We start from the raw sequence: 72,089 nt of genomic DNA, 5'->3' as shown, positions 1-72,089 counted from the left end.
TTTGATGTAAAAATCATATGACACTAAACGGATTTTTTTTTTCAATAGTTAAAATTTCGTATTGAAAAATAATTTTTATTCTTTTCAAAAAAAAAAAAAAAAAAAAAAAAAAAAAAAGGCGTATTCCTTTTTTTCTTTTCATTTTAGGACGTAAATTTTATTTCAAATAACTCATAAACTAAAAATATGTCGAAGATGTTTATGTTCATAAGCTTAGAGGATTTGAAATGATGTACGTAACTTTCCATGTGTCTAATTACACCAAGAATGTCGTCAGTGTTTGTGAGGCTTAGTCATGGTTTCACATACTCAAGAACGATAACTTCGTCGTTATTCGTCGTTCTATGACTCTTTCAATTATACTGCTAACCACCTAATAAATATCCAAAAGAACAAGTTTCATTTTTTATATCCCAAACATATTGAACAACGAATTAAAAGGATTTATATCCCAAACATATTGAACAACGAATTAAAAGGTTTCCACTGTTATCATCAAATTGACATCACAAACAGCAATAACTGTATAATATCTTATGAAAAAAAAAATCTAAGTGAAAGGGAATTTTCACACATATAACCATTAAGACATTCTTTTTTGAAATCAGGAAAAAATCCTTTCATTCTATATATCTCAAAACAAAGCGTAACTTAAATTTTACTTTTAAAAAATTTAACCAAGATTTTTCCAGTAAAAAAGGTCTACTCTTTCAACTTATTGTTGCTTCCATACGTTCTATAAATCAAAGTCAGTAACACGTTTGAAATCACACACATTTTTGTAAAATTCTTGTAAACTTGTAAAATTTTAGCACCATCGTGAGGTGTACATTGCATTGATGAGGATGGTGACGATGAAGACAGTGATTACCATGTTTTTTATGAAGACCATGTCGATGATGATGATGTATACGAAGTATATGTAGTGGGAATTATCAATGCTAGTGACACTAATCCTAAACAGCAGTCCAGGATAACAACCCCAGAAGGTAGTGGATAGTGTTGGATTATAAAAAGAATATTTTTGTATAGATATATGTTATCCTTTTTAAGTTTTTAAGTAATGATCCTTTACTAATTTAAAAAAAGAAATATTGAAATTTAAAATCACGGGTGGGAATACAGCTGTTTGAATATCATTGAACATGTTTTTCATTGTAATTAACATTTTTATATGATCATTTGAGTGTGTGTGTGAGTGTGTGTGGTCGTGTGATTTATTAGTTTAATCAGTTGAATATCTTTTTTCTGTTTGTAAATAAATTCTTATTTTTCCTTCAAGAAAGTCTTAGTTTTGATTTGTTTTGATTTGAATAGCAAGTCTAGATCATCCATGTTACAAGCCCTTTTATAAAACAAAAATGAAGTAAACGTCCATAACGTTGGACAAGATTAACAATGATTATAAAATACTCTTATTTAAGCTACGCATATATTTTGATTCTTAGGCAAGGTAAAATACTAAATTTGATCTTTTAAAAAACTGACCTTGATGCATAAACAAGAATTTGAGAAAACCTACAGTTAACAACTGTCATCATAGTTGATGCACAAAACATGCATTTAAGTATTGACAAATTGCCAGTCCTTGTTTACATCTGGAACACAATTTATTTCAAAATAGCACAACAATCACATATTTAGCTGTGTAAAAAAAAAAAAAAAAAAAAAAAAAAAAAAAAAAAAAAAAAAAATTAAAAAAAAAAAATCATTGATTTCTGTATTATTATGGAATCTGTTTTATTTGCAAATTGCAATGTATGAGGACATATAATAATGCATTCAGAAAAAAAAAAAAAAATTCCTTTCGCGTGTCACGGTATGGTTTAGGAATATTTTAGAGTCTTATTGTTAGAGTTAAAAGTTTTAGAGTTAGAGTTAAATACTATCGTTAACTATTGAAAATACTTTGATACTTGCTTTACTATGAAACTCTAGAACTTTTTTTGAGATTTCGAAGCTTAAGGACTCTGAAATTCGATTAAATTGATGCAGAATTTGGAAATAAATGTAAGATGTGAATTAAAAAAAAAAAAAAAAAAAAAAAAAAAAAAAAAAAAAAAAATTCTACTAAATATCAGATTATATGCATGTATGAGTTGAAAAACATAAAATATTCCAATTTGAAATTTATAGTAACAATACTTTGACTTACAATAGTAAAAACTTTGATGTACTATAGTAAAAAAAAAATGATAACATGTAAAACTTTAGTAAACTTTTTGCAAGGGAAACATCAGCAACTTTATTTTTAAATAATAATAATAATGATAACACCAACATCAACAATAATGCAGGACTGCCCTTCTTAAATTTGTGTTTGCTTTGTAACAAGTTTGAACATTTTTAAATGTTTCATAAAATTATGAAGCATGTTTCAAACTGTGGCAGTGAACAATATGTTCAGTAATTCGAAAATTAAACTCCATAATATACACAGAAGAATATCAATTGTTAAATGTTCGAAGTTTACCTTATTTTCGACAACTGAAACTAACATTAAGTTGATTAAGACCTTAACAGGATGGAATAGGTACTTTATCTACCTTTGAATATTTAATCCATATGTATTCTGTTTCAGAAGACGAACAAAAGTAGTAAAATCGAGGTTACCATCGTATCCTCGTAAATGTATATTTTTAAGCATAATGCACACTCGCTTACCATCCCAAAAAGAAGGAATAAAAGCAATGCCTTTCAATCAAATGAAAGTCCGTTTTAAGATACGCTGTATTTGAGTATTTATTGGTATTTATAACAAAACAGAAATCTTTTCCACGTAAATTTACTGTTCGAGGTCTCTATATGAGTGAAAAATTTTCAAATGGGACGTAAAACAGCAATCAATCAATCAATTAATTCACGTAAATTGATTTTTTTCAATTACATACCGGAACAAAAAAAAATGACTATTGTACATGTAAACTATAGTTAACTATAGTTTACTATAGTTTTGCATCTATTGCCTATGAATTTAGGAATAGAATGCTTTATGGAAAGAGTGCAAATACAGTTGTCTTTCTTAGATAGTAGCCAATTATTCCACTTAGATAAATATAAATCATGCACTCTCAAATTTATCGCCCCTTTCTCTTCAATCACTGCAACAGTAAGGATGCTACAATTTATTCATTTCAAGTTGAATTCAAAATCTCCAACTATTCAATCCCAAACCCACCAACTTCTTTAATATTCAACGGTCTTCAAACTTGGCAAGACTAACACATCAGAAGCGTAACGAGCGGTTTTTACAATATTGTGGAAAATGGCATTTGACACTGGCCTTGACCTGCACCTCCCAGTGTCAATGTCACATTGATTTGATGTATTGAACTCTGACTTTGAGTCTTGTCACTCCCAGGATCAAGGTCACCTATTATATATGATATGTTGTTCATACTTTTTGGGGCTTGCTAGTTGTATGCAGCCCACATTTAACAATTGTGATTTGTCCTGTGAATGTAGTTCTTTGTATTGAATATCAGCAGTGCCCTTAATCGCAAATAAACTTCATAACAAACATTTTCTGCATTCATTTGCAATCTCTGAGATAGTCAACTATAGTATCAAAGTAAAACCTTTGGAACTTTGATTTACTATAGTAAAAACTTTGAAACTTTGATTTACTATAGCAAAGCTTTTGATACTTTGATATGATATAGTAAACCCGTAGAATTATGTTTTTGATTGTAATTCTTGACATTTTATGATATTCATGAAAGTTTTAGATTTTTTTTGTAACCCGACCCCTCCCTTAAAAAAAAATAATGTACAAGAAATGATTTTTTATTCAAGGCGGTCCCTTGCGCCGATAGATAAGCAATATTTATCTAAATGTATTTAATTTAATACAGATGAAGTGTAAGGATTTTTTCTTTTTTTATGGAGAAAGGAAAATGATATATTATAAAATAAAATTTGCGTCATTAAGAACCATCATACCTGCTCTATCAACTTCAGTAAGCATGTATTTTTTTATATTTATAAATGTAAATATTGCATTTCAATTAACTAATTTGTAAATTTAAATTAACATGTACAGCAACCTCCACTCCAACCAAACCCCTCCACCACCCACTAAAAATCGGCAAAATAAACAAACAAAAATATTAAAATACTTTAATAAGTTGATAAACTGTTGTGAAAACTTTAAAACTTTGATTAACTTTAGTAAAAACTTTGAAACTTTGATTAAATATAATAAAGACTTTGGAACTTTGATTTACCCTAGTAAAAAATTTGGAACTTTGATGTACTAAAGTGAAAACTTTGGAACTTAGATTAACTATAATTAAGTATAGTAAACTTTAGTTAACTGTAGTTAACTATAGCATTTTTTGTTAGGGTAAATACTATTTGCATTTTTCAAAACAGTTTATTTTATGATTGATTGATTGATTGTATATTGTTTAACGTCCCATTCGAGAATTTTTCACTCATATAGAGACGTCACCATATACCGGTGAAGGGCTTCAAATTTTGACCTTTACTCGGCACTCAGGGCCATTGAGCAGTGAGGGATCTTTATCGTGCCAACGCCTGCCGTGACACAGGGCCTCAGTTTTTAAGGTCTCATCCGAAGGACCCGCAACTTTCACTTCAAAGTGCCGAGCGCATGACGAAGGAACAGTTGCTACCTATTTTTTGTCGACTTAGGTCTGTCGCGGCCGAGATTCGAACTCACGACCTCCCGATCACGGAGCGAGCGCTCTACCGACTGAGCTACCGTGAACGGTGTTTATTTGATGAAGGCACCTTAAAAGAAACCTCAAACTTTCCCTTAAAATTCATATATATTTATTTTGAAACGAGAAACAAAATTGGATAATATCCTAATAGACAATATAACTGGGAACCCTGATGATAAAAGAACTCGAATTGTACAAAACAAGAATCAAAATCGGATAGAATACACCAATTAAGTGTACAAAAAAACTTGTTATATGACATGAAAGTGTGTTAAAAAAATAAATAAAGCATCGATGCGCTGTTCAAATTATTGAATAGAAAATAAGTTTTATTATACTTGACTTTTTTTATTTTGAATTTTATTTGCAAGAAGGGGACATTTGTTGCCAACAGAGTTGTAATGTTATCGGATATTACCTTTTGAAGAGCTTTATAGGGAAACCATAATTTGCCATCAATCATATATTAATCTCTTTTTAACTAATAGAAGGGCACTGAAACGTGTAGAATACGTGGCATCATACTTTGCGACATCCTAGGAGGTCATGTGACGTACTGAGGGGTGTGGCTTTTCATTTCCAACAAACATAAGAGTTATAAATAAGCAAGTTATTTTAGGTTCCCACTACTAAAAGATCTATGTAAAATGTATTGTGTCATGGTGCGGTACTTTTTCTTTTGATGTTAGCCATACTTTAAATCAGATAGAAAACCTTTGGCTGAATTCCAACGTACTATAACTTCTAGGGGGCGGAGCTTAGCCGTGCAATAACTTCCAATGTACTGTACAATAACTTCCAAAGGAACTCAATACTTTTGAATTTTTTTCCTTCAATTTCTGTAAGCATATACAACCTATCCAGAAGAAAAATGAGAAACCTCACAAAATCCCCCCCCCCCCTTTCGATCTGAAAATGCATACGTGAAAACCATTTTCATGAGGATTACATGTAAACTCATTAGTTAACTAACAAATATTTTAAAAATACACAAACTTTCTTGAAATACATGTATTCAAATTAAAACAGATAACTGAAATTTAACAATATTGAAAACGCGCAGTTCGATGATTCCCTTAATAGCAACTGTTTTCTGAGTTCTTTGAGTTACATGCAAACTGATACATGTTCGTATATACTTGTATCTGGACTATTTCACACTACATTCCATAATTTTGATACCTGTGGCTACAGTACTTGACTCGGATTTCCTCGGGACATGCAAGCGTATCCCTAGTAACAGTAATGTAGCGGGTCATAGTGCGGGCGGATCCAGGTTTCCAGTATTGTGTCTGTATTTGTTGTGGTTTTTGAAATGCTCAAACTGCTTAAATTAATCCATCAAATACAATTTCACACTCGTTTAACATTGCTTGATTTTTCAATGCAACCATCTCCTTCGTACTTTCTGCATTGTTTGAACACCGGGCCTGTTCACTTACGATGGACCTAGGCCTATGACGTAATGTCGCGTGCAGTTTGGTGCTGAAGGAGTGACTATGCAAATGACCATGACACAAGACATTTACAGACACTTTCTTTCGTTTGTAAGGGATTTATTGTACAGAGAGGCGTGACAGTCTCGTCGCTGCGCGACTCGACCGCCACGCCTCTCTGTACAATAAATCCCTTACAAACGAAAGAAAGTACTGTAAATATAACTTGTTTCAACATATCTGTGGTAAGTTATATTCAAACTATATTTCGAAGTAAAATTAATGTGACTTTTTAGTTAATCTTAAATTTGCCGGTTAATATTCCTTGAAAAAAAGGGTTCTCAGAAATGAATATTATTATGTACGAATAATTCATTAAAATTTATCAAACAATGAAGCTTATGCATCTTTTTTTTCTTCTTCAAAGCTCAGAGCATTAATGTATTTCTTACTACGTATGTATACCTTGGAGAATTTTACGAAATCAACAATGCGGGTTACCAAAAAAAAAAAAAAAAAAAAAAAAAAAAAAAAAAAAAAAAAATTGATTGAATTAATTTTTTTCATAAAAATATTCATTTTGGACTCTTTCTAAAATACAAATTATTATACATGTATCTTGTGTTCCCTTGCCATTTAGCTGACAGCATTATTATATATAAAAAAACTGACTTTCTACTAATTCTACCATTCACGGTAGCTCAGTAGGTAGAGCATTCGCTCTGTGATCGTAGTTAGACTATTTTAACTGTGTCTCGGGACAGGCCCTCACCACAGCAAGAATGCCTCCCATATACCCGTGATGTAGCAGAAAAATGCAGAATCGCTCCGAAACGAATTTGGAGAAAATTAATGAAGTTGCATTGAAAATAGTCAAATTAACCATAACAAACCCTTTTGAGACTGTAAATGCACAGAGTTAGAATTATCTCCCGTATTTTCTTTGCTATATGGACTATACACGGAACGCATTCTATCGCTAAACCGGGTCCGTAGGACATTTATCATTTTAACGATAGAACATTCTATCTATGTGATCGGGAGGACGTGAGTTCGAATCTCGGCAGCGACTGACTTAAGTCGATAAAAAATGGGTAGCAACTGTTCCTTCGCCATGCGCTCGGCACTTTGAAGTGAAAGTTGTGGGTCTTTCGGATGAGACCTTAAAAACTGAGGCCCTGTGTCACGGCAGGCGTTGGCACGATAAAGATCCCTCACTGCTCAATGGCCCTGAGTGCCGAGTAAAGGTCAAAGTTTGAAGCCCTTCACCGGTATATGGTGACGTCTCTATATGAGTGAAAAATTCGCGAATGGGACGTAAAACAACATACAATCAATCAATCAGTCTACTTATTCTTTGAAACTCCCTATTCAAATCAGCATCCTAGCTGAAGAATATCATTAAAGCAAGTGATATATTTTCAAATCTTCTTCCTGTAGACCCACCAACCTGTTTGCAGTAATCTCATAACAGTGATTCGCTCTTCAAAATTACATGCATAGTGTGCTGGGAGTTCTAGCCTTCAGTTGGAGTCTATTCTGAAATTGTTCTAGAAGGAATTCAATTTCAAAACTACACGATCGATACCCTTTTTTCGTTACTGTTCTTTAGATAACACCCACTCAATAGCGTGAAGCCTAGGGGTCTATACTGTATTTTCAAGGACCATCATGTTTGAATGTTAATGGACTAATAAACCTTCACTGGGTCTGCACTACGAAATTTAAAAATGTTGAATAACTAATTTGTATGTAAATACAGTAAAAGATGCTTATTTCTAAGTGCCAGGGACGAACAATTTTGATTTGTCAAAATCGCTGCTTACTATATCAATCAGCATCATAATTTGATTTTAAACTAACAGAAATCACTTCGCTATAAGCATAAAATCATTATAATTATGTTCCTTAGTTGTAGCACAATTTTACTCCATACTTATCACTCTGTGTAAGCAAATATGGAATGTCATTATAAAAACGACCACTAAATTTGACAGTATTGGGAGAAGCAGAAGAACACAGAAAAAATTGTGCCACGAATTACATATACTTATTCACCGAAAATTGTTCTTCTCATTGCCCATACACATATTTAAAAGCACTTTATACATGTGCAAATTTTATCGATCTTTGGAACAGTTTATGGTTTATGATGACGTTTGTAAAGCCAAATTTATTGAACGTTCTATAAATATCTTCTTATCTGTGCATTAAATGACATCTTAAAAAAATTGTCTATGAAGCGGTAACTTTTTTTTTCTTAATGATTGAGAACATCTAACTAAAATATGCATGCATATTTACGATATTCAGCCACATGTACTGGATACTGTTTATAATTCAGAAATATTTCATATGCATTATAGCTCTTGTGTTCCCTTGCAATTATGTGCACTGCTACAGATTTGGTTCCAGATACAGAACAATTTCCTTGTTCTGGTAAATCTGGTGATGGTTTTCGAGGTAAGTTGCTCAATTTGATGCGCATTAATGGATAAAAGGGAATGGATTTTAACCATTTAATATTATGTCTTTAATATAGGTCTCGTGTTGTTAAACCTGGCCATTTTAATCAGGTGACCTATCCATGATTGTGTTAAATGTTGTAATTCATTTTCATTTTGTTATTTTAAGGCAACAGATAAATAGTGATTTTTTTTTTCTATAGAGAAATTCTGAATCGGCTTCACTGAAAGTGTATTATTCTTACCCTTAAAGATTTTTTTCTTAATTTCCAACTTTCTTCGCATTTAAATCTGAATTTTTTTTTTTTTTCTTTTCGCGTACTTGCCTATTTTATTTAAAAAACGTGAAATATGCAAGAATCACTGTTTACGTTTATAAAACATTCGTATCTGGTCATTCCTAGCTGTAAAGCATGATTGGAATACGTAGAATATATTTTCTATAGCCTAGGTGATATTTTGAGTATTGGCCTTGTTGGAATGATATTAATATTTATAGATAACTAAACAAGAGAATTTGTAAAAGAAAAAGTACTGAATTTTTAAAAGCAGTATCCTAAAAGCTGTCACTAGCTCAGCGATTGATAAATAAAATGTAATTTTGCATTTAGATTGCACAATAATCGGCTAACTTCGCTTTTCAGTTGTTTGTGTCTCAGAACTTGTTTAATGCTTGGGGGCGTGTTCTGAATGCACTCATTTTTTTGGTGGTGGTGAGGGGGGAGGGAGTTCAAGGCAGACTACTGATCGATTAGTTGGGGTTGCAAGGATTTAAAAAAAAAAATATTGGGGCGGGAGGATAAACGTTTCGTAAATTTTATAGTTTCTTTGCTGACTCTGTTGGTAAATTTTACTTATCATGGTGTCTTGTTTTGACTGGCTTGGTTCATATGGTTCATTATTTAGGCCCTTGTTTTGTGCCTGGTTTTGCTGCTTGATGTTCCATCCGCCTTGTCGGTATATAGGGTTAGGATGGGTGTGACAGGTCGACATTGGATACTTATTCCTCCTAGACTCATGATTTCAACTTGGTAATTAGCTGGGTCCTTGTTTTAGGAACTGTTTACTAGTTATTATTGTTTGGGGATTTTCTTTCTTTTTTTTTGAAGATCACTGTTTGTTTCATGTATCTTCACCTTTTGCATTTAATGATCCTATTAAAATATTGAACGTAAATCCCTTTAAAGACTACACATCAGGGCTCTAATTGGCGACTAATTTTGTCACCATTGCACCTAAAAATCTGATTGGCGCCTGAAATGTTTCCATACGTCGCCAAATTGTCGACCATTTTAATTTGACTTGGCGATTGTCGAATTCCGGAACTATTGACATTTTAATTTCTTTAAATTTTTATATATCATGTTTTCTCTGTCACCTTTCTGTGTGTGTGTGTGTGTGTGTGTGTGTGTGTGTGTGTGTGTGTGTGTTTTAATTAAGCACACTTGCGTACATATTACTGTTTGGTCCTATGTGTACTTGTGTTAACCGTGTAAACAATCCTCTCTATTATTGAAGATTTAAAAATATTTCATTCAGTCCAAGTTTCAAAAAATAGAAATGATCAATGAAATTTTTTTAATATTAGAGTTTTGCATGATTTCTTAAATTAAAGATTGAATTTTACTGATTTATATTTCATGCGGATTTTTTTTTCTTTGCAATTTTTAAATAGATTTATATGCACGTGGAAAGTTAAAATGGGGAATTGGGTTTACAATCAAATATAGATATTTGAACAGCAAAATCAGTCTTTTTATTTCTTGTTTTACAATTCTACATTGAACATTTCCTTGTTAAAGTATCTCCTACATATTATCATTCCAAAAATGAGAAGGGAATAGAGATACTTTTGTCACATATTTTCTCAAAGGCAGAAGGGGCACTAGACACTCTCCTTCCATGACTACCCCGTAAAGGTCCCTATATTTATTACTACTAACGTTTAAAGTTTGGGCCTAAATAATTACCTGGGGACTAAAAATTTGCATTGGCGACTACAATTTTTTGATAGGGCGTCAGCGGGGCCTAAATTTAGAGGTCACTTAGAGGCCTGCACATCATTATTGTATATGAAACACTTACCGTCATATTATTCATTTCTGAAAAAAAAGAAGAGGATAAAATCTTTATATCAAAATAAAATAATTTTCTTGTTTCTTAAAAAAAAAAAAATGCCCATTTCTTCTAAAAAGCTAGATTTGATAAGTATTCAAATCTCTGCGGTTCCTGCTATACTAGTATATGCCTTTTGTGAAATTGTAAGCTTAAAATGGCACATTTATCATATTTATTCTTTAATTAGAAAGAAGAAACTCACCGGAATATTATTATGAATGGGGACCTTGGCTTCCGAAAAGAAGATAAGGAGATGGAGTCAGTTAACTGCTTCCACGATTCAAGCATGGATAGAGGTGGACATATTTAGAAAATCTAAAGACAATGATTTCACTAAACGATTTTTGATGAAGCATAATATACTCTTTATTTGCAAAACAAATTTAAATATCTATATTAAACGTGTTTACTTACTTTCATTGATCATTAATTTAACATTGCTTTGTTTTCTAATTACCCTCTACTTCTTCATTTTTCCCTTATTTGTTGTAAAGTCATTTAATAAATAACCTCCATAGTGGCTTTTGTGAACAGAATATAAAAGCTAACCTCATTTGTTACATGGAAGCTTTTAGAAAGTCTTGTTGCCGTTTTACTCAAACCCATCCTTCGAAAAAAGTTGATGCTTTGCCTACAACTAATAAAATAAAATCTAGATATTTGCAGTGAAAGGCATAATGTTGCTCTTATGTTTCTATAAAGTCTTAGTTCCTAAACATTTATGCAGTCTTTGGAAACCAAGTCTTTTATCAATCTGTTAGAAAATTGAATGTGCTTCTTACTAGCTGACCTGTCTTTATGTTCGAATTCCCATGAAGCATAATTTATTTTAGGAAAAAAAAAAAAACTTATGCAAGAGAAGAAGGAAACTCTTGTTCTGGCTTTCCACTCAAAATTCAGATACATGTAATGAACAATAGGTTATTATAATAACTAATTGAATAATAATTCAATGTCATATAGACAATTTAGAATAAAAATGCTTAACCCTATAAACAGTATGCATTCTTTTACTTTTTTGCATAACGGACCCATTTATGACTACAAGGACTAATGCCTACATATGTCTTCGAATCTGATAAAACGAATATTTACATTCAGTGTAACTTTCTTGATAAAATCCATTGAGAAAGCCAATAGAAATTCATAACATTTAAAACCCTGTAACACAAACCAAACCTTGTCCCTGCGTGGTAGAATACATAGTAGGAACTATATACATTTTCAATAGTACAGGAACATAAAAAAAAGCCAGTAGAAATCCACAACATTCAAAACCCTATTACAGAAACCAAACCTTGTCACTGTGCCGTAGAGTACACAGTAGGAATTATCTGCATTTTCAATATTATAGGAACATCAAAATATATATTGTTTTTGGCTCAATTTATTAAAAAAGAACATATTAAATTATTTTAAAGCACAAAAAGTATACGTTTAAAATTAATTTGTTGCTTTTCCCCTAGCAAGATTCAGTTGCATTATTTAATTTTCCACGTCACATCGGCAAAAACTTCTATGAAGCACATCAGTTCTGAAAGGCCCTAAATTCATAATAAAGATTGGCGAAATTAACAATAATGAAGAGAAAAAAAAATCTAAATATAAGCATTGAATTCTTATTTTTAATGCCGTCCTGTCCATGCCAAGAATTGATCATACCACTTTAACGCAAGCTTTTTATTCAATTTGTCGGCACAGCCAGGTGCTGTTAGTAGACCAAGGACATCAAAAGAGAAGAATTCAATACTTAAAAAAGAAATTTCTGAATGATTGTTGAACAGAAAGAAGTAGTAACTTTTTTTAGGGAATAAGAAGAACTGGAGATCTTTAATCTGAAACATATTCTTGCGATCAATATTTGGATTCTAATGAAGCTAATTCAATCCACCTTTTTACCCTTTATAGTCTTCTCTACAGACCATTAAATTCACTTGTTTTGAATGTTCTTTTTTCTCTCTTCGGACAGCTTTGTAGACATACCGACGATATTGTGTTCACGATGTCTGTAGATACGACTATAAAGAACTAGGGGTTGGATAAAATATACAGGTTGGTAAAAGAATATGTCTACAATTAAGGAATGAAAGGTAGTTAATTGACTAATGCTTTGAAGTGGAGAAATTCATCCCCAAACGTGCGCAGAAAATCTTGCGCCTTAAATTACACTTTGTATAGATTATGGGATTTGTAGCGTTATGGTCAAAGGCTAAAATTTAAAATCATAATGCTACACTTCATTAGCAATCTGTAACCATATATAATCATTTTTTAAAACCATGTAGTTCGTAATTAGGGGCCTTTATCTTTTATAGATAATATCTGGAAAGCTTTTTTTTTTATAAGAAATTTTGAAAAAAAAAAATATATTAAAAAATGTTCAAAGAAATGCTCTGAACTACGTGCAACCTTTCAGTTTGAAAAGATTTGAAAGGTCCACCACTAAATATGTCTTTTCTACATTAATGTAACTAAACACAACAAATTTCTTAAATTACACTAGATCTTTTGCATCAAACAACATACTGCACTCCTTATTACTTCAATCTTATTTTCGCATCCCTCTGTTCTTCTTGCAAGGTTAGGGCCTACTATATTTTTGATTAACATCCCTTATAATAGCATATGGTACACAATATAATTTAGAATAGCACAGATATTATATATTTAGCTGAATATGAAAGAAAATCCGCGGTTTATGTTCATGATTTACATCTTCTAATCAATATTTCCAATATAGAAAATAAGCACGTTTCTTGTAGCATTTTAGAGCATGATTCATGGACATTCTAAAATCCTAATTGAAATAAAAGTTACAAATCATAAAGTATGTGACTTTAAAAAAAGTATTGAAAGCTTAATTTTCCAATAGAAATATGAAAAAAAAAAATCCCTTTTAAATATCTCTTGATTTGAAAATAAAAAATGTTTTTCGTGACTGAGAACATTCCATTCACAAATTAATGAAATAAGGTACAAAACACACTCAAATTAATAAGTTTAGTTAATGAACTAATGCATGCCATTTACTTTTATATCCTATCCATATCCGTATGCAAATCGTAAAGAAATTATGCAGATTAAGTAGACAGACTTTTCTTCATCAAGATTATAAATTTAAATCATTTTTTTTCTCCTGCTTCATTTCAGATATTTATGTGTAAAAGGAGAAAGATTATAGATTTTCCCTTGAGAGTCATGGTAGACTTACCTCTCTCTAAACCAAATACGATGTATTTTCTACCTGAGTCTAACGGATAAACAAATCTTGTGATATGAACACTTGTCATCTAACTATCGCGTAAATTCATTCATGCGGTGTGACACAATTCCATAAAATTTGCAATTTGTTCTTTATTCTATAATTTCAAAGAAATATTATCGTAAATTTTAAATAGAATGTTAAAAAATATGATGCCGGAAGGGAAAAATGGATGCACCCTTTTCAAATATTTAATAAATTTCACTTTTGAAAAAAATGAATAGTCCTTGGAATTGTTCAAAAGGCTAAATCCAGATTTCTTTCCTGTTTTTGAATGTCATAGGATTTGGAGGAAGAAGAGACACTCCTTTGATATCTATTTAAAGTCAGGGTATCCAAAGTCAGTTACGTCGGAAAGTTTAATTGCGAAAATAAAGCTGATGATTTATATATAAATTAAAAACAAAATACAGTTTTGTCTTCAGTATATTAGAAATGTCTATAATTTCATTACTAGATGAAGATTTTTTGCCCATAAAGAGGTACTGTTAGCTAGTTTGCCATTACCTAACATACGCTTAAATGCTAAAATGTCATCGATCATGTTTCATAAATAAATTTGTAAATGAAAGGCCATAAAGTGTGTAGAACATATGATATCTTATTTTGACCCAACTTAGCAAATCATGTGACAAGTTGAAGGGCGGTGCTTAACATTTCCATCAAACAAATATGATCTTACAGAAAATGTATCAATGAACAGTTTACTTTAGATTCTTTGTGCTAAGGGACGTTTCAGAATGTACTGGTTCATCATTTGTATGGTAAGTTTTATACTCAAATGTCCTTTATTTATACATTCTATTAATCAAACATTTAAGCTTCTTTAATTGTTTAAAAATGTACAACATACCCTCTATCCCAAAAAAATTACTGTCGCTAACCGGGTACTTTTCGTTATTTATGTATTCTTTAACATTACTTTACCTATGTACATGCAAATTTCGGAAAGAAATCGTTCCAGTCGTATTTGGGCAGGAAGTACCAAAGATTACCCCCCCTTTTTTTTTTTTGGTTGTTCATGAAAAGAGGAATTTTTTTTTCAACCAACGGACTACTGTATAGAGGGAAATTTTCGCTCCCGTTTTATTTTCACCACTTTAGACCTCGTTACTAATGGGCGAATTAAAAATGGCGGGAAATAAAAAAAAAAAAAAGACATCATAATCTCTTAAGCAACACATTGTCTGGGCGAATTTAAAGCGGACCAAAATTGTTGGCAAAACTGGAAGTGTTAAAGGGCGAAAATACAGTATGTAATCCTTGATCTTCAAAAAAGTCAAGTTAGCCTAGTTGTCAAATTTCTGTTACTTATTCTATTAACTATAAAACACACAAATCACGTTATTTTGTAGAGGTAAACACCGATAAACACAGATTTGAAGAACATTAACTGAAAAGTTTTGGTTCACCTTAGCCTTGAAAAATGCGTGTTTTTATTCCCCAGGATCGAAAGATCCCAGGGTATATTGTTTTTGTCCTGTCTGTCTGTTTATATGTCTGTCTGTTGTCAACTTTAACCTTGCCCATAATTATGATTGGTTGGAGCTATGACTTTCATATTTCACATGTGTATTCATTGTGACAAGAACTTTCTTTGGGTACCATCGTATTTGACCTTTTGACCTTGACCTTGGAGTTTGACCTACTTTTGCAAAATTTTATGAGACTTTAACCTTGGCCATAACTTCTGAACAGTTGGTGTTTGGGGTTTCAATCTTCACGTGTGTATTCCTTGTGAAAGATCATTCTCTGGTTATAAACTTCTTTGATCCTTTGACATTGACCTAGGAGTTTGACCTACCTTTGAAAAACTTTAACCTTGGCCATAACTTTTGAATGGTTGATGCTAGGGCTTTCATACTTTACATATGTAATCCTTGTGACAAGACCTTTCTTTGGATACCAACCAATTTGACCTTGACCTTTGGCTTTTTTTTTTGATAAGCAATATTGATAAAAATATATTAAAAAAATGTTCAAGGTAATGCTTTGAACTAGGTGCAATCTTTCAGTTTGGAAAGATTTGAAAGGCCCACCATTAAATATGTCTTTTCTACATAACTAAAAACAATAAATTTCTTAACTTACTCTTTTGCATCAAACAACATACTGCATTCCTTTTTACTTCAATCTTATTTTCGCATCCCTCTGTTCTTCTTGCAAGGTTAGGGCCTACTATTGATCGTATGATTATTTGTATCCTTTGTACAGACACAAAGTTGTAGCAAAGAGCTAGGAGTGACGTCTGACATCATGGCTGATGCCAAGTTGCTTTGTACTCTCAATGCATGGATTAACATCCCTTATAATAGCATATGGTACACAATATAATTTAAAATAGCACAGATATTATATATTTAGCTGAATATGAAAGAAAATCCGCGGTTTATGTTCATGATTTACATTTTCTAATCAATATTTCCAATATAAAAAATAAGCACGTTTCTTGTAGCATTTTAGAGCATGATTCATGGACATTTTAAAATCCTAATTGAAATAAAAGTTACAAATCATAAAGTATGTGACTTTAAAAAAAAGTATTGAAAGCTTAACTTTCCAATAGAAATATGAAGAAACATCCCTTTTAAATATCTCTTGATTTAAAAATAAAAAATGTTTTTCGTGACTGAGAACATTCCATTCACAAATTAATGAAATAAGGTACAAAACACACTCAAATTAATAAGTTTAGTTAATGAACTAATGCATGCCATTTACTTTTATATCCTATCCATATCCGCATGCAAATCGTAAAGAAATTATGCAGATTAAGTAGACAGACTTTTCTTAATCAAGATTATAAATTTAAATCATTTTTTTTCTCCTGCTTCAATTCAGATATTTATGTGTAGAAGGAGAAAGATTATAGATTTTCCCTTGAGAGTCATGGTAGACTTACCTCTCTCTAAACCAAATACGATGTATTTTCTACCTGAGTCTAACGGATAAACAAATCTTGTGATATGAACACTTGTCATCTAACTATCGCGTAAATTCATTCATGCGGTGTGACATAATTCCATAAAATTTGCACTTTGTTCTTTATTCTATAATTTCAAAGAAATATTATCGTAAATTTTAAATAGAATGTTAAAAAAAAAAAAAAAAAAACATAATGCCGGAAGGAAAAAATGGATGCACCCTTTTCAAACACTTAATGAATTTCATTTTTGGAAAAAAATGAATAGTCCTTGGAATTGTTCAAAAGGCTAAATCCAGATTTCTTTCCTGTTTTTGAATGTCATAGGATTTGGAGGAAGAAGAGACACTCCTTTGATATCTATTTAAAGTCAGGGTATCCAAAGTCAGTTACGTCGGAAAGTTTAATTGCGAAAATAAAGCTGATGATTTATATATAAATTAAAAAAAAAAAGAATAAAGTTTATATATAAATACTTTCTACATGTAGCTAGTTGCCTATATAATCTTAAATGTTTTATTTTAAAATTTTTGAATTGTAACGGAAAATCACCCCCATCCCTTTTCCCCCTCATTCACGTTTCTCACAGAGTCTTTCAGATTTGGAACAAAGGAATGCTATGTATGAATCTACAAATACACGTATCAAATCTAAGCTGGAAAATATATTTTGCTTTTAGTGAGTTACATTATGTTTCATAACAAACTCAAACTTTATAATGAATTTAAATGTTTAAGTATAGGCAGCTTCTGACATTTTGATGACCCCCCCCCCTCCCCTTTCTTCTTGCAACATAGGGGCCATTCGAGCTTGATGTATCATCGGTTCTGCATATACAATTAGTCTACTGAATCTCTGAGTTATTCACTCGTTAAATTATGCCATGTTAATATATTCAAAATTATATATTGACTACTTTTATGTTTTGTATTTAGTAAAGCTCATTTTCTAGTGATTTTATGTCTACTTGTCCAGGTTGTAGTCCATACTCATGCATTCAGTTTCATCAATGTATATATGAATTTGACTTGCATTGAATTTTAATTTTTATTTCACCGAAAACCTATTTCCTCACCGTTAATTATACCCCTGCTTGAAAAGCTGGGGTGTATGGTGATGAGGGGTTCCGTCCGTCTGTTCATAATAATTCCGTCTGTCCATCTGCTAAGCTTTGGGTACACATCTCTTACATGTATCCGCAACTCCCTTTATACCACAGAATAAATTTTAAGGATATTTTTACAGAATATTTGTTACAAAGTGCCATTATGCACCTACTATCTTACTATTTATTTCGGTTTTCCAATAACAAAACATACACATTGTCATTTTTCAATAATACTGAGGGGTACCCATCTCTTATTCGCAATTCCTCCTACATTATTTTTATTGTTTAATGATATTTTCACAAAATCTTTGTTACATAGTGCCATTGTGATCTCCTATTCTACTTTCTGTTCAGACGCATATTTCGGGTTTCCAATAGCACAACATACATTGTAGAACACTGCCATTTTTTTCTATAATATTGAGGGATACCCATCTTTTATCCGTAACTCCTCCTGTACCACTAAATAAAATTTAGAGATACTTTCACAGAATCTTTATTACATAATGCAATTGTGCCCCTTTTATTTTATTTTTTGACTGGACACTTATTTAAGTTCTCCAATAGCGAAACATAGACTAAGCCATAATAAACATAAGGGAGGTAGGGGGTATCATTTTGTGAGATCAGTGCTCACAGTTCCTCTGGTTTATTTATTTATTTATGTTCTTTAAAATGAATGCACAGTGGTGTATGTACCACTCCTATGTGATGCTACATTTTTTTAATAATTTAACCAAGAGAGGGATGGCGGTATCCCCCCAACCCAAATATTATATCCATCCTTCTGTTTTCATCTATATAACCTTTAATGTATAAAACTGTAAATTCATCATCTTTTTTTTTATATTCAAGTGCCTGAATAATTATGTATAGTGGTATCAAACGTTTTGTGTTTATTCGAGGAAATGCAAACTAAAACCCTTTACAGTAAAAGATCAGGCTAGATTGTCGCAATGAAATATTGTACATCAGGTATTTTTCAGCAAAAACTACTCTTTTCCTTACTTACTTTGTATCTACAATATCTTTAAGTTCAGAACTCAACAAGTAAATATATCCGAAAAAAAATCTCTTATTCGGAAAACAGAAGTAATAACTCTTAGAGGGGACATATTTATCTCCAACGTATTTAGAATTGTTCCCCTTTGATCAGTCAACTTCTGAAAAGGTATCGATAGCTTAAACGAAAATCTTCAATAAAAAATAAAATATTTAATTGCCTTATTATAAGATAGACCTGTAATCTGAATATTATGTAGCCAATTGTAACGGGGAAAAGCATAGTGACATAAAAATGTGAAGGTTAAAAAAATCAGTACATCAACATGGTATGATTATGAATCCAATTTATGAAACAAGAATTTAAACTGTCTCGTTTAAAGGGATCGTTTTGTAAATTGTATGGTCCATACAATGACCTTGTCAGCAAATACAATCTATCATGAAGTCATATGCTGACTGACGTTTTTCATACTTATTGTTAGGCCATTATTTATACACTGAATTGTCGACTGATATTTCCGTTATTTCTCAATCATAACAAGGAGCAGACGGAGGGTGTGAGCGGTCGGCATGGGATGCTAACTCCTCCATGGCACCTGATCCCACCTCTGCTGTTTTTGGAGGTCCATGTTTGCTTTGCTCCCTAATTGTATTGTTTTAATAGATTTTGAATACTGCTCATTATCTACATGTCTGCTTTGCTCCCTAATTGTATTGTTTTAATAGATTTTGAATACTGCTCATTATCTACATACCTCATATATGAAATCAAAGAAATCCAAAGGAGAATCCTACTTTTCTTCTTTTTATGGAAGGGATGCGTTTCAATGCAAATGCGCAAAAAATCAAGATTTGGAGTTTGTTTTTATAAAGAAACCGAAATCAAAACCCCGAATTTCTTTTAAATACATCGGGATTGTATCGATCATCATTTTGACGCTAAATATGACGTCAAGTTAACGTTGAATTAAAATAGCAAGAGTTATCTCCCCCACTGTGTCGTGCGTCTTTAAAAGTTATATACTCATTCTACTAGGGGTTGTCAAAAAGTACGTGCACTGCTGCAATAAAATACCAATATGTAGATGGTGCTTACAACATTTTTAAGTTGCATGGGATAACAAAAGTTTAAAAGTATTTGAATTTTTTTTTTCTTGATACGTTAATATATTTTTTTTAATTTATTTGATTTTAATTATAAATATAAAAGACATAATAGGATGATTCGGTGCTGTCACCTTTGAGTTGTATGACGTTGGACTCAGTCTTTGTATCGTAATGTCTCAATACACTTTGAAATGACGAGGTTATAATTACCGAGAGAAATCTCATGTTGCGTACGTGACTGAAATTTCCTAAACAGAGAAAGGGTTAACAGTCCAACCCCCCCACCCCCCCACCCCCCCAAAAAAAGAAAAAGAAATAAAGATCCTCACTTGATTGAGTTTATGCTACAATGACTTTAACGATGTTTCATAAGAGCATACAAATGGTAACTTGAATTTTTTTTTCTATCTTTCTACGTGAGAAAATGGGTATTCAATATTTCCTTCCATTTACCTGTGCATGCTGTAATTTTATAGAGACTTTCTATCAAAACCCAATCGTAGTAATTACAAGATATTATTGTTAATGGACTTATTTTGTTACTGAAACTCAAGATAAAAGTATTTCTACTAAACTAAATTGTCTTATTTTCCCTTTCCCGATGATATAGAATTGCGTTCTTTAAACAAAAGCAATCACAGAAAGGTATATTTAAATCGAACGGTTTATATAATTCTTCATGGCTACATTGAAATATGAGGTGGTCAAATCACAAAAGCACAAGTCTGCAGCTAGTACAATAATCAATAGTAAAGTAAATGCACAAAGTCTACAACAAATCAATTCAATTGATCATTCTATCATTTTACACAAAGGAAATTCAACAGAAAAACTGAGAAGCACACATTAAAGATCGATCGGTGGCAAAGTAACTGGTAAATTTCGGATATAGGTTTAGTATGCCTTTGAAACCCAATGACCTGATGCCTTAATGATATCATCTAAAATGCCCTGTTGAGGTGATCTGGCTGCTGCATTAATTCTAAGGGAATGTGATTTAAATTTCTTACCTTCAATGCAAAGCACACTCAAAGTTTTTGTTAATGCTGATGAAATCCATGACATGTCAGGGTCAAAACTGCCCTAAATAAATATGCCTCATAATTGTTTTGGCAAATTAAATGTAGTTTAGGTATGGTTTTATCTTTGTCTAGAGTGATAGAATCACTGGTCCTTGTTCGCTTCATACCAATTTTTGTACAACAAAAGATTTTATTAGGTCCGTCCAACCATGAAATTTACACAGAAAAGTGATTGCTGAGATTTAAGATATAGCTGTTGATTGCCTGTACCCCTCTAAAGACGCGTGTGCTATAAACAAAGCAATATGTGAGATGGTATGTGGTCAAATTGAATCCAAGACCTTAATTGATTGAAATCTTGGATTCTTACGGTATATGATTCCTGGGTGTTTACCGATATTGAGGCACTTAGAAGTTCGTCTATTTTGTTTGTGAGAGTAGTGTCAGGAATGCTGTCGAAATTACTTGAGGATCTGAATCTGCCCGAGGTGCTAGCTTCCTTACGAGTTCTCCCTCACTTTGTGAGACAGCATCAGCAATTATATTTGTTATCCAGGTCAAATCAAGAGTGTACGGGGATTTACCTCGGGTTTTATTTCATACACCCTGAGGCCGAAGGCCAAAGGCGTGTATGGAATACAACCCGGGGTAAATCCCCGTACACTCTTGATTGGACCTGGATAACAAATTTATTTCCTATGTACCCAAATAAATTCTTTGTAAACAAGTCAAATCAACTGTGTTTCAAGCTATCGATAAGATTAACTACGTCCTACAATGCATCGTGACGTCATGTGATTAGCTTTTTATTATGGAAAAACTCTGCATTGTGACGTCAGGTTTTTTACCCCCAAGCTCAAGTCGGTGTACGGAAATTTATACCCGACTTCGTAACCAATCAAAGCTCGTGCTACAAGCTACATAGGAAGTTTTTTTTTCTTTCCAGGAATATGCACCTTAAGGTATGTCACTCTTCAGCATTTAAGAAAAGTTCAGGTAGAACCTCTAACTTCAAAATTATTTATTATAATTCAATTTTATAACATATTTGAATTAAACAACATCCAATTCAAAGAAAAAAAAAAAAAACGCCCACAAAATCACAAATAAGCAAGATTTAAGGGGGACTATTTCTTGTGGCGGAAGGATATTTAGAAGAAAATTCTTCAAAACCTACACATTTATTAAATTTAAAATCTTCGAACTTTAGCCCCACATATTTTACTCAGAGAACATTTTCCATTATTATATGCTGGGTATATTAAATATAGATCTCAGTTTCCATTTTCAACAAATCTTACAAATTCACACAACAGTCTTTGACAAGAAGTCAATATAAAATTTATACTATCTTTTGCATGAAAATCGCCTATTTTTACCAATATCGCAAAATGGACATCACTGACACCAACTTTTTTCCCCTTATTTTAAACTACACGATACTTCCAAACGATCAGTGCTTAAGTAATGAAAAGTTGATACACGAAAATATTTTGTTGCTCATTTAGATTTTTAATACCCAAAATATGTTACTTTTTAGTGCAAAAATGTCACAAAATAATTTATGCTCATTAATTTGCATGCTTTGTTCAATGACAAATATCATTTAAACTTTTTAAAGTAAAAAAAGATTATATTTATTGCTATCAATACATCTGATAAAATATGATAATGGTTAAAGTGACAAACTAAAGAAATCAAATTTAAGTGCAGAAAGGTCAAGTTAATTGTACCGTTGCTCAGTTAGATGCTCACTGACCCACTAATTTCTTTGGTATTTTGAGTCATGTTATATGAGTACTTATCTATAATATGCTTCTCAAAAAATCCTTGATAGAGCTACTTTCACGAGTGACATACCTTAAACTGAATGTTATCTCTTAATATGGTGAGCATGAGAGACCTAATGAATGACATGACTCTATACGACTTTAATGACTGTTTGTTTAAGATATGCACCAGAGAAATGTATCAGGGCTTAACATTGGCTGAAATATCCATTTGTCCATCTGACAAGTTGCCAACTAAAGTTACTGTCAGAATGCCTTTTTACATGTCCGACAGACATAAAGAAAATTGTAGAATTTTGTCATCAAGACTGAAGTAGCTGTACGAAATACAGACTTATGAATATTTGTTTAATCATTAAAATAAAAAAAAAACCCAACAAAATACTGATAAGTCTGGTATCAATCTCTTCTGTTAATAAGCGATACTCAGCGAGATGTAACTAAGCCTTACGACTGTAGAATTACGTATTAGACTGTAAGATGTCTGCTATAAATGAAAATGCAGTGCTTTATGGATTTTATTTCATGATAGAAAAAAAAAAAAATCTTGACCTATCACAAAATGGAGATTGACTGTGGAAACTGACTTGTCCCATCACAAAATGATCTGCACAATCGGACAAACGTTAATGTTGAGCCCTGAGTGTGATTTTTTTAAATTTCTTTTTTTAAATCGGGTTATAAGTCCAAGTGTTAGGCCATGGCAAAAAGACCAAATGACCCTGAATGTACCACCCACCCAGCACTATCTGTAAAAATCTGCAATGTATTTGAAGTTCTCCACTGACTATCAAGTAAATAAACTACACCATTAAATTTGTGTTAAAAATCTAACCAAAAAAAGGCATATTCTGGCACAATTGCCTATTTATCCTTATATGATGATATGGCTTAAACGTGCCCATCATTGCATTATAAGAAAACGTCTGTTTAAAGCTCTGCTACCCAGTATGACTTATTCCAAAAATATATTGCCTACGAGATTATACAAATCTTTAAGCTTAATTTTGTTTTGTAACGTCCAATATAGTAAAGTAGCAATTAGGTCGTCAGCCTTTTGAGATGATATTTTAAGCTGCATTTTAACAGTGTCAATCTCTTGACCCAGAAAGATTAAACAGGAAGTAGGGCCCTCTGTTTTATCTTTTTTAAGGAAACTCTAATTTTTAAGTATACCTCTGGAAAAGACTGTGAAAGTTGTTTGTAGAGGGAGTTTTAGCCATCCCCTCAAATAAAAAAAAATAAACTCATCTAAATTGTGATGAAAAGGTTTGATACCTTTATAACGTGCTAGTCATTCTAGGAATGCTGAGAAGGTCTCAAAGATTTTACAAGATATGGAACATCCAAAATGTAAGCATTTATCTATGTAATATTCTCCCTTAAAATACACCCCAATAGCTCAAAATCCCCTGAATATACATGAATTAGACGGAAAGCGCTTTTTATATCAACTTTGGCCAACAACTCCCCCTTTCGAAACAGGCTTATCATCTGGACTACCGAGTCAAATGATGTGTAACTCACTGAAGTATAAACCGGGTCTATATTAATATCATTAATGCTAATGTCCACTGGGGAGGATCCGACCATCATCAGCTTTGGAACAACACCAATGTGGAATACATGTAAATTGTGCATAGGTGGTTGTAAAAATGTACCACTCACGCTTATCTTGTAAAATTTCTTGTTTGGCTTATCTTGTGAAATTCTCATGTTAATGTACCGACTCTAAATTCGTTGAGAATATACAGTTACGAGACCCAGAATACTGCAACTTGAAACCCTTTTAAGGATCATACATTAAAAAGTTAGCTGTTACTCTATCTGGATACTTTTTTTAAGTAATCTGAAATAACTTCTATATTATTGGAAATTTTCTCATGACCCATTGCTCTTGGCTGAGCGCGATTTTGCTTTGAGTTGTAGGTCTCTTGTTTGAAACTGTGGGGGTATCGGTTTTGACTTGTGATTTCTGGGGACAAGAAATGACTGAAAATTAGCCCTATCACTTGAGTATGTTTGTTGAAGGAATTTGTATAAAGAATGGAAGGATGCGCAATATCGCATTTCATACATCTATGTGCACAGCTGCACTGTTGTTTGTGGCCTGTCCCCCTGTCATTAAAATCAAAGCATTTCTGTTGAACTGATGCCTTTGCTGGGCCAGGTTTTTGATACATATATAAGAGCATTAGCTCTCTATGAACCACACCCAAGTTTAGTTAGACTCTAAGTACCATTTCTAGGTGAAATTGCTCCTTGCAAAATTGTGACCTTTCTGCCCCAACCTTACATTAATCGTACATTTCAGCAATTGTTGAGTTTTTTCCAGGGTGCGCAGCTGTGTGTATGCTTAGAAATATACCGAAATGAAAAGGAAACGGATGGTAAGGTTTTGAAGTGATTAAATGTTATTTTATAGAAAGAATTTTCCAGTATTGTTAGCTAACATATAAATTCATCTTTAATCAACAAGTAACTAAAATCTCCTATGATTTTGACTGTTAATTCATGAGTTATTAAAACTCATATGACGGTACCCACCAAAAGTGAAAATCAAAACTTCTCATTATCTCCTATGCTTCTCTCGTTCATCTGTCACGGCCTTGATTCAACTCTGCAAGAAGTTCATCAGTGCATATATCTTTCTCATAAGGATTTTATTAAACCCTTCCGACAAGGCAGCCCTTAGTTGGTCGAGAGTAGCTTCGGGATTTCGACGCCTTCAAACCCTACAGTCTAGTTAGTTCCACAGATGTTCGATTGTTAAATTATCACTTAAACCATCTTCTTTAATTCATTACCCTTAATTAATTACATATATTCTATCAAACACGATGATATTAAAAAAAAAAAAAAACAGTAACTTTATCTGATAATGCTGCTTGTGAAAGGTGCAGATTGGGGGGCATTCTGTATATGGCAGGAACACGTTGTAAATTTTAAAACGGCAAATTCAGTAACTTAATGAAGAAAAATTCTATTTGATTTATGATTTTCCATGTTCGAAATCCATACAGACCTGTACTATGTTAATGTCACAATTTAAAGTTTTATTTGAAGTGTTTTGAAATGGTGTTTCAACCATTACAAACACTTATTCAATCTCAATCTTACATCAATACATTAAAGGTACAGTTTGATAAGACATATTTACAGCATCTATTACCTGTGATGACAAACATTATTTAAGAAATGAATTTGATAGCTACCCAGTTTATACGGTATAAAGTGGGTTGGGGCAGGTCATTGTGACTTAGGCAACCCAATTTATACGATATAAAGTAAATTTTTTTTCCAATCAAATACCGCGTTATAACCAGAATTGAATTATTTATATATAATATGCTGGAAAAGAGGCATGTATCATTACTTTATGAGAAGGAGTTCATGTCGATAGATGAATGAATTATATTGGATTATACCTTTGATATACCTTATGAATCTGACAAGATGGTGGAAAGATTTCGATAATCACGCAGTCTTGTGGACATACAGTAACACTTGTCAAATCCCGATGTTGTGCAATCCAGAATCTTACTTAGTACAATGTAAACTTTCAGTCCCTTTCAATTCAGTTATTTAAAATGTTGTCAAATCCGAAATATCGTGTAATATAATTTTTTGGAAGCACTGCTGTTCGGATAAGACAAGTTTTACTGAATTGCATTTATCAATATCCAATATCAACCCAGTAGCATTGGATGCACATGAGTATAACATGTTAAGCCTATTTTACAATATGCTAATCTTCATTGCAATTTAAGTCTTCATTTTTTTTTTTTTACAAATCCACCGGTAATTTCCAACAGGGAGTATTTTTAAAATAAGAACGAGATAATCGTAGTTTCCAGTTCATTTAGAGCACATATCTCGTTTTCAAAGTTGGTAAAATAAAAAAAAAAAAATTAAAAAAAAAAAAAAAAAAAAAAAAAAAAATACACAATAATAAAATATTTCTAGGAAGTATTCAAAATAAGAAGAAGAAGAAAAAAAAAAAAAAAAAAAAAAAGAACACTTACAAGTATTTCCATTACATTATATTAATTTACGAGGGTTGTCCGTAAAGTTCGTGGACAAGCTAAAATTTAAATAAAAGTTGCGTCACAGATATTTACCATTAGTATTTTTATAATCCTTTACTATGTGTGAATTACAAAATGAAAATTTTTATTCAATTTTAAGTGTATAATTACAATTATGACTTCATTATTTGACTTGGGATGATGAGCGGAGCACAACAAAGTTTTAATTAAAAAAGTTATTTATCACTTTATACATTTCATTTGTATTTTGTAAAATTCCGCAGAAATTTGGATGGCTTTTATATTATAAGGTTGGCAAAAGTTATAACGTCAAACCTGCAAAATTTGAAAGTTCAAAGTTTCGAAATGGCAGAGAAATCGAGGTCAGAGTTTATTAAGATAGGATCGCCATTGTTCGAAAATGGGACATTTTCGGAAAAGGTGGAGCAGAGAATATTGATATAATTTTGTGTAGACATCGGAAAAACACCAACAGAGACCCATAAATTCCTTAAACAGTCGGGGAAATCATGGCAAAGTAATCTATTCTTTAGTGTTTAAGTGGCACAGAAGATTTTCGGACGGAAGAGACAGTTTACTGGAGGACATGCGTGAAGGAAGACCATCTTTCCCATATTGTAGTACTGTAAGAAAAATGAAGTTCGTAACGTGACTTTGCCGTATTTCCGTACATACAGTCGTTTTACGCGGACAGAGGTTTATGATTTGCAGGATCTGAGACAGGAACTGTTGAATATTATTTCACGTATGAAATTAAACCAGAACAGTTTGTGCACATTTTTGATGAATGGATGAAGCGACATAAGAAATGTGTTGAGTTTAACGGTGAATACGTTGAGAAAACTTAAATGTATTTAGCTTTTGATGTCGAGTAACGTCAAGGATTTTCGTTTTTGTGCCCCGGGTATGAGTGTGTATCTTTTTTTGTATCTGATAAATTATAATTATTTGTGATTTGTTTTTTGTGATAAAAACTTGCATATTAATAAACTGAAACATGAATTTAATGAAAATAATAGTTTCATATATTTTATCAATGTTTGTCAGTAAATATCAATGTTGTCCACGAACTTTACGGACAACCCTCGTAAATTCGGAATAAATGAAATATAATGATTGAAATTAGAAGTGTTCTTCGGAAATAATTAAGACATTTTCTTTAACCCATTAAAGAGCAGAGATGAATTCAGAAAATTTACCAACATCTTGTCAAAACAAATATAACAAAATGTGCAGAATTTATAGTTAATAGTATCATTACATAAGTCTCAGTAAAATTATAAACTTGCATATGACCTTTGATCTGGAGCAGAGAATCACTACGTCATTTTAGCGTCACTCAAGCCAGTGATTGATTTATTCTCACATTGAAACGATCGGGAAGCGGTAACTTTACTGTTTTCTGCAAATACTTACTAACATTCTAGAAATTAAACTCTCTCTTTTCTAGAACTTTGTTAAAAATGTGTGTGTTGATGGTACACCAATGTTGAATTGCAATGATATTGTCATTTTCAGTTTAGATAGCACCATGCTGTACTGACGTTAGCATCGCTGGTGTTGTTTAATGAATGATACTTGATGGTCTTCCGTCCGCTTTTCTTTCACACCAGTAAAATAATTTGACAGAGAAAAGTTTATGCCAATGATAAACTAAAGCCCTAGAGATGTTGCTTTTGATTTTTTTAGCAGATACTTGGATTGGACAGTTCTCCTAAGGTCTACACAAAAATGTAATGTGTGCCCACTGCTCCGCCTTCACGTAAAAATAATTTTGCCGTCATTATTAGACTTCTATAGCATGATGATTTTTTTTATGATCTCCATATTTTTGTTCGAAATGGTCCACCATAACGTAGTACGTAGTAGTTACTACATTTTATTATCTGATTTTGTGCCTGCATCTGGTAACTCCACCATCAATATTTTAATAAACCAATAAAAAGGAGAAAAATGTAGTTCTGAATTAGTTCTTGTTTTTATTCATTGTAAGTATTTTTAAACGTATATGCCAATTCTAACTAGAAAAGGTTCATTTGAAATGATAATTAAATAAAAAGTACAAATACAAAGGAAAATACAGAACAGCCCCTGTTCACCACAAAAAAGAAGCGTTTCTTTTATCAAACATTTTTTTTATAAATGTTATATGATTTAAATTTTTAAAAATGTTTACAAATCATGAGAAAAAAATGTTTGTACAAAAATGAAATGATGTCTCTATAGATATTTTATCATAACCTTTCCCCCTCTTACATCTGTCCCAGTTTGTTTACAGAATAAGTAATGTCTCTAGTGACGTAAAAATAACCATTGCCCCCTCACATCTGTCTCCGTTCTGTATATACAATAAGTAATGTCCCAAGTAACATTACAATAACACTATTGTCCTCCTCACATCTGTTCTATTCACTACAAAAATAAATAATGTCCACAGTAACGTTAAATCATCATCTTTTTCCCACTCACATTTGTCCTAGTTTGTATGCAGAATTAGTTATATTCCTGGATAGGTTTAACCATCACCATTGCCTCTCTTAAATTTCTCCCAGTCATAATAAAATAAGTAATGTTCCTAGATACGTTAACCCATAGGCATTATCTCTCTTAAATTCCTCCCAGTCACTATAAAAATAAGTAATGTTCCGAGGTACGTTTAACCATCAGCATTATCTCTCTTACATTTCTCCCGGTCACTATTAAAATAAGTAATGTTACTAGATATGTTTAACTATCACCATTATTTCTCTTACATTTCTCCCAATCACTATGATAACAAACAATGTCTTTAGAGACGTTTATCCTTCACCATTGTCTCTCTTACATTTCTCCCAGTCATTATAAAAATAATTAATGTTCCTAGGTACGTTTAACCATCTCCATTTTCTCTCGTACATTCCTCCCAGTCACTATTAAAATAAGAAATGATCCTAAATACGATTAGCTAACAGATTTATCTCTTACGTTTCTCCCGCTCACTATTAAAATAAGCAATGTTACTAACATAGGTACGTTTAACCATCACCATTTTCTCTCGTACATTTCTCCCACTATTAAAATAGGCAATGTTCCTAGATACGTTTAACCATCATCCTTATCTGTCTGACATCTGACCCAGATGATACTAAGGGAGCCCAAACTGGTGTCCAATCTGACGAAGCCCAGGGTCCATTGAGGAAGACCGAGTAACAAGCGTTAAACCACCACCCTCCTCTTGCTTTCGCGGCACATCTACGTGAGGAAGCTCTGTCATTGTCTCTGTCTGGTGTAGAAAAGAACATTCCAGCCAATACAGCCGGTGCCAAAGGCCAGTTCAACATTGCGTCACCTACAGAGTTTGAGAAAAATACAATTAAACTTCGTTATCTGGAACACAGATTCTCTCTCTCTCTCTCTCTCTCTCTCTCTCTCTCTCTACATATATATACATTTCTATTTATATTAACCGTAATTTCTGTATTTAACTATATTCGATTCTGAAGGATGAAGATCAACATTTAACATACGGCTTTGAAATCAAATTTTTTCAATATTCTAATTACTGGACCGGGAAAAAAAAATAATGCCAAGCATTGTAAAGAATCAGAAAAGTCGGAGTTATCGGTCTTGCACTTTCTTGACCAGCTTATGCATATCAACAAAATTTACAATGGATGTGAGAGATTTTGTGAAAATATTTGAAAATCGGTGGCGCTTGGAAATTGAAAGAAAGTATGAAAGGAAAGAGAAAAGAGTAACAAATTTATTGATAAATGCACAGTCCATGAATTGTCACGTTTTAAATATACAACCACGAGAAGTTAAACGTGGTGAGGTAGACGATGAGAAAAGAATTGTAGGCATTCTTTATATTATGTGTATCAGTCAAAACCGATATATTTATAAACAGCTTATGGTGACAAAAGGTTTACAGAAACAACATCATATAATGAATATTAGAATACTTGAAAAGGAAAATAATGTCCCATATTTAAAATTTTAAAAAAAATGGAAAGGGGGGTATTCCATGTCACAAGTGCCTGTGACTGGTCGCAAAGCACTTGTCGACATGACGTCATCATCGTTAAATTTGACGCATTTTATGTGCAGTGAGAGGCGGATAAAGTAACTAATGCATTTCATTATTTTACAGGATATTATATTATTTTCGAGAGAATATATTGAATTCATTCTACTGGGTGTGGTGTACAGGGTTGGCATGTTTAATAAGGAGGTGTCTCATTTATTCTCCTTTTCGCAGGAGTATCCCTAACAAAAAGAAACTATAGTTAAATATATTTAACTATACTTTACTAAAGTTAACTATAGTTAACATTTGTAAATCAAAGTTTCAAAGTTATCACTTAAGTAAATCAAAGTTTTCAAAGTTATAACTATAGTGTCAAAGTTTTGACTATAGTAAATCAAAGTTGTCATAGTGTCAAAGTGATTACAATAGTGAGTCAATACTGAATCATACAGATCACTATTTTAAATCAAAGTTTTCATAGTGTCAAAGTTATCACTTTATTAAATCAAAGCTTTCATAGTTTTCACTACAGTAATTCAAAGTTTCATAGTTAAAACCATAGTAAATCGAAGTTTTTATAGTGATCATTATAGTAAATAAAAGTACATCAAAGTTTCAAAGTCAACATTATGGTTTATAAAGGTTTTAGACATGAAGCCTCTGGAAATTAAAAGTTTAGAATGTATTACTACAGTATATGATTTTCTGTGATACATGTAGAAGTTATTTAATTTCACAACATTGGTACATGTATTATCCAGTTTTGCAGATTTTCTCAATTCACAAAAGATATCTGTTGATGTCTTCTATTTCAAATATTCCCTGCACTTTGCATGCAATTCATTTTTTGCATTCAATTTTATTTTTAATTTCATACTTTAAAAAAAAAAGAAAAGAAAAAAGAAAGAAAAAAAGAAAAAAAAATGCATTTCAAAGACTTCTACTAGATATACTTTATAAAATGTTTGGCTTTTATTTCAATTGACCTTCTTTATATTAGTAAATAACATAATTCAATGTTATTAAGCATGTAACCAAGACATATAAAGTAACCATCTTAAATACAACGATATGAAGTATATTTGAGTGATAACTTAATAAATCAAAGTTTTCATTGTGAACATTATAGTATTTCAAAATTCTCATAGTGTCGAAGTGATCACTATAGTAAATCAAAGTTTTCATAGTGATCTCTATAGTCTTCATAGTTATCACTATAGTAAATTAAAGTTTCAAAGTTATCACTATAGTAAATTAAAGTGTCAAAGTTATCACTGTAGTAAACTTTAGTAAACTATAGTCAACTATAGTTAACTAAAGTATTCTTTTTTGTTAGGGATACGCTTAATATGTCTTGGTCATTTCTTGAATAAACAGAAAGGAAAATTCTTAAACTTTAAATGTGCTGCTGCTTTCGTGAAATCGAATGTATTAATTCTTTACGACATTAAGAACTTCGTAAAGATCACACATATTTCAACTTGAGTCCAAATACCTAAAATTTAAGGAAATAAAATACGAATTCTATTTTAAAAAAGCAACACTTTCCAGCAAGTAACAAGATATGTAGAAACAATTCATCACTTAAATTTTTAATTTGAAATAGGGTATGCCCTCTTTTTGACCTCCATGCAGTTTACATTATATGAATTTAACACTTGACTATCAATTCAGGTGACCGAACAAAATTCAGTACAGAGTAAGGTAAACTACGTTATGTCAATGAATTTTATAAAGTAATATGATAATACTAAAGCGTTGTAAAAAATAATTCAGTGTAATAAGGTTTGTATTTGTGCTCGTATATTCAGTTGATTTCTTCACAATACCCCTTAACAGTGCTGTGTTCGTTACGAGTTACCAATTCTAAATGACTCCTACCTAAGGTTCCGGTCGCATTCCCAGCCAAGAGAAGTTGATACATTTCTGTTTCATTTGTTACTGAGAATCTCTCGTATAGCTCAAACAGTGTTATGTTACTCACGAGCGTTATCGAAACATAGAGAGATGAGTCGTTCTCCTTTGTCAACTGGTGAATCACGTCATTTCCTGTTTTGATGAATATTCAAAATAATTGATAAATGTATTGCAATACAACTATTTTTTTAAAATATGTACAAAAGAGAAATATGTACCAAAGCTGCTCCGTGAATTATATGAGCTTATCGTTTCTTATGCACATATTTAAGTTCACTGTTCTAATTATTGACGCGTACTAGAGTGTGTAGTAGCATGAATTATAATCTGTCATCAGGTTACAAGATCACCTTTTTTGCATTATTTTCGAAATACTTGATTTCAAATAGATGTAAATCTATGGATGATTTTCTCTGGGCGTTTTTCTCTCTTTCTTTCTTCCTTTTTTTTGGGGGGGGGGTGTTGTTTTTATTTCAACTAGTGTATTTATTCAGCTGCAAAATCAAGTTCTTCAGTAATCCAAAATAGCCACGTCGGAAAGAGTATATCATTTTTGGTGATTTATTTTTGCTTGCCAACAAAAATAGACATGACGTAGCACAATTTTTGAATTCATTCCGTTGCCACTTTCAGAAAATTTCTCATAAATAACGACAACTTCCTCGTGTGTTTGATAATATTGCCTGGTATTGATATGGGAAGTTTTTCTTAGACTTTGAAAAATCGTGCCTTTTGATTTTGCATCAAGTTGTATATGTTAAATCTGATAAACAAAAATGTTTCTAAACAATGGCACCGTGAAAAGATTGGCTTGCTTCAAGACGATTCAAATTTTAATATATATTGTAAAAATGAGATGACTGCAGACGTGCAGTACATGCTATAATTGGCCTTCTTTTGTTACTCATTTATCATAAGTCCTTTTCCTGCTCAAATTCATGTTTAAATGAGTTCTATAACAGCAACAGTTATCGACACCATTGAGAGGAATGTCTCCGAATGAATATGACTTTATATCATACATTTTATTCTATCCTAGATTTGACATTTTGCTAATATGAACAATATAACACATGTGTTGGAAAAATTAAAGATCCTGACTTTACTCAGTATTATAAAGCTCTATCTCGTTAATCCAGACGCATAAGCTCCTGAGCAAATTATACATGGATGAAACGTCCTTATTACAGAAATATATTTGGTACATAAAAATATACATTGCTAGTAATAAACCTTATCCAGAAAAAGATGCGACCGGAGAAGGTCCAGATAAACGAGGTCCCACTTTACTTACCGATCCAGAAATCTTGTCCCAGTGACCCAAAGCCAGCCTTATATTCCTCCCATAGTTTGTCAAAACTCACAGATCCATCAAAACGTCGTTGTATTACCTTAGAATGTAAATGTTTATTAATGATCATTCTTATTTAAAAAAAAAAAAAAAATTAAAATTGATACATATGCATGACAATTCTATAATTTTTATTGCATCCAAATACATCTTAATCATTTGAACCACAAAATCAGAGATTACAATTTATCCCATACACGTCGTTGATGTTTGTCGTTAAGTAATTCAAAGCAAACCCAGTAATGCTTTGTCTGGCATTCCCCTTCTGAAAGCCTTTATACACAGTCCATCTTTGCATTTTTATGCTTTATACTTTTCCGTACATATGTCTTAGGAGGTAAAACGATTACCAATACTTATAACTAAACATTTAGGCGAATAACTGAAGACGGACGAAATACCTGTTGTTGTTTTTTTTTTCTAGAAACTCTAATGGAATATATCAATTTCTGGTGATTAATTTGTAATTTTGATTAAATAATATGAATAATCCTTCAAAGATTAACCGCAATTATTTGGAAAGATAAAATTCAATTCTTCGTTCTTCACATATCATAATCATAACTATAAAAACTTTCATGAAATGAAATAGGCGAAGTCATCTAAAAAAAAAAATGGACCAGATCTACTGACATTATTTTCCATGAAGACGCGATACCAAATTGAAAGTCAAGTAATATTCAAGGTAGTGTGACTAAATAGATATACTTAATATTCTAAAAAAAATAAAGAAAAATGAATAGTTTACTTTGAATTATAGAAAAAGCAAATACAAATGCCTTGAACAGAACACTACAATCAATCCTCGAATTATCACCTTTTATTCATCGCCCTTCTCGCAATAGTACCATATTTTTTTTCTGGAATTTTTTCCTGCCACATAAAATTATCTATATAACATCAAATTTGCATACCGCCTTCCGTCACCTTCTTTTCATAGCAAATTTGCATATCAGAGTGTCAATTATATCAATAGACCGCCATACATGTAGGTGCATGTGCTAATGAAGCGACTGATTTTATGTCACTCTCTTTCATCGTTTGTTTGTTTGTTTAACGTACATCTCGAGAATTTTTCACTCATTTGGAGACGCTACCACTTGCCGGTGGAGGGCTGCAGATTTTGACATATACTCGGCACTCAGGGCCACTGAGCAGTGGGCGATCTTTTCCGTGCCAGCAACTACTGCAACACGAGACCTCGGTTTATACGGTCTCATCCGAAGGACGTATCGAACCTGCGACGTAAGGATCAACTCCTTACACCGAAACTCTATAGCAAACGTTCTTACCACTTCACCACACGGGCGACTCTTTCTCCGTAAAGCCAATCAAGGTAATCCAAGAATTATATGAAAGATAATTTGCTTGATCATGAACTGTTATTTGGTTTTTGGTTCTGCTAAAATATTTTATTCATGACTTTGTTACGAAAACAGATGTTCTTCAGGTAAAGTTAACAAATGACAAAATTGGCTCGACCATCGATGTTAAGTCTATTTTAGAAAAAGAGACTCATAACTGTGAAATTTATAGCAACGACGATGTCATAGACAAGACAGATATCATTAAATTATTACATACTAACGCCTGTAGGTCAAGACGACCGACACAGGATTTTTGTTTAATTATAAGACGTTCTTTTTTAATTGCATTTGCATGTATTGATTTTGAAATTGTTAATTTTGTTTTAAAGGATATTGTTGTAAATAAAAAAAAAAGAAGCTTAAACTATTTTATGAATTTTCACGAGTAATTCCATAATATTAAGAAAATGAAGAAACAATTAATGTTTTTTCTACAAGAAGAGTAACTCCATTTCTTACATATATGGTACCCCCAAGATGTTTCCCCAAGATGCAAAATTCTGCTCATCGACAAATTCGCTATAGTGCCTTAATTTTTAATTTTTAAAATGCGCCGGTTTATCGCGAATAATCAGCTTTGATTGGTTTAAAGAAGTTACATGTATATCAGCATTTTTTTTAAAGAAAAATATGTCCGTACATTTTTTTCCCTATTTAATGTATCGAATTTGCATAATCAATTACATACCCACACGGATATTGTAATATAATATATATCTATATCTATATCTATATATATATATATATATATATATATATATATATATATATATATATATATATATGACTGCCGTTATGAGAAAAGGGCCCTTATCTTTTGACGTCACAATGCGCAGAAAACGACGTCAAAGTCGCGGTATTGTAAACACGGAAGTAATTTTTGTCGACTGCGTTTTGTGAACAAAAAAAATGAAATCGGATTTCCAGGGGTTACAAGAAGAACATTAAATAATATGAAATTTGATGCGGACATTTTTAATAAATAATATAATTACACACTAGCACATGCATTTATTAATTATTCTGTTTAGGTATTTGATTGATATCATATATAATTAAGCTAAGTGCGACATTGAACTCATTGTGAATTACGACGATTTATAGCGATGTGTATATATGATGCATGGCTTAAGTTTTCTGAGCAATTTGCAAATGTTTAAATTTGACTAATATTAAGTACACTAAGTCTTAATATTAAATGGTATTCTGCATATACACGTATATTTATTTTTTTTTTTTAGAGAGAGCGCGAGAGGGAGAGCAATGCACGTGCATGTATACACTTCTTAATTCTAAATAAGACACCTAATGTAAAATGTACTTAGTCATTTTAATTGACCATAGTTAATAATATCGATATGCGCAGTTAGACCAGCTCACCAGCTCAGGGTGAAGTGTCGATATCCAAATGTGTTTGATGGGAGGGAGGGGGTTGGATCGCAGATCATTGAAAAACACAAAAAAATCCCCTAATAAAACAGCAGTCGGTAAAAGTTCAGTCTAAAAAAAGAGAATCTATCTTTTTTTTTTTTTGGGGGGGGGGGGGTATAGTTCTGGTATTATGGAAGATTCGAACCTCCTACTACAGCAACGAATGGGAGAGAGAGAGGGGGGGCAAACGGCCCCCATTTAGATATTTCTTTGCTAAGTTAACAGCAAGAAAAAAAACGAAGAGGGGGATGGCAAGGAAATTTTGAAAAAAAAAAAATTATGATTAAAAAAAATTATGATTAAAAAAAATTATGATTTAGAAAACATTTTGAAATGATCAAATAAATACATAAAAAAGTAGTTTCTGATAAAAATGACTATTTTATCAATTTTCTTGTTTCGATAAAAGCTGACTTGAAATTTAATTGCAATACAATAATAGATACAGCTATTGTGGACTTTTTCCAAAAGCTTTATGATCAATGTTGAAGAAAATAACAATTACATCGACGATGATATTAGGATTAAAAATATTTATGAAACAAAAGAAACAACAGATTAAACAATAGATTATGTTGTTAAGAAATTAGAAACTTCTGATAAATTTTGATATGGCGACATCTTTTGAGAATAAATCACTGATATGTGAATAAGAACTAGCAACAAGTGTTTATGGGTGTCAAATTCAAATGTTAAGAAAACATTCAAAAACATCAACCACTACAGTCGTAAGACAACAAAGATAGTGAAGAAATCTATATTTTGATAAAGATGAAAAAAAAAATAATAATAACACTGCTGATGTTTCGAGCGGAAAAACGGAGGTTCAGGCAAAACTCTGATAACCATAAAATATGTTTAAAAAAGGGTATTTTTGGCTGACTGTTGCACAGGCACTTGACGTTTTTAACATTTCTTTTCATAAATAAAAAATTCTCCATACCATAATACTATGGAGAATTTTTTTACTGATGAAAAGAAAGGTTAAAAACGTCAAGTGCCTGTGACTGCTGTATTCATGTACATCTGTATGTAATAAATTAGTCACGTTTCGTGTTGAAATCTTGAACGTCGAGTCTCAGCTCTGATATCTCGATACCCCGGATATCTCGACATTTTTTGAAAGTTCCGTTGATGTAGGGATACTGAAGGAAAAATATTAAACAAGTACACACATCTTTCTGATTTTAAAGAAAAAAAAATGTTTCTATTTCAGTGGTAACGGGCAAAAATAAGAGTCATGCTCTTTAATTTCGAGATTCTGAAAAATTGTTATTTTTTTAAACAATAACTTGGAAAAATTGGTTTGTCTCTTTTATCTTTAGCTTTCAAGAAAAAAGCAGATACTAAGTCGATCGCCCATGAAGTTCAAGTTAGAGTGGTAGAGTTACCAACATTCAATGGGATATTGCTTAACCGAATCGCCTCATATACAAAAAAAAGCATAAACATGTGTGTTGGATTTTAATATTTTAATATTTCATTATTGTTTAAGAATATAATTTTATGTGCATTGCGATAAATGAGAAGATTAGGTGTCAGGTTAGCTGATGCCCAAGAGGAAGATGAATAGATGATCTTAATTATCCTCAAATACATATATTCAAGCAGGTCCGTAGATAGGTTTGAAAGTTCGTGGTGGGGGGGGGAGAGTCGGGGGAGGGCAACTTCCTCCAAAGATCTGAAAAGCAAAAAAAAAAAAAAAAAAAAAAACAAAACAAAAACAAAAACAAACAAACAAACAAACCTATACTGACTAAAGAGTTGAGGGGGGGGGGGGCAACTTCCCAAAATAATCTGACAAGCTGAAAAAAGGTAAAAAAAAAGAACCTACCTGTACAAACCCTGGAATTTACCATTGCTCCACATTACAACAACAAAAATGGGGGGGGGGGGGGGGGGCGTGGAACCAGCACGTATAAGAGGAAAAATGCCCCCCTCCCCCGTTCTACGGTCCTGTTAACTCTCGCATGATATTCGGTTTCAATTTCAAATATAGATTTCATAAAAATTGTAATGCAACTGTATTTTATTTCGCTCAGAAAAGTCCGTTTAGTTTGTATGTATATCAGGGCTTTTTTTTTAGATTAGCGGCCCTTTTAAGAAATGATGAACGGTACTTGTTCAAGTGATACATCAGTAGCGTCGAGGGCACAGGCGCCTCAAAATAAAAAAAGACAGAAACTTTTTTAACCGCTTTTAATTAAGTGTGATTTACTGAAAAAAGTAAGTAGTTGACAAAAAAATTAAATTTTCATGTACAGAATAAACGTTCATGAAACAATCCTTCGACATCGTTATGTGCCTCTTTGTTATGTTTCTACTCCATAACAAAGACAGGCGAAGAAATTGAATTGTATAAACAATGGAAACTTAATTATTTAATCATTTTATTAAAGAATTAATAAAAAGCTAAATTAAAAAAAAAATCCCTTGGAAGCACTGGACAGATTTTTTTTTTTATTATTATTACATGTGTATTATGATTTTTTAATGGAACTTTAAAAAGGGGGGGGGGGGTCCAAACATCATATGGCGTATCTGAATTTATTTCCCGTTAGAATTTTTTGATGATACAGAGAATACATGAGGTGTTATTATCCCTTCGTAACAAAGTTATGGGGGATAAAGGAAGAAGTCCTACATAAACAAATACATGGGCGCAGACATTTTTGAGCGGAGAAGAAAATGCTACCTGGCGCGTGATTGGTCATTAAGAGAAAAGACTTGTTATGTATTTGACAAGTGAAATAAAGGTGATAAAAATCTCATATCAAGACTTAGGCTTCTTTGAGATATATAGGAGTTACAGGTAAAAATTTGAAGGGAGGGATGCACTTTGGTTAGAGATTTTCATTTGGTGCTGAACGCACCTAGTTGTAAACAAACGGAGTTTGAAGGTAAAAGTGCACTGGCTCGGTATATTTTTTCTGGCATGTTTTGTTTTGCAAGATCTTGAACTTTCACAGCAAGAAAGTCATTTGCCCAAAATTCAATATCTGTATCAGTGACAGGGGCTTAACTTTGTATGGAAGTCTATGGGAAAACATTTGGTGGTGTTTGTCCATAAAGTAACGTGCGTGTATGTGGGTGAGTGATTGCGTGCTTATATCCGAAAATATTTTTTTTTTATATCGGGATCGATGTGCTCTTTAGCGAGGGGATGCCCCGCTTTAATTGCACGAGGTGCCCTCCTGGGACATCTACATAGTTTTTTTCATATATTAATATTACAAGTGCTTTATATCTTTTATAAATTGATCTAGAGTAGGAATTTTAAAAAGAATACGGTATGATGTGGAATTCAACAACTAAGTATTATTATTTTTTTTTTCGACTGAATAAAAACCGTTCCTATATCCTGTCTAGACCCCCACCCCACCCTTGAAGGAAATAGTATGCGACTTCCCTCATGAATAATTACATACTAGTTGCTTGGAGGAAAAAAATTCTCAAGTTTATATGAGTCAAAACGATTAAGGTTATATTTAAAAAGTGTAGTTTTAAAAGAATGTTTGAAAACTGAATTTGACGCACGCGACGTCATTACGTTTTCAGTAAAGTAACGACAACGTTGTTTTGAAGCGGCCTTACTGAAATACTCATAAAATACTGATAAAGTGAGATATTTTAAAAATAGATGTATATTTGCATTCAGAAAGAGTCAGGCTATCAAAATTTAACAAAAAGTCAATTTGTGAAATTTTGACCTTAAGGACCCTTTTCTCATGACGGCAGTCATATATATATATATATATATATATATATATATATATATATATATATATATATATATATATATATATATATATATATATATATATAATCTGCTACACATGTCAATATGACTTGTTTCGTACGTTTTGTTATTCAATTTACAGTATCTAATCATATACAAATATTGATGTGTCTAGTCTAATGAACTATCTTTGCATAAACTAAGGAAATGTTTACACCTCAGTATGACATCCATACCTTACCATTTAATCAGACGAGAAACTATGAAATAATGTTATTGATTTTGTTGACAGGTCAATCGCTCTAACAATATCAAAAATTGCCAGAAAAAAAAAAATGCATATGATTGTCCTTTGAGTCAAAATTTTCACACATCTCAAAACTTTTCGCCCCAAATACTCTTAACTCTTGGTGTACTAATGGTACACGACAGTATTGACTTAACAAGTACGTGTGCTCTACCGGAGGAAAACAGTTCTAATTCATCTTTATTTAAGATTGCATGTGTCGTAACCCCCCCCCCCCCCACCACCACCACCACCAAATTGTCCAGAATAATTTGATAAGAAAATGGGATATGGATTCTTACAACATTTCTATTTCAAGATGCAGTGACAACTAAGCTTTTGAAGATATTGAATTAACACCTCAGAGAGTATTTTACTTCATTTTAAATGCACGAATTGTTTTAAGTCAGTTAATGTACGTACCATTTCAATTAATTTGAGTTAGAATATACATGCTGACGATATTTTGTGTGTCAAACCACTGATTAAAAAAAAAAAAAAAAAAAAAAAAAAAAAAAAAAAAAAAAAAAACTCTTTACAAAGATAGATTATCCATTTTCTTTTCATTACTTAGCACCAAATGAGATGCCCTGCGTTGGAAATCATTGCATTAACAATAGTATGAATTACGAATATACTTTAGTATGTGCAATTGGATAGAAATCCATTAGCCCTAAATAAAACTATCGGTGCAAATCCAGATTTTCCAGATATGGAAATCGGCTATGATTTTTATTTAAAAGAACTAAATGATTAAAGAAGTAAATAAATATTTAAAAAGGCAATGATAATGAATCAATGAATATCATCGAATCAATGAATATGAAATATAACAAATATTAGAATTAAATGCTTACGGCACATTTAAACAGACGGTCTTATTTTTATGTACACATTTAAACAAAAATAGGGTATACATGTTAATTAAGAGAAAATAAAATAATCATAATTATTCATAATGAAGAGGCACAGAGTCCTTAAATGTCATAATTGGTGAGTAAATGTCACTGAAAATAATTAACAGATTGCTCAGCTGCTGAAAGATTCTTGATGATTTATTTGTTTCCCTCATGATTTTTTTTATTAAATAAATAAATCGTCTATACATTGATCATAAGAACTTTTTAAAAAAATATCATCGGGTTATAAAGCTTCATTTTTTTGTTTGGAAATTGAAATTAAAGCCTCCTTTGCAAAAAATAGAAAGGAATTTCACATCTCTGCAGTTTCTCCGAGAGCGAGAGCAATAGGGACAGTACTTACTAGTTAATGTCAGCACTCGTCTAAGTTTTTCAGCAGGGACAGTAAAACGGGTCAGTAATTGTCTAAGTTTATCAGCGCCGGCAGTAACAATCAGTTATTGTCTAAGTTTGGCAGTAAATGCAGTAAAATATCAGTGATTGTCTAAATTTCTCAGTAAAAAATGGGAATGTCAGTACATTTCTGACTGAGTAGTGATGACATATTAAAAATTAGAAGTTTTGTAAACTACATACCGTCCATCCTCCACCCATTGTCTCCATATCACAGAGAACACGAAGAGGACTGGAAAGGCTCCCAGAGGGATAAATTTCGTAAACACCAGAATTATTTTGAGCATTTTTAGAATGGTCCTTACAATCCAGAGGGAGACCTGAAAGAAACCAAAAAAAAAAAAAAAAAAAAAAAAAAAAAAAAAAAAAAAAAAAAAAAAATAGGAATGCATTTTGAAACATAAGGACTATTTATTAGAACAAGATGAAGTCCAATGAGATAGATACACTGATGGTAAGTAGGAGATGTACGGAAGCCCATTTAAGACCTGTCATAATGTTATCAAATTCAGTATGATATTGTCGAATTATATTCGTGAAACATTTCTTATTCATTATAAAGAATCAATTTGTTATAACAGATTTGTGAATTTTGTTATAAAAAAAAAAAAAAAACAAAAAAAAAAAAAAAAAAAACAGATTAAATGCGCTTATAAATTCCAAAATGTGTATTTCTATATGTGTATGTGTATACGAATTGAATCAATTTCAGGAAATTCTAGCGTTTGTTATAACGATATGAATTCCTTAAACGGAATTCAACATTTCGGACCTTTCTTTTCTTTTCTATTCTTTTTATAACCAATTTATTAAATAAATTTAACGAGTTGAATTCTTTCTAACAATGTTTTGAAGTCGTTATAGCGACTTCAACTAATTTTCAATAACAAAAGAAATTTGTTATAAAGAATTCCAAAAATTGATATAACGTATTAAATTTGTTGTTACAAATTTGACATTTTGTTTTATTGAATTCAAAATTATTTTTGAGAGAGCCTATATGGGCATCCTTGGATATGTGTTTGCAAGTTGCCTTTTGAGGTTGCCTTTTGAACTGTAATATTGATTGGTTGATTGATTGAATGTTGTTTTACGTCCCGTTCGAAAATTTTTTTCACCATATACTGGTGACGAGCTTCAAATTTAGACCTTTACTCGGCACTCAGGGCCACTAAGCAGTGAGAAATCTTTATCGTGCTAAAGCCTGTTGTGACACGGGCCTCGGTTTTTAAGATTTCATTCGAAGGACTTTTACTTCAAAGTGCTGAACGCTTGGCGAAGGAACTGTTGCTATCTATATTTTTATCGACTTAGGTCAGTCGCGGCCGGGGCTCGAATCCACGAGCTCCAATCACAGAGTGAGCGCTCTACCTAATGAGCTACAGTGACTGTCTTGAACTGTAATGATATTCCGTGTTGCGAGCATTTTTTATTGTTTTAAATTTTTGTTTATTTATTTTTTTTAATTAGTTTTTTTTTTTTTTTTTTTTTTTTTTTTTTTTTTTTTTTTAATTATTACATTTTTTTTATTTTGTTGTAGTTACCTCAGAATGAAAATAGCATTTATTTCAGTGCTCAGATGATAAAATGAACTTTACCTGTTAATGTTTTGCTTTGGTTATTTATTTTTATAGATCATAAAATAAAATTGATGGATAGGGTTAAGCTACCTTTTGGACATTAGCAAAGTAGATAATATCACCTCATAATAATATTACAGATTCGTTGGTAGGTTTGCATCTTGTTGATTTCATTTCCAAAAGAGGAAAATGTGGTTATTTTTTCTTTGTTTAACGGACTTTTGATTGGACTTGAAATGAAGATTTTCTTTAATTTCAAAGTCAGTACAAACAAACTTGCTTTTTCTCATGGTTCAAAATGCTATATTTTTATGAATGAAATATATGGAGATAACGAACAGCACTCAAGCTCAAAAGTCCATTAAACATTACAAAATAGAGCAGAGTAAACACGGACCTCCAAAACATCAGTGGTGGGATCAGGTATCATGGAGGAGTGAGCATCCCCTGCCGACCGTTCACATCCGCCGTGTGCTCCTTGTCCAGATCGGGAAATAAAAGTAAAATCCGTCAACAATTTATGTACATAATGGCCTAATAATTAGTATGAAAAACGTCAGTCAGTATTTGTCTCAATGATAAATTGTATTTACTGACAAGGTCATTGTATCGACCATAGAACTTAAGAAATAATGACTTTAAACGAGACTGCTGATACTCTTGTTTCATCAACTTGCTTGTCAATAATTTACCCCATTTCAGAAATTGTACATATGTAAAGCATGCTCTTGCGTATCGAATCAACTGAGAGATATAAACAGGTGATGAAGGTATATTGCTGCATAAGTAAGGGAAGTTGATGATTGACGTATGCAGCAATATACCTTGATCACCTGCATACGGGGTATATATCTCTCAGTTGATTCGATACGCAAGAGCATGCTCTACGTACGTACAATTTCTAAAACGAGGTAAATTATTGACAAATAAGTTGATGAAACAAGAATATCAGCTGTCTCGTTTAAAGTCATCATTTCGTAAGTTCTTTGGTCGATACATGACCTTGTCAGCAAATACAACTTATCATTGAGTCAAATGCTGACTGACGTTTTTCATACTAATTGTTAGGCCATTATTTACACACTGAATTGTCGACGGATTTTTCCGTTATTTCCCGATCATGACAAGGAGCACACGGCGGGTGTGACCGGTCGGCAGGGGATGCTCACTCCTCCATGGCACCTGATCCCACCTCCGATGTTTGGAGGTCCGTGTTTGCTCTGCTCCTATTTTGTATTGTATAATGGACTTTTGAGCTTGAATACTGTTCGTTATCTCCATATATTTCATTGGACAAAATCTGCTTCATATGAATACAAAAAACAAAAAAAAAAAAAAAAAAAAAAAAAAAAAAAAGAAAAAAGAAAAAAAAAAAAAGATCTGCTTATACGAATAAAGAGCTTAATTGTCTTTATATTTACCATAATTATCTAATATACACTTCTATTACTAATTTGTTACTTTTAAACAGTTGGTACTCAAAATGAATTCATTAGCATAACCGGATACTGTGTTTTCAGAAAAAAATAGTCTACAAACTACTGATATACAAAATTTTAGGAGGTAAATAAATGTACGATAAAATCTTGTTGTAAAGCTTACCATCACAATTTTCCCCGATATAAGGATTGGTACAGTTGCACGTGTAACCTCGATTACTGGACTGATCTACTTCACAGGTTCCATTTTGACAGACATTGCCGTCACATACATCAACTTTAAAAAAAATAAATAGGAAATATGTTTTATCTATCTATCTCTCTATGTATCTCTCTATCTATCTATCTATCTATCTATCTATCTATCTATCTATATATATATATATATATATATATATATATATATATATATATATATATATATATATATATATATATATAAAACAGCTCTGATAAAAAGCAATTATTACAAACTTCCGAGATATAAACTAGTGACATAGTTACTTGTGTACTGTAGATAAAATACATGGAGACAACGAACAACAATCAAGCTCAAAAGTGCATTTCAACATTACAAATCAGGAGCAGAGCAAACTCGGACCTCTTAAACATCAGAGGTGGGATCAGGTGCCATGGAGGAGTGAGCATCCCCTGCCGAGCGGTCAAACCCGCCGTGTGTTCCTTATATGATCGAGACAATTCAGTGTGTAAATAATGGCCCAACAATTGGTATGAAAAACGCCAGTCAGCTTTGACATAATGATAGATTTTAATTACTGACAAGGTCATTGTATTGACCAAAGAATTTACGAAATGATGACTTTAAACAAGAATGTTGATTCCTAGTTATAGGGGAATTTTTATCGCGTAATTTCATGAGAAGCACATTCGCGAAATAAAATCATTTGTTTTAATTTTATATTGCAGAGAAGTATGTATAAACTCGCGGATTTATGTTCTCGTGATTTATTTAATTTCTCTAAAACAAGTACTCACGTAAAATAAGGAATCTAGTTACCTCCTACACCGAACTGGTCTACTTTAAATGTATCTCGATTAAACTATCATACTTGTCACATACATCTACTAAAGGACACAATATTGAAATCTGAGGAATTCTAAGCAGTAGAAGAATAATTCTTCAATTTTAGCATGCCAAAGATTTCTTTGTTTGTTGTTTAACGTCCCTTTTGAGAATTTTTTATCCAGATGGAGGCACCCGCGCTTTCCGATGGAGGTTCTTCAAATGTTTAAATCATGCTCGGAAGTTTGGACCATTAAGCGGTGAGGGATCTTATTTTGTGCCAACACCTACTACATTGTACGGTACTTGACCTCGATTTATACGGTCTCATCTGAGGGACTTGTGTTCACGTCACACAGTAGATTTGAAAACTCGTCGTAAGGATCAACTCCTTACTCCGCGACTCTACAGCAGACGCTGTAACCACCTCGCCACCATGCGAAAGGTAAATTCATGAATGATATATGCAATCTAGTTTCTGTCATTATAAATCGTTATTTCTAGAATCTAAAAAAAAATGTTGTCTATTGCACCTATTTTGATATACTAATTCAAAAATGTCTGCATCAAGATATCAAAACAGACAAATATTGTTCGAAATATCCCCGAGCTTTTTACACAAACCCTTTATTGGGCTAATATTGCCAACATCATAATGATTAACTTGATACATATGATTAATTTGATACATAATAATTCTTGTCGCCCGCGTGGCATAGTGGTTAGAGCGTCTGCTCTAGAGTCGCGGAGTAAAGAGTTGATCCTTACGTCGCGGGTTCGACTCCCACTGTGGGACGTGGAGACCGGTCCTTCGGATGAGACCGTATAAACCGAGGTCCCGTGTCGCAGTAGTTGCTGGCATGGAGAAGATCTCTCACTGCTCAATGGCCTTAAATGCCGAGTATAGGACAAAATTTGCAGCTCTCCACCGGCAAGTGGTGGCGTCTCCATATGAGTGAAAAATTCTCGAGAGGGACGTTAAACAACAAACAAACAAACAAAACATAATAATTCTTAATCCTACAACAGATTCGATAGAGCCCTCTTATACTGAAAGAACTAGCTAGTTCACCGTCACAATTTTCCCCGACAAAACCAGCAGTACAGTTGCACGTGTATCCTCGACTACTGGACTGATCTGGTACACAGGTTCCATTCGTACAATTATTGCTGTCACATGCACCGACTATAGAAATTAACAGAGAATTTTTTATGATACTTTACTGAATCATACTGTTTTGTTAAACAATCATTTTGAATGTTAGCGAAGGTTCAAAAGGACCTTTTGTACTGAAAGAAGTAGGTACTCACCGTCACAATTTTCTCCGACAAAACCAGCGGTACAGTTGCATGTGTAACCTCGACTAATGGACTGGTCTGGCACACAGGTTCCATTTCTACAATCATTGCTGCCACATACATCAACTATAAAAAATAATAGGAATTTTGTTTTTTTAACAGCTCTGATAAAGAAAATTTTTACTTATCTGCAATATAACCAGTCATATAGTTACTCGTATAACCTCAAAATCCGAACAAATCTAGGCTACGTGTATCTCGATTGAAAAATCATGCTTGTCACTTACATCTACTAAAGAAAACATTGAAATCCAAGGAATTCTAAATAGTATCATGTTTCCTCGATTTAAGCATGCACAAGGTAAATTGGTGACTGGTATCAGCATGAAAAGTTCCATTTAGTTTTAGTCTCAATAATTCCTCACTTCTAGATGATTATTGCACGCATTTTTATATTATCGTTCAAAAAAAGGCTACATCAACATTTTACTTGGCAGTGCATTATCAAAACAGAAATATATTGTCTGAGATGTCCTCGAGTTTTTACACAAACCTCTTATAGGGCTTACATTACCAACATCATGATGTTTTACTTGCTAAATGATGTATTGATAAACAATAAGTTTGAATAATACAAAAGATTCGATAAAACCCTGCTGTACTGTAAGAACTAGCTATTTTACCGTCACAATTTTCCCCGACAAAACCAGCGGTACAGTTGCACGTGTAACCTCGACTACTGGACTGGTCTTGTACACAGGTTCCATTTTGACAGTCATTGCTGTCACATAAATCAACTATAAGAAAAATAATAGAAATTTTGCTTTTTTTAACACCTCTGATAAAGAACAATTTTCACATATATGCGATATAACCAGTCATATAGTAACTCGTGTAACCTCCGAAACCAAACAAATCTAGGTTACGTGTATCTCGATTGAAAAATCATGCTTGTCACTTACATCTACTAAAGGAAACAAATATTGAATTCCGAGCAATTCTAAGTAGCAGTACAATGTTTCCTCGAATTTAGCACGCACAAGGTAAATTGATGAGCAGTATATTCATGAAAAGTTCGATGTAGTTTCTTTCTTTATAAATCGTCACTTTTAAAATCAGATAAATATTGTCTATTACAACTTTTTTTTATTATTATTCATTCAAAAAAAAGTTCACATCAAGATATTACTTGGCAGTGTGTTATCAAAACAGAAGTATACTGTCTCAAACGTCCTCGAGTTTTTTACACAAACCTCTTATAGCTTACATTACCAACATCATAATGATGAAATTGATACATATTGAATTGATAAACAATAATTCTTAATGTTACAAAAGATTCGAGAGAACCATATTGTACTGTAAGAACTAGGTACTTACCGTCACAATTCTCCCCGACAAAACCAGCGGTACAGTTGCACGTGTAACCTCGACTAATGGACTGGTCTACTTCACAGGTTCCATTTTCACAATCACTGCTGTCACAAACATCAACTATAGAAAAAATTAGGAATTTTGTTTTTCATTACAGGTCCGATAAAGAAGAATTTTCACAAATATCTGAAATATAACCAGTCATATAGTTACTCGTATAACCTCCCAATCCCAACAGATCTAGGTTACTTGTATCTCGGTTGAAAAATCATGCTTGTCACTTACATCTACTAAAGGAAACTATTGAAATCCAAGAACTTCTAAGTAGTACAATATTTCCTTGATTTTAACATGCATAAGGTAAATTGTTGACTGGTGTAAGCATGACAAGTTCAATTTAGTTTCAGTCTTAATAAATCGTCACTTCTAGATGTTTATTGCACGCATTTTTATATATTCATTCAAAAAAAGTCTACATAAAGATATTACTTGGCAGTGCATTATCAAAACAGAAATATATTGTCTCAGTTGTCCTCTAGCTTTTTTACACATTCAAATCTTTCATAGAGATTAAATTGTCTAGCATCATAGTGATTAACTTGATCAATAACAACAATAATTCTGAATGTCACAAAAAATTTCTTAAAACCCTTTTGTACTATATTACATTCCACATTTATTTTGCATATAAAGTGTGCGGAAAGTGACGGCATTCAAAACACCATAACACGGACAACGGAACAAAAGGCTAAAGTATGTATTTTATTTTGACGTCACTTACGTTTGACGCCGCGCAAGTGCAATGTCATAAGCGAAAATCAAATTAACGCTCACATTGAACAGAAGCTGTTGCAATGACTCTTAGATTAACTGTAACTTACCAGAAGTATAATACAGAAATTTGAAATATAAATTACATTTGTAGTGAAGGCAAGGAGTTAAAAATGTAAATATACGCATTGAATCATTAATTTTTGAAAGATGTAATCTTATAACTGCAACGATGTGTGTAAACAAATTTTCATAGCGCGTTACTCAGTTAGTTTGCACACACAGATGCAATTATGAGACAACATCTTTCAAAAATTAATGATTCAATGCTTAAGTAAAAACTAGCTAGTTCACCGTCACAATTTTCCCCGACAAAACCAGCGGAACAGTTGCACGCGTATCCTCGACTACTGGACTGATCTGGTACACAGGTTCCATTCGTACAATTATTGCTGTCACATACACCGACTATAGAAATTAACAGAGAATATTTTATGATACCTTACTGATTCGTACTGCTTTGTTAAGCAATCATTTTGAATGTTACCGAAGTTTCAAATGATCCCAAATGCACTGTAAGAAATAGGTACTCACCGTCACAATTTTCTCCGACAATACCAGCGGTACAGTTGCATGTGTAACCTCGACTTCTGGACTGGTCTGGCACACAGGTTCCATTTCTACAATCATTGCTGTCACATACATCAACTATTAAAAAAAATATTAGAAAATTTGTTTTTTTAATAGCTCTGATGAAGAACAATTTTCACAAATATCTGCGATATAACCAGTGGCATAGTTACTCCTGTAACCTCCCACACCAAACTGGTCTACTCTACGTGTTTTTTGCTTGAACAATCATGATTGTAAAATACATCTACTTTAGGAGAGAAATATTGAAATTTGAGAAATCTTAAGTAGAAGTACAAAAGTTTCTCAATTTTAACATGCACAAGGTAAATTGAGGAACGGTATAACCATGATAAGTTCAATGTATTTTTTTTTTCTTTTTTTTTTTCTTTTTTAGTTTTAGTTTTTATAAATCGTCATTTTTAGAATTTGATAAACATTGTCTATTACACGTATTTTTATATATTTATTCAGTAAAATCTACATCAAAGTATAACTTGGTAGTGCGTTATCAAAACAGAAGTATACTCTCTCATATACCCTAGATGCAGCTATGCTAAGGCTGTCCGAAGGCTTAATATGCATTAGAATTATACCATTGTAGTTTGAGCTATGTTTTGATTTTAATTTGTAATCTATGTATACATGTACAGTCAATTTGTGATGAGAGTTTAATAAGGTATAAAAAAAAAAGCAATTGTGTGATGTCACATGGTTGTGTTGATCACGTGATGGACAAATAAGTTTTCCTAAATGTTGTATAAAAATCGCATCGGCACAAGTGAAAAACAAATTATTGTGAACTTTTTGTTACATAAGCCAATTTAACTTTTTCTTGGGTACAGTAAAGTGCTGGGGGCAAGTCTGAATTTGATTTCTTAAGAAAATATCTCACGAGAAATTCAACTTACCCACATAAAGGGGGATTTCCACTTCTCAGAACAATTTATACAAAGTAGAATAAATTACATACAATTTCCAAGCTAAATTCAGTAAGAGAACATACTTCTGTAGTAGATTCACACAGAAGATTTTCAATTTATCCTTATTAATCACTTGTGCGAATCTGATCTATGTACGGTTCATAAATTCTAACTCTGTCTAAAGACATGTAAGGGGGAGCATTTCACATTCATTTTTTTGTTATTGTTTGGATACTTGCATATCAGACAGGAGAAAGGTATGACGATAATATATTGCAAGTGTTCACTATCATAACAGCACAATGAAGCTTAAAACAACAATCCAGACACCTGAATTAAATATCAACGTAAAAGAAATCTACATGTAATGTTACAGGAATGTAAAATTTATGACACTTTCCCAATTATGACAGCTCAAGTTTGTAGTGACTGGACGTCAAATGCTACTATGACGTCATATCTAGTAAGTTCAGAGAAGTTACTACGGCTGTTGCACTGTGATATTCGTCGGACAGTCTTATCTTAGCCGAGGAGCTTTTTACACAGATCTCTTATAGATCTACATTGCCAACATCATGATGACGAACTTAATATTGTATTCATAAACAATAATTCTGAATGTTACAAAACGATTCGAAAGAACCCTGTTGTACTGTTAAAACTAGGTACTAACCGTCACAGTTTTCCCCGACAAAACCAACGGTACAGTTGCACGTGTAACCTCGACTAATGGACTGGTCTACTTCACAGGTTCCATTTTCACAATCACTGCTGTCACAAACATCAACTATAGAAACAAATTAAGAATTTTGTTTTTCATTAGAGCTCTGATAAAGAACAATTTTCACAAATATCTGAAATATAACCAGTCATATAGTTACTCGTATAACCTCCCAATCCCAACAGATCTAGGTTACTTGTATCTCGGTTGAAAAATCATGCTTGTCACTTTCATCTACTAAAGGAAACATTGAAATCCAAGGACTTCTAAGTAGTACAATATTTCCTCGATTTTGACATGCACAAGGTAAATTGTTGACTGGTGTAAGCATGACAAGTTCAATTTAGTTTCAGTCTTAATAAATCGTCACTTCTAGATGTTTATTGCACGCATTTTTATATATTCATTCAAAAAAGTCTACATAAAGATATTACTTGGCAGTGCGTTATCAAAACAGAAATATATTATCTCAGTTGTCCTCTAGCTTTTTATACAAATCTTTTATAGAGCTTACATTGTCTAACATCATAGTGATTAACTTGATCAATAACAACAATAATTGTGAATGCCACAAAAAATGCTTAGAACACTCGTGTACTATATTTACATTCCTTATTTTGCATATAAAGTGTGTGGAAAGTGACGGCATTCAAAACACCATAACAGGGACAACGGGACAAAAGTTTAAAGTATGTATTTTATTTTGACGTCACTTACGTTTGACGCCGCGCAAGTGCAATGTCATAAGCGAAAATCAAACTAACGCTCACATTGAACAGAAGCTGTTGCAATGACTCTTAGATTAACTGTAATTTACCAGAAGTATAATACAGAAATTTGAAATATAAATTACATTTGTAGTGAAGGCAAGGAGTTAAAAATGTAAATATACGCATTGAATTATTAATTTTTGAAAGATATAATCTCATAACTGCAGCGATGTGTGCAAACAAATTTTCATAGCGCGTTACTCAGTTAGTTGCACACACAGATGCAGTTATAAGACAACATCTTTCAAAAATTAATGATTCAATGCTTAAGTAAAAACTAGCTAGTTCACCGTCACAATTTTCCCCGACAAAACCAGCAGCACAGTTGCACGTGTAACCTCGACTACTTGACTGGTCTGGCACACAGGTCCCATTTTCACAATCACTGCTGTCACATACATCAACTATAAAAAAATAACAACGAAATTTTGTTTTAAAATATATTAAATTACAAAGCTAACACAGTCAACGAGGAAACAGGAATGATTTATACATGTAAATAATTATTTTTCAATCTTTTAGACGTTCAAAGGAAGGCCTCCAGAGCCCCGTTAGAGTTTATCTTCGCTTTTATACAAGATAAAAACTGTTACACAGCAGTAAGACCTTATGTAACCTTGTCTGTTGCCCTGGAAATAATTATACTGTGCTTGTATATCAGGCTAGCTTTACGGTCCTTTGGTATCTGTACCCATAACTACCCATAGATCATAGCTTTGCAAAAGTCTCGTGATTTACCTTCACTAGGACATTCCCGGGTGAGCTACCTTGTATGTATCATGCAGCTGAGTTTTACTGCATGAGTAGTATATTTGCAGTATGCAACGTGCAATACCATATGTATAACAAAGACACTGATAGCAGACTGTGGTATGTATATTTTGTATTTTTTAATTTATATCTAGCGTGTATTTTAAGTATTCTCGTTTATCGATTGACCTATATATAACCTTGGCTTACATTCACTTTTCTAACTTAGTGTTTAGTGTTTAGTGTTTCTTAAGGTGTTTTTTTTTTGTGTGTGTTCGATATTTTTGGTAAATTATTTAGATGTTTTGGGCGGATGTGAATAGCCAGAAGTTGTCACAATGTTTTTTATGTACAATACAATGAACACTTTATATCTTAACTTGTATACTGAATTATTTAGCCACGTTACATATACAAATTAAATAAAATTATTTTTTGCAAATTATTCTCTCGTTTCATTAACTATGAAAGAGTATAAAATTAGAATCAAAAAATATGAAAGAATGTTTCAAAAGAGCATTTTCTTTTTGCAGTACTAAGTAAGCAAGATGTAAGAATCAGTTAAAATGGTAGGTTTTATTTGTACGTTCGTAAGAACATAATCCTTGTCTGCCGTACAGCTACCTGAATTCGGACAATTAGTCATATACATCGACTAAAACTCAAAATTGAATTTTGTTTATTTTTTCAATAAATAATCTATAGAGCTTATTTGGTCTTAGAGAAATAGAAATATAAACTTGATTCATATATTATTGATATGATTAAAAGTATATCTTTGAAGAATGGTTTGTAAGAGCCTTTTAAACAATTTCACAGTTTACCTTCACAATCTTCACCGACATAACCAGGAAAACAGTTGCATTTGTAACCTCGTTTTTTGCATTTGTCTGCTTCACAGTTTCCATTCTGGCAATCATGCGTGTCACATACATTGACTAAAGAAACAAAAATCTGATAAATTATATGATTAAAACAAGTCTAAAAAAAAGAAAGAAATCTCTTAGGAATTCAAAACTTTTTTTAAATAACTCATTTGTATTTCAAACTAACATGCTGATATCTACTTACAGAAATGTTTCTTTATATACATTTTAAAATAATCAAATTTTATTCTGATAACTCATTAATAAGCTTAAAATTTAAAAAAAAAATGGTGCTCAATGGCTTGGAATGATCCCTCGATGATTTTTTTTTCTTCTAAATCAACTTTTGTAAAAATTTTCAATTCTTTTTCATGATGCTTGTGGATTTCATCAGATTTTGAAAGATCTTTGTTTTTCCATCTATTTTCCTAAGAAACTTCGAGCTTCTATTATAACCTCACCCCACCCCCAAGAGTTGTACAATGATTATGATAAAAGTGAAAGCATATCTTATAATATTTCAAAAAACAAAACATGCTTACTTGCACATATTTCACCAGTAAAACCTTTGGGACAAATGCATATGAATTTCTCTTTGGGTAACTTGGAGTTATCGCATGTCCCGCCATTTAAACACGGATTAGGATTGCAATGATTGCCTGAAACCAATACATCTAAAATATATATTCTTTATAATCTTTTATTATTTTCGAATTATAATTAACTGAATTAATATTTGGAATTCCTTCAGAAATCACTTTGTTTCTTTCCTATGTCATATTATTAAGGTTTTTAGTTTTAAACGAAAATGTTATTTTTACCTCCTTTAAGTATCAGGTCATCAATTAATAATAAATGCATAAAGAGTTTTTTTTTTTTTTTTTCTTCATTGAATGTACAATGCAGAGGATATAAGTGAGATACAATATTCGTATGTCCAAACTTTTTTTTTTCAGGAATTGTTGAAATCTATTTTCAGCACATTCGGGAGAATTGACTTACATATAATTTAAGAATAACATTTGTTCGCATTCTTTTTTTTTTTTTTTTTTCAAAAAAAAAAAAAAAAAAAAAAAAAAAAAAAAAAAAAAAATCTAATTTGACTTACAATGCTTTTGTGATTGTAGTCTCAGTGACAAGGCTGGTAGACTTGGAAAACACACAACAGATAAGGCAAGAAAAATCTGAAGATCATGAACAACATTCAGATAGCATAATATTACCCCACAACACTATTTAAAATATCATTATTAAACAATGGTATTTGTTCCATGCACTTTATCCAGCGGGCTTTTAGAAATATACTTAAGTAACAAGACACTTGGACTTACGCACCAATAACTCAAACAAATGTTGAAAAAAAAGTTGAAAAAAAAAGCTTTATTAACTTGTTAAATTCGTTTTCTGAATTGAATGCAGCTCTTTTACGGAGTTAATCGCTACCGTATTTGCCACGTTACAAAGAACCCTGCAAGTTTTTGCCTTCTTCCCTCAAAAAGAAAAGAAAAAAAGAGAGAACTACACAATTCAGCTAGCAGTGTTCATGCAAAATGACAATAAGATATTGTTGTTTTCTGTGCAGGAAATAATAATGATAATAATTAAAAAAAAAAAAAAATGTTTGCAGATTTTTCTCAGTAAGTTGCTACTTAAATCCAGCATCATTTAACATCATATTATTCTTTTTTTCTAATCAAAGGAGTATATTATAATCTGCTATCAAATAATTATACAGGCTTTTTAGAATTTTTCACTCTCAAGGAGTAAGATAATACATGACATTTCTCCTAATTAAATACATGAAAATTCGCATAGCATTTCCGAGTAGTTTTTGATGAAGATCAATTAAGGGTATTTAATGAAATTCAGGTATTTTTATATCCACTTGCAATATATCTGATAGAATTGCTTATATTATAACAAAAAAGGAAAACAAAAAACAATAACAATTTTTCGTAGAGTTTTTCAGCTCAGAAATATAAGACTCGATAATCCATTCTTCAAAAATATTTATTAAGCAAACAATGCCTACAATTTCTGATGAAGCAATCGAGTTCAATGAGCGAGTGAGTATATATATATATATATATATATATATATATATATATATATATATATATATATATATATATATATATATATATATATATATATAATCTTAATATATAGTAATAAAACAAATAGAAAGATTGTTTTAATTTTAGTTAGTCTGAACTTATAAAAAATACGCCATATATGACTTTAATAAAGGCCATTTGTTGTTTTCATGCAATGCAATACATCACTATTTTATGATACACCTTCTTCAGAAGTTATGATTTGGGTAATTTCATAATTAAGTATACACTAGACAGATTGTTTTTTTTTTTTGTTAAACGTACATAACATAGATCTAAAGAGGGTGGGTGGTAGAAGGGGTGCCTTCCCAACCCCTCCCCAACAACACAAACGAACATTTTTTTTTTCTAAATATTTGGACAAATTTGTCTTCCCTTTAACTTTACTGTCTCATCAGATAAATTTACTCCTTTCACTTGTCGTTGTTAACAGGGAAATGTACTGGCACTCAACACAATAATGTTGTGACTCATTTTGTCGATTTACGAAGGAAAATCGAACAGAAGCTTGTTTACTTTGACAACGAAGTAACTTTTTGATAAGGGAGATAACATCGTAGTGGGTTGTTGCTAAAACGCGGATCGGAAAACGGAATGGAAAACGGAAACAAAATATGAAATGAATTTTTAATATATTTAAAATCAAACGAGTTAATACTTTCGCAGCAGCATGAGCTACATAGTTCAATAAGAAGGTTGTTTGGCATGCCTCTCTAGATATACTAGAGTTATTAAATTTCAAAGTAAAGTAACGAAAAATGATTTTAGAATCCTTGCATGTTTCACCCCCCCCCCTTCCAAAAATAACTGACCCCTCGTAAGTTTGGTAAGAAGAGACATGTTTTTTTAATGACCTTAGTGGAGAATATTTCGAACAGGAATTTTTTTTTTGTTTTTACTTTTAACGATTGAAATTACTATGTCGTTTGCACGAGATATCTCGTTCGCACGACATTGTTTTCTTTTACTTTAATCTGTGCAGAGAATTTTATTACTGTAGATTCCTTATTTTTCGCGAGTACTTATTATTGCGAAATGGCTCTTTCACGTCAAATCGCGAGAACAATAATTCGCGAGTGGACGGTTGATCAAGGAATTTTACATTGATTTCATCACCATGAAAATAAAAGCGAGAAATTTTATTTTGCGAGTGGTGCGTCTCGCGTAATTACGCGATAATTAATTCCTCGCGTATATTTAGGAATCTACAGTACTAAACAGCACTGTATATTTCTTAAATATGAAATTCAATGGCGGAAATGATTTGTAGATCATGATCAATCAAGATTTAGTAAATAATATCATTAGTTTTAAAGTCTTCAGTGAAAACCCTAGGTTAAGAGAATATACACTTAGGAGGAGGGTTTGTTGAAATTAAACAAAGTTAAGTTTAATTAAAATCGAGAGGTCCAAATACTCGAGCATAGTTTGTAACTCATTGTAAAGTCGGTATTTAACATGACATTTGCTTCTCACTCCCTATATATCGTTTTCTATAGTTTGCCTTATGATATGTAACGGGAGAGGAGAAAAATGCAACGAACCATACCGGATCCGAATCCAGGCCTTCCGAATCTCAAGGCAGGTCTTTTACCAACTCAGCTGTCTGGCTACTGGCGATCGAACAAGCCTGACCGCCACATTTACTTTGAGACATAACAGAAGCAGATCAATCAAATTAAAATAAAGTGGGTCCAGAGATACCCATGGTACACTGAATCCTATCAAACATTGGGATTTCTATTAAATGCAACACATGTATTTCTAATCAATAGATAGAAGATTTAATTTTCGAAAAACTAAAAAAAAAAAAAAAATGTCCCAGAGAAAAAAAAAGACATGGGAGGTAAACCCAAGGCTCATCTACATTCTTTTCGTTCTACCATGCAATGCATTGGTTACCACGCTGACTAATCCTGTTTTGTTTGTTGCCTTCCAAAATATGAGATACAGAATATTATAAATTTATTCTTGAGTGAAAGCCTCACCCCCACCCCCGTTATACAAACCGGATCCAAGGATAATTAAACGTTTATCCTTTGCTATTTTGGATTTTTTAAAAAATTAAATTCCTTGTATCCGTGAGCTAGAAAAAATAATTTTTGAAAACAGAAAAATCAAAATATCCTTGGCACGGCCTGTATATCTTGTTCAAACGACAAAGCACGTACAATCGTTTTTGAAAATGGGGCAGTCAGAATAAAAAAAAAAAAATCCTGAAAAGGTTTAGAAGGAAAATAGGAAGGTTAGTTCCGACTTGATTTCGCGACCAAAATTTTAAATACAATAAAAATTTACCATGATTTAACTATGCAACAAAAAGGGGGTACGAGTCTTTCGATGAATAGTGAAATTTTGTGGGGGGGGGGGGGGTTACCCTACACCCCCCCTCCCCGATACTACGTATTTTTTTGTGAGAACAAAATTAATGAATAATGCGAATGAGATAATTATCTCTAGCGAACGCGAAAATTATATGCGAATGAGATAATTATAGTCCGCGAACGAGATAATTAGCTCGTGCAAACAAGAGAATAATTCGTGCAAATGACATAAAAAGTTGTATGAACGAGATTATTAGTTCGCGCTCGAGCGAACGACAATTATATTTTGTGCGAACGACATAATATTTTCGAACATAAGAAGAAAAAAAAAAAACCAATTGCATGTCCTCAATATACCAACGTTAAATATACAAGCGTATATTTCCAATGATTTCAACACAGTTTTTTTTTTTTTTTTTTTTTTTTTTTTTTTTTTTTTTTTTTTTTTTTTTTCATTGGATAAACTGTGAAAAGACTTTGAATTTATTTTGTAAACATTTTAGTATGATCCTGAACAACGACAATCTGTAGACCAAAAATGCCCCTAACCAAAAAAGAGAATGTCAATTTTCCCTCTCATCCCCCCCCCCCCCCCCGAGATTTGCCATGCATGGATCCAGAATGTTTTCCCAGAAAGGTGGGGAGGGGGGTCCACATCAACTCAATTTCGGAATCTTTTCACATTTAAAAATATAAAACGCACAACCCAAACAAAAAAAAAAAAAAAATACTCAAACCTGAAGTTCAAATTTGAGAAACCTATGTCGTAAAAAAAGGGGGAATACAAACAACTTTCCTTCAATTTTCTTCAGATAAATGGCTCTTCTTATCATACATAAGAGGGGTCTGTTGTGTGACCTTGAGTGTTTCTAAGGTCATTTTCCTTTACTCTGCATGGAAATTCATTAGCTCCGAAAAACCAAGACGAATATTTTGCTTTCGTGTCATCTAATTTTTACATTTAAAAAAAAAAAAAAATGTATATCTCTAAATTGTTGGCGTGTTCGTGTTCTCGCCAAGGAAGATAAAGCTTTTTTAGTAGGATTGATTGATTGATTAACTCCGAGTCGGCGATATACCAGAAAAGGTACATATATATATAAATTTCACGTTTACGTACACAAAGCACCTTTTTGGACAAAAGACACTGAACTGTTTCTTTTGTACCCCCCCCCCCCCCTCAATAAAAAAAAAAAAAAAAAACAAAGCAAATATTTTATAATGAGAGATTCCCTTTTTAATGCAAATCTTTTAATAAGAAATTGTGTAACTGAACTGTTTATGCAAACATGAAATATCGCGGAAACCTACGAATTTTCAGTTGCCTAGAAAGGCATGCCAAAACGTCTTATTGATCAATGTAAATTTGTAGATCATTCTGCTACGAAAGAAACCTTTGTTTGTTTTTTTTTTTTAAATCAAAAAAAAAAAAAAATCATTTTTATATTTTCTTTCGGTTTTCCATTCCGTTTTCCCTTACGTGTTCCAGCAACACCCCATCGTTGTGTTCTTTCACTTTCGATGCTTTTACCAACAAGACCAAAGTCATGATCTCTCACAAAATTAATCTCAAGTAAAATAAAAAAATTGTTAAATAAATAAAGATTCAGAATTTTTCTCCTTTATTATGTTCACGAGAAGCCCATGATGTTTGACTGTTTTATATTTTTTACCGATGATGAAGTGGAAAAATATGAGGGAAAACCGCGAAATAAACGTGCGTCGTTTATGACGTCAATTCTCTGTTTTATCAATGCCGCATTTGGGCCAAAAGTCTCATGACGCGTCACATATTTCTTACGAAAAATTATATTCATAAACTTCCTCTCAGTTGTTTTTTTCTTCAAATTTACTAAATAATTATGTTTAAATGGAGTATTCTTCCATTTGTTATTCAACAGATTCAAAACTATCTACATCTATAGAAAGTAGACTACGAGTATTTCATTACGTCGTATAAGTAAATTTACACCTACCTTGGATGTTTGCATCGTGGCTGTGTGTCGTCGATGAACAGGCTGACAAAGAAGAGCGTCAAGTCTCCATTTAAAGACAACCGATTCGAATAAAGATAAGTGTAAGTATTATGATTGGCTATCAATTTTATGACTGACTGCTTTCATCAAAAATGACAACCATTTTATTTTGTAATTTCTAGAAGCTACACAGTTAAACACTTAATTCAGTTTACAAAACATGTTTCACAATTTTACCATTAAACTTTTTTTTGTTATTAAAAAGTAGAGATCATACTTATAACTGATTTATGAATCTAATTCCAAATCTAAATGATATATTGCTTTTAATTACAATCTTCTTGATGATGGGGTTTAAAAATTGTCTATTTAAATTAAAGTGCAAAAGTCACCAACTTTGAAACAAAATGGATATGAAAATGTGACCACTTAATCTTTCGGTATGTTTAACGTCAGTACAAACTGTGATTTATACACTACAATTTTCTGATTTTCATATTATCTAGAATTGGTCAAAATGATCAGTTTTGCCTATCGTGGTCTGTTAACAGAGATCCCATGTAAAATAACAAAAGATTTAATGCTTATTCAGAATTAGTGGGACCCGTACAATTATATTTTTTTACGGGGAATAAGTTTTTCCTTAAAGAAGGACTTTGTTTTCCATTGGTTGCTGTAGAGAAATTTGTGTTTTCAAGCCAATCTCTCTCTCTCTCTCTCTCTCTCTCTCTCTCTCTCGATATTGATGTGTAATTCTTATTTAATGAAAATTCAAATGAAATATTTATGAAAATGATTTTTAAAAAAACCATTGAAATATCATCACTATGAAAATTGACATGAAGATACATGCATTATACATAATTCTATGGTTAATTCGTGGCCCTCCATTTAACCTTAGCTTATGTTGTATAACCGATAAATGTTATCGAAATAACGAAATAGTGATAGCTGGTCAGCACTGAAGCTACCAAAGAGTATATTTTAGCAATCCCGTTCTGGATCAGAAATATAATATGTACATGTATATCTTCGCTTAGAAAATATTTCAAACAAAATTTTCAAAGGATTTTACTTTACCAAAAAGACTGAAGTGTGCCGATGTTTCTTTCATCTGACATTATTTTCATCATATGTCTACATGTACTCATGCATCATTCAAGTATATGAGTACGATTATAACTTTAAATCAACTAAAATATTTTTTTGAACATTTTTTTTTTTTTTGTAATATTTATTTCTTTTAATAGAAATAGTTGGTCGAATATTTGGTTAAACTTTACTGTTTCAATTTTGACAAAAGCCAAACGGCTAGCCTGTAAGAAGCTGTGGTCTTCGGTAACAATTAAAGTTGTCCATAATATAGAGTTGGTGCTTGAATATAAATACATTCGCATTATGTGTCAATTCTGTTTTACAGTCCTACGCAGCTATGTTAAGGCTGTCCGAAGGCTTAATATGCATTAGATATATACTATTTTATTTTGAGCTATGTTTTGATTTCAATTTGTACTCTATGTATACTTACACAGTTACGTTGTAAAGAGAGTTGAATAAAGTATTATAAAAAGGCATTTTTGTGATGTCACATGACTGTGTTGATCACGTGACGGATACTTATAAATTTTCTTAAATGTTGCCCAAAAATCGCATCGGCACAAGTGAAAAACAATGCTATTGTGAACGGCTTGTTATATAAATCAATTAAACGTATTCTTGGGTATATATAAAGTGCTGGGGGTTAGACTGAATTTTATTTCTTAAGAAAATATTTCAGGAGAAATTCAACTTACCCACATACAAGGGGTCATTTTCCACTCTTCATCGCAATTTATACAAAATGGGATAAATTACATACAATCCCCCAGCAAAATTCAGATAGAGGACATATTTCTCTGGTAGATTCACACAGAATATCTTCAATTAATCCTTATTATTCACTTGTGCCAGTCTAATGAATCTAAGATTTATAAATTCTCCTTTTATCTACGGACGTGTAAGGGGGAGCATTTCACATTCATTTTTTTGTAATTCTTTGAATACTTACATGTTAGACAAGAAAAAGGAATAATGATATTATACTGCAAATATTTACCATCATAACAGCCTTAAAACAACAATCCAGACACATGAATTAAACATCAACATAAAGAAATTCTATATGTGACGTCAAAGGAATGTGATAGTTATGACACTTTCCCCGTCATGCCTGCTCAAATTTGCAGTGACTTTACGTCATATGCCATTATGACGTCATATCTAGGTAGTTCAGAGAAGTTACTACGGCTGGTACACTGTGCCATTCTTCGGACAGCCTTATCCTACCCGCGTACAAAAAGAAAATTAAACTAATATCTGCATTATTCATGGTTTTCACGGTCTTTAAAAACTCATGACTCAAAAATCAAAGTTGGCCGGGAAATAGAGTACTTAACATACCCGGCCTGATATCCAGGCAGTCCCAAAAAAAAATAGTCCCGGAGATTGTTCTGGACTGCTCTCTGAGAAAGTGGGACTGCTCTGGGACTGATTTGGGACCGCCGTCGGACTGCTCTAGAAAGCAAACGTAGCAGTCCCAGCAGTCCCCAGGACTGCTCTCTGAGACTGTGTTTTGTTCACTCATGCGTGAGATAAAGGTTCTGAGTGACAAGATAATATGTATTCCAGATTTGCAGGTTCCATGTTGTAGTTTTGTTTACTTTCAGAAGAGAGATTGTTAAAGAAATAATAATAAAGAGACATGGGTTTCCCATAAAATTTTAATTACGGACAGTTACTGAAGTAGTACGGATAGTTACTGAAAAAATAGGATTTTTTGTACATGTGTAAACCGCCGACCTCTGAAACACATCGAACACTAAAGGTCTTAAGTTGTACACAATTATAGTCTAGAACTAATGAGAAAAAATAATGTCAATATTAAAAAAAATTCTGCAGGAAATAATGAATTGTTTCCCCGTTTATTTATATTATTGTTTATACAGGTGTTTGTTTGTTCGTTTGTTTAACATCCTGTTCGAGAATTTTTCACTCATATTGAGACGCCACAACTTGCTGTTCGAGGACTGCAAATTTAGATCTGCACTAGCCACTCAGTGTCATTTAGCAGTGAGGGATCTTCTCCGTGCCAGCGCCTACTGCGACACGGGATCTCGGTTTATACGGTCTCATCCGAAGGACCGATCTTCACATCCCGCAGTGGGATTCGAATCCGTGACTTAAGTGTCAACTCCTTACCTTACATTTTTTTTTTTAAATAGATCATTAATTGATAAATGTTGTTAAATATCATACTCAAAGTCTGCATTATTTAAAAAAAAAAAAGTTCGATAAAAAAGAAAAAGCTAATTCCTCGCTAGAAAAAAAAAATCAATGATATTTTTACGGTTTCAAAATAAAACTTATGATCAAATAAATGTCCATGAAATGAAATATTCTACCATTCTTCAGTCGAATAAAGAATTTGATCAATTATTTGTGGATTTTTTTTTTCTGAATTAATTTTTTAACTTTTGAACAAGTAAAAATAAACATGTTTTAAAAATATCGGGAATTGTGCCTTATTTGTTATTTATTTTTGTGTTTGAGAAATATGAACAGCATTGCCTGGCAGATTAATTAAAAGACAACCAAAAAGATATTAACATCTGAGGTTTCAATCGCTCCTGCACATGCATGATTAACAGAAAATCCATGCGTGTTATTTAGGTATCATTGTTACACATCACTGACCATAATGGTCAACCATTACTGATTTTGATCCAATAAATATGATATAAATTTTATTTCTGGATTATTTAATTTTGAATATCAGAGGTATTCACTCGAGTGATTTACGTGTACATGCAAACATTTATTAAATACAAGACTTTAAAATAGTGAAGATGATTTCTGTTACATAAAGATTCTAACGGTAATTAAATCGACATGTAAGTGAAAATTATCATGACCAGAATACTAGTAGGCAAATTGTTATGAAGAATTTTCACAAGACCCACCGCCGATGAAAAATGCATTCAAAGTAATACAGAAATTTGCCTTGATATATAATCTTAAGATCCATTTTTTTTGGTAATTCTGGTCTAAAAAGCCATTCGATTTTAATTTTCCATAAAATAATTATATGGGAACCAATATAAATCACATCAAATAAACAAAAACAATTTAATTTGATGCAAAATTAATATACTATATGTGAAGAATTATTCATGCTATTATTTAGCGTTAAAGTCTTTTAACTTTCATAATTCTTCTTCGTCTATATAGCTCGTAAGAATTTTGAATATTTGGTGTTATATGTTCATGTATAATAATGACTTTTTCTTCTTGGAAAAGAAATGCTTCATTAGTTTCATTTGCCTTTAAAATAGTTACACTGTTTATTGATAATCTAACTTCAGCAGCTCCAATCCCTAAATTAATTAATCCTGCCCACTGGAACTGAGGAGGGGGAGGGGGGGGGGCTGCTGGGACTACTTTCTGGGACTGCTGGGACAGCTGAGGGACTGCTGTAGGACTGTTCTGGGACCACTCTGTGACTGCTGTGTGACTGCTGGTAAAGCTATGGTACTGCTGTGGGACTGTCCTGGGATTGCTCTGGGATCCCTCTGTGATCGCTGTGGGACTTCTCTGGGACCGCTGTGGGACTGCTCTAGCAGGAACTGTCAGGTTGGGTATAGTTGGTACTGTAATTACTATTGGTAAATATCTGTTGTCCTCGTCCTGATAATTGCAACAAATTTCCTCTAAACTGGGAAAACTCTGGGAAATACAAAGTATACTTTTATTATTATTTTTTGTAATGGGTTTAGATGTTTTAGAGATAAAATATACCGTAGATAATTAAAATAAAATCACAAGATCAATAAATCTCAAACTTTAATTCAACAGAATGTCAGTGTCATGTATCACTACAGTCCTCTTTTCCCTTCATTTAATAAGCATTCTTTATCATAAGTCCCCTCGTTTGTTTCTTATACAAACAGGATATTTCGAAGCAAATTTTCTCCCTATCTTTGTATTATAAATAACCTAAACATGAAAAAAAGTGGTTAAGTCTTTCTATGTAGGTATCACAATCAAACATATATATATATATATTTTAATTAATTGACGTTTGACAGTTGTGAACTCCTGTTTTAGAGATATTAATTACCTTAAGTAGAGCTGAACGAACTCTTCTTAGTTGAGACATATACACTACATTCCCTGCATTTTTCTTTGATCCTTCTTCGTTACATAATAATCTCAAATAATTAAATCTTTGTGATTCAGTCTCATGGACAATAATATATCAAACTCAAGTATTGAAACAAACAGCACTCCTGTATGAGTAAACTGTGTTATGTTCATTTGTAACAAGTTGCATTACTAGGTAGCCAATGATCTTAAACCAAGGCCAATGATGAGATATCCTTAGCTTGTAAAGTTAACTACATATTTATACTCTAGAAGACATGATTAAAATTATGAAACATTAATCTATGCTTATTGTCCAAGTATATCCCAGGTAATTCCATTAATTCCCAGTAATAACCTCATTTCCCACCATCATTGTAAGTATGAGTACTTTCTTCTTTCTGTTTTTTTTTTTTTTTTTTTGCTTTTTTGTTTGTTTGTTTGTGTTTGTTTTGTTTTTGCTAACCCTGTGTTGAGTACTATAATGCATACCCTGTCGATATTCAAAAATTAACAAAGGACAAAATGCTAAGAGGTCATACATTTTTTTTTACCTATATTACTTTTGAGAATTTATAAATATATTTCATGAAAGCCTCACATTTACTGTATCAAATTTTCCTGTTATTAAAATAAACTGCACTTTTTGCCACTTTGTCTTATGTTGTAAAACATAGGTATAATGCAGATCAATAAAAATGGCCAAATGAAGAGTGTTGTATCTAGATAAAAAGGGTGTTTAGCAAGCTAATGGGGAAAAAATCTTGAAATGGCAAAGGAAGTATCTGTCTCTGTAAAGTATTGAAACTATCATAAAGATCTAAAAAGCTAACTACAGAAAAAAAATCTAAAATATAATGTACAAACTACATTTTTTAAAAAGGCTAACGGAAGTTCATACCAGCTAGTAAATGGTTTAAAATCCAAATTATGATACATTTTTCCAAATAATCTGCCATCAAAAACATAAATCATTCGTGCAAGGCTTGAGTCTACGAATGATGATGTAAGTTTGATAGGTGAAAAAATAAAGTAAAGCTCTCGAGGCTTTATATGCATTAAAATATACATTTTATTTTGAGATACATTTTAATTTAATTTTTTAATCTATGTATAAATTTACAGTCAACTTGTGATGAGAGTGTAATCAGGTATTATAATAATGCATTTTTGTGATGTCACATGACTTTGTTGAACACGTGACGGGCATATAAATTCATAAATGTTGCAGAAAAATCGCATTGGCACAAGTGCAAAACAACATTATTGGGAAAAAATTGTCACATAAGTCAATTCATTGTGATCTTTGGTACATATAAAGTGCTGGAGGCAAGTCTGAATTTCACTTCTTGAGAAAATATTCCACGAGAAATTCAACTTACCCACATACAAAGGGGCATTTTCTACTCCTTATAGCAATTTATGCAAAATAGGATAAATTACATACAATCCCCTAGAAAAATCTGTCCACAAACGTGTAAGGGGGAGCATTTCAGAGTAATTCTTTGTTATTGTTTGAATATATGTATATCGGACAGGTTATAGGAATAGCGATATTAAATTGCAAATATTCAACATCAAAACAGCACACTTAAGCTTAAAGAACAATCCAGACACTGGAATCAAGCAACAACGCTAAAAAAAATCATTACATGTCATGTGATAGGAATGTAAAAGTTATTACACTTTCCCCGTCATGTCTTCTCAAGTATGCAGTGACTTGACGTCAGATGCTAATATGACGTCATATCTAGGTAGTTCAGAGAAGTTACTACAGTTGGGATAGTTTGATATTTTACGGACAGCCTTATCCTAGCCGTGTACCAGGTTATTGGTCCGAGGCTTCAAGGCATGGTCTGGACGTGAAGATGCTAATAAATGGAAGGAAAGAAACACATTCCTTAAAACGGTCTTCCGAGAGCATGGCAATCAGATTAATAAATGTCAGGAGCACCACGTGAATTACATAGAACACAGTAACAAATTTGAAATGAATGGATTTGTAAATTAACTTTTAGACATTCAATATTTCAATATCTGATATAGACATTAAATAGTCAACGGGGTGCTTACTCCCCTGAGGCACATGATCCCTCTCTGAAATTCTCTAAGATACGTATTTATACCCTATTCACAAATTTGTTTGTTTGTTTGTTTTTTTTTTTTTTTTTTTTAAATTTATTTATTTATTGTTTTGGTGTTTTGTTTGTTTTTTTATTTTTATTTTTTTTTATAGTGATCACTGTTCATTACCTCACCTTTTTCAGTAATTCAAGAAAATGTGAATACCAACTTACAGGATTAATTTATAGTTCCAACAATTTAAACAGTATTTTTAAAGCTTATATGATTATGGAGATTAACCTGTAGCGCATATTTGAAAAACAAAAATCATACACTCCATTCTATGGATCATTTTTTTTTTCCAATTTAATTTCTGGTCAAAAGAAGGCCTTTGCCTCAACATAAATCAAGGGGACCTGTCTTACAGCATTGTACTTTGAATTTTTTGTTTCAAATTTCATCCCTACTGGTTCGCGAAAACAAGGTTAAACGAGAATCTAATCTATATGAGAAGAAGTGGAGCACAAACTGGCCTTCCAAACTTGAGATTTAGGTTTATAACTAATTAAATAATTTATAAATATTACAAATCTATAAGCAGGGCATTAAAATGGACCCCATGAGGTTCCAGAGGTGACTTCAAGTGCGTAGAAGAAGTAAACATCCCCTGTTGGCCGGTAAACAGCCATTTTTTGATCAGGTATACGGTTAAGGGTCTGTCAAAGACAAGAATATAAAATAAATAAATAACCTGAATTACCAAAAAGCATCATAACGTATGACTTTTTAACACTCTACATATTTCTCCCCCTTCTGATTAAAAGACATCATTTAAAACTGTTTTCAATAAGAATGGAACTCGCAATTTTTTTTTTTTTTTTTTTTTGTAAGTGATCTTCTGCAGACTTACCTTGTTAAAAGCCATTCTGTTTCTACACACAGAAGTGCTGATGATACAAAAGTATTTAAAATCTTCTTTGATGTAAATATTGAGCAAAATCTGTGGTCTATACGTTGACCTCTTTCGCGAATACAAACAATCGTTAGGTCGATTGTTGACAAATATCTTCCGTGCAGATTCTAAGGCCTTTTCTTTCGTAATTGACTACGAGTTTCTCCGTTTACCCAGTCATTAAAGCGGTCAGGGCGGGTGTGACCTGTAGACAGTCGATACTTACTCTTTTATGCCATCTGATCCCACCTCTGCTTTTAGAGGTTTGTGTTTGCTCTGCACGTTTGAGTATGATAATGGGCTCGTTGCTTTCATATTTCATAAATTTTTTAGAGGCGTTGGAAGGATTTCAATATATACGTACCAAATTTGAAAGGAATTGAATGACATGAAAATTATTCACAACTTATCAACACCTGTTTTATATATTATTCTAATTATCTTTGAAACATGAACTGTCTCTCTCTCTCTCTCTCTCTCTCTCTCTCTCTCTCTCTCTCTCTCTCTCTATATATATATATATATATATATATATATATATATATAATTAAATAATTAAATTTGAATGGTTAATTTTTTTCCGGAATTGTTAACACATAAAATCAAAACTTACAGATTGTCACATTAAAATCATCCTATCATATGTTTGTTTTGTTAATGTATTTTAAATTTCATGTACATATCCCATGGGGAACCCCTTCGTTTTAAATGTGTTATTACTGTACATATCCTTCACTGAACCTCAATTCACTGGACCTTAAAGCCCGCCAGTCCGTGCAAGTTAGTTTTGGACACGGCAGTTCAGAGAGGAGGACGCATTTACCCCCTCTCAGATATGTTTCGTAACCAGAATTAATAGTTACACCGAGTACCAGTATTACTTGCAGGGCTTACTTTGTATTTCTTGTGTGTAATTGTCCAGCTTTTCTGAGGTAAGGTTTATGTTTATAATTTTATCTTAGTCATTTTCTTGTATCATTCTTTTGTCCTAAAACACCAAGTCACCGCATTTCTCATTAGTTTTAGCATGTATATTTTGTTTAATGTGATTACTATATATAGCAACAAGTATTTGAATATTTATAAGTATGGTGTACAATTTCCATCATAATAATTTGTCCGTAAATTAGCAATTCGAAATATTGCATTTGTGTATGGGTTGTATGTATAGTTTAAACATGTCATGTGTGTTTGAGTCTTATCTTAGACGTGTACATTATCTGTAAATCTGATAATGAGTAAAGTGAGTATTTTTGTGAAGCCACAAGAGCTCGTTAGTAAAAGTTTTGTATGTGTATGTTGGAGCAGTTTCCATCCATCCATCCATAGTTTACAGTATATATAGAGACTGTGTGGAGAGGCCACCCGGTGCCTTCAGTATGTCTGCCCTCCCGTAATGATATGTAATAGAAAGGCCCTAGAGGTCTTTCTCTAGCCGCTGGAGTGGAAGGCGAGACAGGACAAAAACCATTAAAGGACAAACAACGGATTTTATATATTTGTACATTTATTGTAATTAAATATGTAAATAATCTGGACAAAAGGATTTGAGATATAATTAAATTTATCAAAGAAGTAAATCCGCTTGACTATCTGTGACAAATTGGTCTCAGAAGTGGGATAAGATTCCCTAAGAATATAATTTTTCTGTTTTATTGTCTGTGAAACCATCTTAAGTTTTCAAATATACTTTGTATAATTTTTGTAAAATTAAAAAAAAAAAAAAATTCTCTTGTTGATTTTTTTCATTTGCTTTTTGTTTTCTACATGCTGTTTCATTTAGTATTTTCCAATTTGCTGTTGTGTTTGTTCTATGTTGTAGAGAATCAGCCAGATTCTGGTTGTTTGGGACCTCAGAAAAAGTGCTAACAAGAGTGGGGCCTGTCTCAATGAGATGGGCCATTCTGGTAAAGACAGAGTAAGCAATGATGCATGCAGCGTAGCTGGATGTAAAGATTATCGCGATGCGGTTTGTAAATGCACATTTTTTGCTGGTTTTACGGTAGTTACAGGTGAAGTGAGGTTTGAATCAAAATTTGTTTCGTCACATGTGTTAGTCATCTCCAAAAGGGATGATTTAAATGAGTTGAAATTATTTGGGGAGAGTTTTGGATTTCAAGATTCAGACAAATTTTATTAGAGAGCAGCAAGCTATACAGAGAGATGAAAGACAAGCTCAGAGAGAATTAGATAAGATTAAAATAAATTCTCAAGCTGAGGTTGAAAGAGATAGACTAAGTTTTGAGTTAGAGAGAGAGAAAATTAGAAATGATATTGATTGAATGAAACTAGAACAAAAGCCTATTTTGTCAGAAGAGGCAAAGGTTATAGTCGGTCACGTTTTTCCCAAAACACCCAAACTCCCTTTCTTTGATGATTCTCATGATGAGATGGATAGCTTTCTCCTAAGGTTTGAAAGATATGCTGAAGCTCAACTCTGGGATAAATCAAACTGGGCTATAAATCTTAGTGCATTGTTAAAGAGAAAGGCTTTAGAAGTGTATGCGTTGATGCCCAAAACTGATGCCCTTGATTACAATACTCTTAAGACAGCTTTATTGAAACGGTTTGAATTGACCGATGATGGTTTTAAAAAGAAGTTTAGATCATGTAGGCCAGATCAATGTGAAAGCTTTTCTCAATTTGCTGTTTGACTGAGTAGTTATTTTGATGGGTGGATTGATATGTCAAAGGCAACCAAAACCTATGAAGGTTTATATGATCTTATGTTGCAAGATCAATTTCTGCATGTATGTAGTCAATGTTTGAGATTATTTTTGAAGGAGAGAATACCTGAGAGATAAACAAAAATTGCAAACTTAGCTGGCAAGTACAAAGATGCTCGTGACTTAAGTGCGCTTCAAGCTTCAGGAAAGGGTAAAATTTCTTTGTCAAAAAAGGTCGATCAGGTAAAGAAAGTGGGTGTTGAAGAGAACATCATCTTT

The 72,089-nt window shown here is 32.3% G+C and overlaps 1 protein-coding gene across 1 annotated transcript; it reads right to left on the bottom strand.

Annotated features, from left to right (window-relative positions):
* Positions 1–30,044: 30,044 nt before the first annotated feature.
* On the bottom strand, positions 30,045–53,612 carry LOC133197861 (fibropellin-1-like). Its single transcript, XM_061334047.1, has 13 exons — positions 53,609–53,612; positions 53,208–53,321; positions 52,100–52,213; positions 50,468–50,581; positions 50,228–50,341; positions 49,109–49,222; positions 48,412–48,525; positions 47,741–47,854; positions 47,481–47,615; positions 45,569–45,682; positions 42,570–42,706; positions 34,194–34,290; positions 30,045–30,301 (listed from the first exon to the last, which is right to left on the bottom strand). Exons 1-13 carry the CDS (start codon positions 53,610–53,612, stop codon positions 30,045–30,047), a joined length of 1,542 nt encoding a protein of 513 aa, XP_061190031.1.
* Positions 53,613–72,089: the final 18,477 nt, after the last annotated feature.

The sequence above is a fragment of the Saccostrea echinata genome, unplaced genomic scaffold, assembly GCF_033153115.1.
Source record: "Saccostrea echinata isolate AGI-Se365-2 ecotype Australia unplaced genomic scaffold, CSIRO_AGI_Sech_v1 ptg000032l, whole genome shotgun sequence".
Taxonomy (NCBI): domain Eukaryota; kingdom Metazoa; phylum Mollusca; class Bivalvia; order Ostreida; family Ostreidae; genus Saccostrea; species Saccostrea echinata.
Note: the sequence above shows the minus strand (reverse complement) of the source record. Positions and strands in the feature narration are given on the sequence as shown.

What these genes read in the sequence shown, in the direction of transcription:
- LOC133197861 (XM_061334047.1), bottom strand. An exon ending in TGTCGGGGAAAATTGTGACG is followed by an intron (nt 47,855 to 48,411) that starts GTAAAATAGCTA and finishes TATTTTTTATAG; the next exon opens with TTGATGTATGTGGCAGCAAT. An exon ending in GGGACAAGATTTCTGGATCG is followed by an intron (nt 30,302 to 34,193) that starts GTAAGTAAAGTG and finishes CAAACTCTGTAG; the next exon opens with GTGACGCAATGTTGAACTGG.